Source organism: Agrilus planipennis, unplaced genomic scaffold, assembly GCF_000699045.2.
Source record: "Agrilus planipennis isolate EAB-ADULT unplaced genomic scaffold, Apla_2.0 scaffold315, whole genome shotgun sequence".
Lineage (NCBI taxonomy): Eukaryota > Metazoa > Arthropoda > Insecta > Coleoptera > Buprestidae > Agrilus > Agrilus planipennis.
Genome location: NW_020440074.1, coordinates 63,247 through 135,335, shown reverse-complemented (window position 1 = coordinate 135,335; position 72,089 = coordinate 63,247). Strand labels below are relative to the sequence as shown.

Below are 72,089 nucleotides of genomic sequence, written 5' to 3'. Positions count from 1 at the left end.
AGATCTCTCCACGATGGTCTTTCCATCTTATTTTTGGATCAATATCTTTGTCATTCCTCTGCTCTTCGATTAATTTATTACCTTCCCAGGATCTATCAATCTGAACGGTGGTTAGATTACAACATACCAGTCCTCCTTTCCGTTCTTAATAAGAACATTCGTTTATGCAGGTACTTGTGGAAACGTTTGAGGGTTTTAACCACAGCCTCGACGGGTCAGACAGTAATTTCGTAGTTGTTTCGAGAATATTTTACTAAAGTACCTCCTTTTCCGTTTTGTACTTAGGGTAACACACTACCAAGTCCCACATTACTAACTCCAACATCAATGATGAAAAGTTCGCTGAACTGTGGGTATGTCAAGATTACTTACATCCTCTGAAGCTCCAATTCAGAGAGTATAAGTTGTCAAATTCTTTTCTGACATTCGATTGTTCGTCGGAGTGAATCTTCTGTATGTCTATGTAGTGGTCGGACTATATCGACAAATCCTCGAATGAATTTTCGGTAGTAGGAGCAAAGTCCCAGAAAACTTGTGGATTCGTGACGAACCTCTTACGGCATCTGCTGTTATGACACGACCTAAGTATTTCATTTCTCTTCTAAACAGGATAACAGCTTCAATTTCGCGGCTGCCAATTTCTTGAAGACTTCAGTCGCGTTTCGGAAGTGGTCGCCGAAGATCTTTACGATGATCTCCTGTAAGTAAACAAAACAAATTTTCCCATTTAGTTCTTGAAGAACAGCATCTGAATGTACTGCATAATCCTGAAGGCATCACATTAATATTCAATTTCTTGCAAAATTCCACAATTGATACGCAAAATTGTACCACTCTCCTTTGTTAACTGTAATATTTGCATGGTGTACATAATAACAATGGTATCCCATTGTTTCTTGAATTATTACCACATAAAGCAAAAGAAACCTACGCCAAATTCCTTCAAAATGTAAAAGAACTTCGTCAGTTACAATTCTTACCTACTGACTTTAAATCTGCAACGATGCCATGGATTAGTAAAGAATTCCCGCAAACCCTGCAATGTGATGGTTGTTTTTCTTCTCCAGTCGATAAAGTATCAAGGAATATTGAATCCTTATTTTGATGAAATGTATTTAAGTGAATTGTCACATCGACAGATTTAAATATTTATCACACTTAATATTATAGGAACATAGAACCGTATACCAATTACGCTTAAACATTTGGAAAACTCTTTGTTGTAGGTCTTAATATCTACCTCAAATTAATACTGTTTTGCGTGTAGGTACTCACCCTTACGCACTGGAACTCATATTGCCATTCAGAAAATCTGAACGAGCAGGAGCTAATCATAGCAAAATAATTTACTTGGAGATTGATAGTTTTCTTATTTCATTACTTTATTACATTCTCATAAGTTTTAAAAAAACAATCATGATTATTAATTGTTCCGCATCCTCTATAACTATTAATTTATTCATTTTGAGTATTATTACAATCTTTTTATTAGTTGTACGTGACTTCTTCTACTTTCATGTTTATTTCCAAAATTCCCTTACGTCTTCACTTTCCTAAAATTTGTAACCGTCTGCACCTCTTATAATTTCTTTGAATCTGTTGTTGTATCTGTGTTGTTTTTACTACTTGTTTATAGCATACTCTTTTGTATATATATTTTGTTGTGCCTATTCCTTTCATACCTTATTTGTGTATTTATAGACCTATTATGTACCTATGACTGTATTAGTTCTCTATCATTCTCAATCACACCGAGCGGCATGTCCTAGAGGTTTAAACACCATTGCTTAGCATTCGAGAGGACACCGGTTCGATTCCGGGTCCGTCTGCCTTGGTCCAAGTTTTTCTGTGGTTTCCTTGGATCACTCAGGCAAATGCTGCGGCAGTAATATTCCACATATAATCTTTCTTTCTTCTCTGTCTTCATTTTGTCCGCCTCATCTTTCTCGCCCGAAACACCACACACCTATTCCCACGATTTCTGACAGGAGGCTCAAGAGGGCATTCCGTCCTACCTTCCGGCGTAGTCCGGAGGGACTGCCCGCCCACCAGCATTACTGGTTGGCGGGAATGAAAAACCCAACAGTTTTTTTGTTCTCAGTCAGATACAGTTTCTCGGCATCTCTTCCAAGCAAGCTGTAATTAATTTGTAGTGAATCATCGTGTTGTTTTTATTATCATCATAAGGTCGTCAGTCCTATGACTGGTTGGACACACAACTCCAAATTCAAAACGTAATATATTATAATAGTTACATCGGTATCGAAAAATTGCTAAATTAATTTTGTTTTTTTGACTGAACAGCTTTTTATCCACATATGTGACTGATATCTACAATAAATCAGTCCGTACATTAGACTTAAACTATTATATATTTCACGGAATATTTTAAGTACAATTATTTTATTAATACGTTTGTTTTAATTTTAGCTTGTGCAAATAAGGCTAATTGAGGAAAGTGTACCTAACTACTGCAGGTAACCAATATTATTTATAATCATACTTATTAATCAACAATTAAAAAGAAAGCATGTTTAATTTATATTGGATATTTGCTGATCAATAATTGGTATGATTGATCAATATCGATATTTTTACGGCAAGCTATGTTAACGCATATAAACCTAATGGTTCGGACATTAGTGGTTTTATTCCGGAAATCATTTAATGAATTCGAATTCTAAAGGTCTTGTTAAGCCAATGTTATTCGACGAATGGATGTAACGCGTTCGGCGCGGCCTGGAACAGACAGGCGCTTCGTAACCTTCACCTTCTTTTAATGGCAGCGGAAGGCGCGTGGAATGCCAATCAACGCTCCACGCGGTTCGTAACATAACTTTTGTACGTCGAGTGGAGCGACAATCCATGCGTGGCCTATCCTTAACCTATCACGTGCCAGTTCACGCTCCGTATAACGGGTCCGGCGCGGCCTCCAGTGCGAAGGATTGTTCTGACGGATCCTTTCCCGAGCATTGTCGGTAAATGTCAAAACAAAATCGACTCTATGGTTATCAAATCTGGTCAGAAAATATTCACACAAGGTCAAATAACTTATTATTCACTTTGCATAAACATATCTACAAATGGTACCTTAAAATTATGATATGCATGTAGCAAATATAAATACAATATAATATACTTCACAGTCTTTAATAACATATTTGTATACGTTTTTTTTTACATTATATATTTATATTTACAACATTTACCGACAGTGCTCGAAAATTCGGTTAAAAACATGTCCACTGAAGATGTCGTCAGCAAAGAACGGCGAAACGTTGGAAAAAGTAAAATTCCGTGGACCACGGCCAAAAAGACCGCAAGAAAACACCGCATCAATATTTACACTATATACAAATAATCATCAGATGTTTATTTATGACATACCTGAATCAACACAATTGTCGGTTTTACTAAGTAGATAATATTTTACATAGTCTTTAGTATACAACTTTAAAGTGAACTATAATACATGACTGAGCAACTGCTTCTGCCTGAACTCAGCATCTCTCCAGTGGAACTTTCCTGAATACCTCTCAGCCACTTGTCTGCTGGTCACATGACCAGCAGCCAAGGCGGTCAAGTTTGAAGGAGTGTCAAATTTACATATAAATAAAAAACTATCAGCATAATCACCTCTACAACATGGTAAAAATTGAACGTCATCGTGTTTGCTGAAACAAAGTTAACCTCGTGATACTATTCCATAATATCAGCCAGCCTTCGGCGGGCAGGAGCATTGGAGAAGCTCCAGTCTCTCATAAATCTACCTTAACAAAAACAACGACGACACCAATGTACATTTGGCGAGAACAGCCAGGGCCGTACCTACCGGAATTTCCTCCGATTAACAAAACTTTAGCAGCCTGTATTTCAAGCCACATTGATTTCCGCATGGAATAAATAATACTACACGATCCTACTTGTTGAGTACTACTTAACTTCATGTCTCCAGTCTCTCATAAATCTACCTTAACTTAACAAACAACGACGTCACCAATGTACATTTGGCGTGAACAGCCAGGGCCTTACCTACCGGAATTTCCTCCGATTAACAAAACTTTAGCAGCCTGTATCTCAAGCCACATTGGTTTCCACATGAAATAAATAATACTACACGATCCTACTTGTTGAGTACTACCTACCTGACTTAACTGCATGCCCCAAAAAATGACCGAAAATATTTATTTGTGTAAACCAATGTGATGAAACATGCAGTGACTCTACTTTTTTTATTTAGTTTTTTGTGCAGTATGGGAACTTTCCAGCGGTGAAAACACAAAATGACGCGAAGATACTGAAAGTCTAAAGTCCGAATATCGGTTATTTGCTTCCTTTTTTCTTGTTTTTTTTTTAAATATTTTATTTATTTGTCGAAACAATATTTACGTAGTAATTCCGATTTTTCTTTTTAGGTCGATCAATGATATTCAACATTATATGGACCAAGCGATAAATATGTTTACTGGGATTATTAGAAGTAGTATTAGAGTTTCTTTTTGTTGAATGGGGTTACAAAATAGATGTAGTTTGCATTGTTTTATGTTTTATTCATACCCAATAACCCATTCCCTGTCCCTCAATGGTAGCTTGTAAAATTTGATAACTCGGTAAGGTAATTTTTCCAGCAAGTTCTCTTAGAAGAACTGTATGAATTTCTGCAATTTTCAAACGAATCTAAAACACAAGTTATTAAAAATTAAGTCTACGCTATTGACAATGTTATCTGGAGTGTTTGTAACGCCAAAATGGTCATTGCAGTCGCCGCAACACCGCTGTCTGCTATAGAGAGCAATAAATATAATGTATTGAACAACATTCAAGATGGTCTGAAAATGAACACAATCACAAAATATGCTCATAATTGAAGAAAGTACTATTAAAGGATGACTCCTTTATTATAGTTTAGTCGAAATAAGAAGGCAAAGTCCCCAATAAATAATGCACACTAAAGGCATAACGTTTTTCCCGCTCTTACAAACGGAAGATATCCTGTCTTTACTCTCTAGGCACGCCTCCTACACAGCTGCGTCGAGGCCTGCACCTACGTTTTAATAAGAATCAATCGAATAGAATGAGACGGTTGAAAACGTTTTTGTCTTGTTGTCTGTACCTACGTTATATGAGCAAATTTACAGGATCGGCTTAAGGTAGTAGTCGTGCTACAGTATGGTGAAAAAGTTACTGTAAGATCTAAGATAATCCAATGCAATAATATTTATATAATTTCGATTATACATCAAAACAGATTGAATGAGTCTGTATTCATACATACCCCCACACCTAAAAATATTATTGTTTTTTTAATCGTGCAACACTGTATTTCATATTGATACAAATTCTGATATTTTTAAACTTTGTGTTATTATAACTCAACAACGGGGAGGTCAATATATGTTTTTTTCATTTTTAAGTTCACAACAAAAACATTTCTGAACTATTCGTTTTTTATTAGAATTAATAAAATATTACAATTATCTCGAATTGGAGATATCTTCTCTACTTGTTTCTTTCTTTCTTTGAAAATAATTAATAACATTTGAAACAAGTTTTCTACTCTGAGAATTTAAAAATTCTCGGACCATTTCGTCGAAAGTTAACAACAAAAATAACAATAAAAACAACAATAACACCAACAAAACCAACGACAACAATAGTTACAACGAAAAAATAACTTAAACGATATATGTAGAGAGATGACTATTCGCACAAATACACCAACTAAATAAGGCCGACCCTGTAAATTTGCCCATTTTGTGTAGGTACAAATGACAAGACAAGCATGTTGTTGATCCTCTCATTTTATTCGATTGATTCTTATGAAACGTAGGTGCATGTCTCGACGCAGCTGTGGAAGAGGCGTGTTTAGAGAGTAAAGACAGGATATGTTCCGTTTGTAAGAACGAGAAAAACGATATGCCTTTAGTGTTCATTATTTATTGGGGACTTTGCCTTCTTATTTCGACTATATTATATCAGCAGTAGTGTAAATGAATAGAATAATTCATAACCTAAGTTTAGTAATAATTTAATNTACCACTGCTAATTACCTCAAATAATTTTATTGAACGGACACGTGTTTCGCCCACTTCATACGTGGGCATTATCAACGCGAGGCTGTGGTACTTAGGGGTGAGTATTCCTATTAATTTTTAATTAATATTTACCACAGTCTCCTCTTTCTAATTTTTATACTATATTTAATTATATTATAAGCCTCATCGGTTTTACCTACTTCAAACTCTTCTTCTACTTCTTTACACACCCTATCAATCCACTGTTCCTCAGCTGCCCTACACTTCCTATTTATTTCCCACTTTCTAGCCTTATATCTTTTTTGTCCTTCTTCGTCTGTTCTGTTGTTGTATTTCCGCCTTTCTTCTAGTAATCCCAAAATCTCATTTGTTATCCAGTGTTTCCTACTTTCGTTTCGTTTAAGACCTATTATATGCTGACTTCAGGCACATTTTAATGCAGTTCCATTCTGTCTCTATGTCCCTGTCATTCGTTTCTCCCGCCGCATATAGTATTTCGTCTGTCCTTTTTCCTAGTCTATCACGCGTTTCGTTACATTTTAGCTCTTCGAAGTCAAGACGTCTCCTACCTTCCCTCTTTTCGAAAATATTCAATTTGAGATTTGTCTTCAAACTACTAACTTATGAACACCATCTATATCTGCTCTTGGGTAACTCCTACAGTCCTTCACTTGATTTTCAAATGTTTGCCTAACAAGTATGTAATCTAACTGATATCTCCCCAAATCACGTGGAATCTTCCACGAGTAGCGTCTCCTAACGTGATGGTTGAATAAAGTATTCGCGACGGTTAAGTTATGTTTATCGCAAAATTCTAATAGTCTATCTCCTCTATTATTTCTATTGCCTAATCCAAAAGAACCTACTATTGCACACATTTTACCTTCACCTATTATTGCGTTGAAGTCTCCTACAACTATTAGGTATTCCTACCTTTTCACTAAACTTAACACGTGTTCTATATCTGCATAAACTGCTTCTACGTCTTCATCACTGTAAGATGATGTAGTCATGTAGACCTGCACTAATACCGTTTTTACCGACTTCAAGTTTAATTTAACCGTAACTATCTTATCGCTTTTTTGAAAATAACTTTCTGTACTCTTCCCTACTTTCCTACGCATTACAATTCCTACCCCCAAATTACCTTCCACCGATCCTGTATGTATTATTTTAAAGTCTCCACCATATAACTATAAATCATCGTATAATCATAAATATCATAAGTATATGTAAACATCAAATTGTATTAAAATATGCCCAGATCCTTATTTAATTAACAACTTAAATTTCCAGTTACCATTTAAATTCTGTATGATATTTGTATTCAAAAAAACTCAGAATACATCAGTAATGTAATAACATACGATATTGCAACGCCACATTCAGTCAATTGCTAATTAGCAGCATCCGTGTTGCATTTCGTTTGTATTTTTGTATTCATGCATTTATTTTTAAGGATGTTTATGTTACAGCCAGTCTACAGCAGAGCCGGGCAAACTTTAACATCGCAGGAGCCGCTTCATGAGGTTAGTTTGAGTCACTGCATACCCTTCAATGAGTACGAGAGAGTAAGCAGTAATGAATAATTTTGTTTTGTCTTTTTCTTCTCCCTTCCACTCCCATATCAAGCCCCTTCATCCCGTAGACTAGCGAAGCAACTTAAATAATACCTACGAAAATTTTCGATACTACGTTCGCAAAACTATTGGGTTTGACTATGGAAGAGGGGACTCACCTACGAAATGGAAGGGATAAGAAAAGGAAAGAATCATCTCACTTGCACTCGCAGGATCAACGAGGATCTACTTGGTTAACCTTGAGGAGCTCTCGGGAGTCAAAAGAGCCGAATTTGCCCGACTCTGGTCTACAGTTTTTCCTTGTTGTTTTAACGTTGTAGCTTGTAGTAGTGCAGAATAGTATTGTTGTATTAGCACGATCGTGTATGACCGCTGCAAGTGAAGTATGCCAAATGTCGGTTTCTTTTGCGCGACTCTGAGATATTAGTATTCCTTGTAGTGTACATACGTATGTGGGTGTGTGTATGTGTGTTTTCTGGTGTTAAAATTAATTGTTTTCTAATTAGGTTTGGAAACACCTTACAATTAATAAAATTACATTTGGAAAGGATATTACTTTGCCTATTAATGTTTACGTATTTCTTTAATTCTTTTATGTTCTTAATACCATGTGCAGAGGTACTTTAAGTATAACTGCATACTATCAGTGATAAACGTAGTAGTTATTTAATCAACAATTATTGCAGTGGGTGTCAAAATATGTGTATTGGCGCAGTGGTAAGATGTTGATATTTACGTTAGACAACACAGCCGTAGATGTTTACATTTTTCATCGATGTAGCGGCATGGTTATTATCGCAATTTTTCTATACCTTGCTAATTCACGCCCTGGGAATATGATACGATAGAAATACTAACAAGAGTTTTCAAAAAATAGCTTTTATTTTAGAAGTTACAAAAGATAACGATTATCAGACCTGAGCTGAAGCTAGTGTTAACTAGATGATTTTTACAGGGCGTTGTTAAATACATAATATATAAGAAAACAAGGTATAATTCGTCTCTCCTAATAACATGGATTCTTTTCCCCAACAGATCTTGACTGCACTTAGGATGGTCAAAGGGATACTCCGGTAGACCCAAAATAAACTAACAGTTACTGACAACCAATACATAAGCATTAATGTACTCACCGGAGGGTTGCCTTCCCCCCTACCTCAGTTGGACCATAAAGATTGTACAAGTATCCAATATATTACCAGTTTTGGTTATACGTATTTCTATTCTTCGACAACTAGCTAGAGTCACCCTAAACTAAGTATGGCTTCCCTAGACGCCCAGTCCCTTTAGGGACTAGCATCTCAATAACCGGCTGTGGGGCACTTACATGAAGTTACCCTCGCCACCAGAATCATGTCATTCGAGTAGCCGCAACATCCCCAATTGCGAGTAACCCCACTCGAAGGAACCACGGCTATTTTGTCCAGGCAACAGTGCACCAGGGGTGAAAGCATGCTATTTTTAATTATTATTTCTGTATCATTCTCGATACACACACACTTCGTTCGCTCACGGGGCGAAACCAACACAGACTGACTATATAGGGTGTCCCAGTTATAATAATTAATATTCATACTACAACTTCCTACGGGCATTTGGAACATAAAATGTTATAACACTTTTGACATTTGAAACAAAATAAAAAATTATAAAATTATAACCGTTTTGATGCCGGCCCTGCACAATCGCAAATTAATTACGATTGCCAGCTGATCGTAGAAAAATTCACCTTCAGTAGGTCGGAATCAGCTGGTTTTTGGGGTGATGTTATTGTTTATGTTTGGTATTAAGTTACGGATCAGCCGAAGAAAATGCACTCGCGTTAAGGTCCATTAGATGACTGAAACACGTTAGAAAAACTATGTACCTATCACAATCGAAAATCCCATGATCGTAAACTGAAGTGGACCTAATGTAGTCCATGACGTCGAGTATTATGTTATTTTAAATAGAAAAGAAATTTTAACAACTACGGAATAGTTAGAAGCGGTGCACAAACAACCCTCACCACCCAGCGTTTGGTAAAGGTTTGTAATATAACGTACTAGTGTACGAAAACAAATGTATGTGTTATAGTTGTAAAAGTTGAGACAAGATGCAGACCTACTTTGACCATTCACATGTGTTCAACGTTAGTTTTGCCTGGCAGGGCTCATTAACCCCACGTGGAGTAATACAAAGGTGTGTCCAGAAGGACCAATTTTGGTTATTTTGTTTTCATTAAATGTAAAAAGCTAAATATTGATATAACCTCGTATAATTACACTGCTGGAAGTGACTGGAATAAATCACATAATGTTGTAGTTTCTAACAGGTTGTTCAGTTCGTTTTGGATTGTTGTGGAATTTATTTGTTTGTTAGTGTTAGTTTATTTATTTAGTGGTCATTTCATAAAAGACTATTTCAATAAGGACAATTAGTAGTGTGATAGTGCATTCTAGTAGGGTTCTTATTCAACCGTCAGTTGGTGGTGAGTTACATTACCAATGCCTTTCGTATAATTCGAAATATCCCCGGTATCTGGGCCAAAATTCACAGCAACTGGGTATGTCGCTGTCAGTGTTGCATTTAAGCGAATGGCGGACAATTTAAACATTTTTTATAAAAGTTACGCTTTTCTTTTTCACTTTTACTTTTTTTTACAAGGTGGAAGTGCATTTGGCTTCTTCGCGATATGTACTTGTTACATCCACACTAGATCAGCTGAGCGACGTTAGTCGCCTAGATCCAGGCCCGTAATGAAACAAATTATACGTTCAAATTTGCGAAGACGATTTGCGAGTTGAATTGTTACTAGATTTAAAAATTATATAACACTTTTTGACGTAACAACGTCTTATAATTCGATGGAGCCGGCTGCACGCACGAAAAAACATGACTCATGCGGCGTTACCTCGCTCTGAGGCGTTCCATTTAAGGCTTGAAGTGCAAGCGAGAGCGCGGAACGAGCGACAAAGAGGCACAATCGGCCTCCGCGTTCGGCAGCGTTCGACATCTGTCTCTCTCCTACTTGAGTGAGCGATGCGTCCGCGTGGACAGCTGCTATACAATAATACATTTCCATTTACCTCCTTCTCTATATCCATACAAAATATCTATCAAACAAATAAAATTAAAATTTTCTTTTGAAAAATGAAACCATTCCATCAGTATTTTCTTATGACGTTGTCACGTTCAACTATCGTCAGTAAACCGATTTTACAGACAACCGATTTTTTGTTGTATTTTGTATCAGGAAGCCATGGTTTTTTTTAATTATTATAAATGGGACACCCTGTATAAAACAATATTATACACAAAAATTTATTTTACACTAGAATGATGTGGCCTTACATAAAATAGTATATCATTTTTCATTGTTGTTAAAATATCTATAGGCACATTTATTACTGAGAAGTGAATTTAAGTGAACCGTCTCACTCTAATCGGGTTTACTTGACTCCTTTCGACATCAGCCGTGCTCCAATTGCTGACACACTAAATCGTATATGCGCAGCTCAAGTCGTCATCAGTCATATTTTGTATGGAATCAGTGTAGTATTTTAATACAATACGCGTGTCTTATAATAGCATAGAAGAAGTCCAATCAGAGCAAAATTCCTCATTTTTTTGATAACATTGAAGGACAGTTCGATGACTCCAAGTATTGATTACAGTTCGATTAACTGTTGTTAATTCACAGCTGTGCTTGATGAAACGATAACAACTGCGTAAGATAAGATTAATTATCAAAGATAAAATAATGAACATGGCGGTCTAAATATGGTTCCTTGTGGGATTACAAGAAGTTCAATACTTTTACAGTGTAAGAGTTTACTATGTCAGATCAAAAAAAAGAATACTTTTTCCACGGGATGCTAACATACCTTTAATAATTCCCTATTTCTGTAGCTTATTTAACAGTCTTGAGTTATTGATTGTGTCAAACGCTTCTGACAGTAGCAGTTGATATACACATTGATATATACATATTTAGTAAAGTGAGTCAAAGTGTCAATAGTACTCCTGCTCTTTCCTAAATTCATTCTTTCTAAGTACAATCTGCTATTGAATTATGCTTAAGGAAACTACCCCAATTTTTATTATTATTATGGATGATGATATTTTTTACCTATTATGTATATATATATACCAATAGCCTCAGCTATTTCCTCCTACCAGCTTTACATAGCAACCAGTGGGTTCCCCTCGAGAGTTACATCTTGCGAAGTGGCATGCGGCAATGAATATAAAACAACATATAAGGAAATAAACAAAACCCTCAATTAGAACAATACAATGCGATAGACAGTTTAAACACTTACGCGGGCCGACGCCCCAGTCGGGGCCGCCCTTGCGACGTTCCAACGTAGTCGAACTCGGTGATGTGGTTGTGTCCAACGAAGAATCCCTGATGTCGATTGTAGACTGCCTGAAACAATAGGTGTTTGCCACACCTAGGCCCCAGCTAAATAACCAGGCATTCTATGCATTGGCCTAATGCATAGATCGCTCCCAATGCTTATCTATACATTGGCAAGCTATGTGTAGACACTTATCCCTCTACCGGACGCCCTTGTGCCGATATCACCGCAGCTTTACCGACACTCAGGCCACTGCTATATACGGCAGGTCAAGGAGTGGACTTCTACTCTCATTAACATGTCGCCCACAGGTGCACTGCCACTCCTGGTCTGAACTTTGAGACAGTAACAACAACTTCAGCAGCGATCTTCAGCAACTACTCGAAACGAGAGTTTTCGCGACAAAAAATAGTCTTTCTTAAGACTAACCTACATCATGGAGCTAGACGAAGGTTTTGAAATCCCGAAGAAGACGAGGAAGGTTACCTACGACCAAAGAACAGCAACAAAGATAGCTACGTCCAACAGTTTCGGAGCTCTACAAAGTGAATCTACGGACGGACCTAGGATCCCACCAATAGTAGTTCACTACATCGAAGACTGGAATAAATTACGAAAAAGACTACAACCAAACAACATAAACATCGACAACGCCACGAGTACGAAAAATGGTATCTAGATCCAACCACGATCCGAAGAAGACAATAGCAAACTGACAGCCTTGTTGGACAGATTGGACTACTACTACTTTACGTATACAAGCGACCGAAACCGCCCGATCAAATACGTAATGAAGGGTATTCCTACTTCACGTCCTAAACGACCTCGAAGGAAATGGACTACGCGACGCAACGGCCCACAGGATGAAAAGCCGGCCGAAGGAGATTCCCCTGGTGTTGATTACTGCGCCCAAGGAAATGGAAGCGATAGTCAAGGACATCAAGGCTTGCTGCCACTTACGGGTTTCTATAGAGAAATACTGCCGACAACGCCGACCCACACAATGCCATCGCTGCCAGCGCATTGGACATGTCCAAAAGAACTGCAAGATGGCCCCACGATGTGTTAAATGTGCAGAATTACACCATTCATCCCAATGCACAAAACCAAAAGAAGAACAAACAAAGTGCCGCAACTGTGAAGGACCACACCCCGCGAGCTACCGGGGTTGCAAAGCTTTCTCGACCAAGAAACTAACCAAACCACGAGAGGACATCAAACCAACCAAAGCCACTACTTCCAACGTCCGACAAGGAATCTCCTACGCGAAAGCGACAGCGGGAAAACCAAAAACGGAAAACTCCGAAGCAGAGACAACGACAATCTTCGACAAACTCGACCTGACGACGTTCAAGACTGCGATTATCGACTTAGCCGACCAACTGAAAGGTGCAACTACTACTGGCGAAATCCTACTACACCTATTGGGCAACGCCCACATCCTTTTAAAACTCCTCAGCAAATAAAATGTAAAACAACATGTGGCTGAAGAGGGCTTCGCGGCCCTAGAACGGCCTGAGGGGGAGAGGTTTTAGTCGGTAGGCGTCCTTCGGGATGAATCCGACACTACCCGGTCGCCCCACGGGCGGCCGGGTGTCTTTCGAAGATTTCCTCTCCTCCACGAAAACAAAAAAAAAANACTGGACCTGATGACATTCAAGACCGCCATTATCAACCTAGCAAACCAACTTAAAGGTGCCACAACACCAGGCGAAATCTTGCTACATCTATTGGGCAACGCCCATATTCTTCTGAACATCATCAACAACTAATATGTAGTACAACATATGGCTGAAGAGGGCCTCGCGGCCCTAGAACGGCCTGAGGGGGAGAGGTTTTAGTCGGTAGGCGTCCTTCGGGATGAATCCGACACTACCCAGTCGTGCGGACGGCCGGGTGTCTTTTGAAGATTTCCTCTCCTCCACGAAAACAAAAAAAAAAAAAAGGTGCACTGCCACTCCAGGCATATCTAGCTAGAGCTGCAGTGGACTACCTGGCGCACAGGATTTATACTCCACCTAAAGGTACATCCTTACAGGCCTTACATTTCAACAATAACAACAACACTTATAATACATAGTATGTGCACAATACCCAACTTTCTCAATATTATCAAATATTAACTGCCCTTACGGCACCTTACTCTCTCACCACAGTAATCATTGCCCTTACGATATCTTACTCTCTCACCAGAGTAACCACCGCCCTTAAGGCGCATTACACATCCTTACACGCCGACTGCCACTAAAACTAAAGTACTGGTATGCAAGGAACGAAAAAGTAGGGAAAGACCGAATATAAAGATATAAGACGAAAAATTAGAAGAAGTGGCTGAGTTTAGATATCTAGGAAGTCAGATAAGTCAGGACGGAAGATGTAGTAGAGATATAAAGCAGAGAATAGCGCAGGGTCGAGTCGCCTTCGATAAAATGGAGTCACTTCTATGCTCGCGAACGATGAATTTAGAAATTCGAAAAAGATTGTTAAAGCTGTGTGTTTGGAGCACGGCGCTGTATGGGTGCGAAACATGGACAGTCGGCACGGCGGAAAAGAAAAGATTAGAAGCGTTCGAAATGTGGTGTTACAAGCGAATGATGAGGATAACGTGAATAGTGAAGGTTAGAAATGAACAGGTCTTAAAAAGAGTAAGAGAACAGAGGACTATGTGGAAGTCAATAAGAAATAGGCGTGATAGGTTAGTAGGACATCTTCTCAGGCATGAAGGTCTAGTCAGAGACATATTAGAGGCAGAAGCGGAAGTTAAGAGGAGTATAGGTAGACCTGGATTGGGTTACTGTTCACAAATGGTTAATAATGTGGGTTGTTGAAAGGAAAGAGTGGAGGTGCGTATCCAACCAGTCTTAGGACTGACGACCTTATGGTCATGAAAGCTTAACTTTTTAAATCGATCAATTACATTTCTAAAGATCCAGTATCAATTCCAAATGGCTCAGTGTGGTTTTCGTTAGTATTTGTGTTGAGAGGATTTACTATGAATGCTAGAGTGGTTGTGTCCATTTTGAATTACTTAAATCTATCAGCAAATTCATCTTTTATTTCTATTATAACTGTGCTGAAATAATTCGTATCAACAGTTGCACTGGTTTTATCGCGATATTGCTTTAAAAATTGAAAATGAAGTAATTTACCGCTCTGAATATCTTTTGCAAAAAGAATTAATTTTTCTTCAAAATAAACCAATTCTTCTACCAAAACACAGGTCGCTGGATTCCCATTTCCTTGCAGTTTTAGATTCAGCTGATTTAATTTCGATGTGATATCCACCATAAAGTAAATTTTTTGCAACGATTTGTCGTTGTCTAATTCAGGGTGATCAATGCCGTTTTCATTTAGAAATGTATTTATTTCATTCAAATACAAAGCAATACGTTTCAACATCTTACCTTTGAAAAGCCATCGCACTTTATTGTGAAGAAGGAGGTCGGAATACTGAGTCTCCATTTCGTTTAAGAATTCTTTAAACTGATGATGGTAGAGTGTTTTTGGCAAATAAATGTTTTTTTAATAAAATAAATAATATTTGCCTGTGGAACTAAAGAGCCGCAGCATCACATCCAAAGGACGCATGAGACTCGCGAGCCGCAGGTTGCCGACCTGTGTCCTAATGTAATGTACCTATCTGTATAATATGGTATAATAGAACATAATCATAATGTATTTTAGTATTCAATAACAGACTCTATAATATAATATACATCTGTAGCACGATGCTACATTTTAGAATTACGTATGCTCCAACAAGGTACACTTGTGTGGATATCTACTTGCTGAAAACGAATCCCGGCGTAACCAACCTCAACGTGATAGGCACGTTACCATAATCGAATGAAATAATCGAAAGTGGTCTGTATTCTGTCGAAACTGCCAGACGCGGATCGCGATTTCGATCTTTTCGGATCTCATCAGCGCGTCGCAGGCAGCTCCGATAGAACACAGACAAACTTTTACCTGCTGTCTTAACAGTGCGTTTTAGAAAATACTACAAATAGCGCAGTAAACGCCATCTGTAGCACGATGCTGTCGGAGCTGTCTACGACGCGCTGATGAGATTCAAAAAGATCGATGGCAGTTTCGACAGAATATAGACCACTTCGAATTATTTTAATGTTCAAATAGTAGCTTCTGCTGGAATTGTAAACAATTACAGTTTATCTCAGCAGTTACATTAATTAATAATCTATTTCAAACTTTGGGAAATAGTAACTTACCCATCGAATACTATTGCGAACATTATTATCAGTTTATTCTTTTACTTTTGTATATGTATATGAATCAGCTTATAAAATCAACTTCTTCCTTAACCAAGACATATACGGTCTTAACAGTCTCAAAGTGAAAATCTCTAAATCTTGTTTTTGATCAGTATTCGTCAATCTATATATATAAAAGAAAGTCATCTTAGTTACACCATTTATAACTCAAGAACGGCTGAACCGATTTGGCTGAAAATTGGTGGGGAAGTAGCTTACAACCGGGAGAAGGACGTAGGATACTTTTTATTACGTTCCACGAGAAAAACGTGCAACTGACATGGAATGATAAAACGCAAATGTCAGCAAAACGAAAAATTTATAAATCGAATCATCATTCTAGGCGTTCATTTGTTAAAAATGGTATAACAAAACGCAACTGACAGCTAAACGTAATGTTGTCTATGGTTAAGTATGGTGTTCTATTTACAGTCAGATTTACCTGAAACTTGGCTTTAATGCCTTTTCATATAAAATTAGTGACATACATACTTATTTCAACATTTTACAGAGTTCTACCTCTTTAGGAAGCTGAAAAGGGTTTGCAAGATCGCATGTTTGGTTTTGGTCCGATTTGCTTAAAACTGCTTAAAAGATTAAAAGAAATTCAATCTCTGTTGGGGGGGTTAAGTGGTGGAGAGGAGTTACAATGCTTAAATGGAACATATATTATTTGTGGTCAGATTTACTTGAAACATAGTCTTAATGGTATCTCATTTAATTTCTGAAAGACTTATCTGGACATTTTAAAAAATTCAACCTCCAAAGGGGGGTAGAGGTAAAAAGGTGTTGCAATTTTTGTTTGGAACATACTTTATTTGTGGTTGAATTTACTTGAAACTTTGTATATATACGTATGCCGTATGATATTATTAATCAAATGAAAAGTGGTTGCAACGTTTGCATGAGGTAAATTTAATTTGTACTAGGATTTACTCGGAAGTTGCTCATTGTTGAAATTAAGCAAATACCTATGTGTTTTGGCAATTCTTAAAAATCAACCCTTAAGGATGAAAAATGTTGTTGCTACGTTTGTATCAGAAATCTAAGATGGCGACATTACATAAAATTAAAACGTTGTAAGGGTGAATTGGAAGTTAAAAGGTTTTGTGGAGAAACAATACTAATTTCTGCGAGCGAAGCCGCGGGGAAAGGCTAGTCTTTTGTTAGTTATAAGTTATAAGTGTTGTTTAATAAATAAAAAAAAATTTGCCGATAAAAGTGAAAACATAGAACTTTTAGTATTCAAATTTGAAATTTCATAATGTTTGAATAAAACTTATCAACATCAATCTGGTTTTCACATCTATTGACACTACGAACAACAATTATATGCATGTTTATATGTTTTTTTATTATTCAAATGTTTACATAAATTTCAATGTACTTGATTTTTAACATTGTTTGCATCATTGTTATCATTAATTTCAACAATTCTTAGACTTTTTGTACTTTCAATTATTTCATTGTGTTTTAAAAAAATACAATAGGCTTATTGTAACTAAAGTAAAAAATGAGAACGTTTGATTGAAATTTATCTAAGTATCGCGTAAAACCGCATCGATCGTCGTAACTGTATTGGGATCCGTCAAATGGGCATACACCATCTGGTGGCAAAATTTATAACTCGAATGAGGGAAAAATTTGCATAGGAACTGTGCACGCAAATTGTAAAATGTTTATTAAAATAATAAAACACGTTAAAAAAGTAAAAACTTTTTTGATGATGGAGTCGACGAAGTTTTCTTCTAAAGTTAAATCAAATAAAAAGTTAATATGTTCAGTGAAAAGCTGCAATAGCACTTCAGACATAGATCTTCACTCTTCACCTACATTAACTACTTTCCAATAAAAACTAACCGTTTTATATATGTAAAAAATATATTCGGAAAATTAGAGAAAAAAGTAAACTAATAGAAGCTTGGATGAAAGCAGTAGGTATCAAAGAAGTGAATTCCGGAATAAAAATTTGTTCACGTCATTTTAATGCACATGATTATATTTCAGCAAGTATTTACCATCAGCCATAACCTTAATATTTAAAACTAGAATCATACTAAAATTATAAAGTGAGAAATTATTTATTCCTGTGTAATTGATTTAACACAATTCTAATGATACGATATAAGTATTTTGAGGTTAAGAACCTACCTGCTGCAATACAACAAAGTTGCAATAATGTGTTTGCAACGTTCTCTTAAATCGGCTTTGCACGTGCAAGTCATTGATATGATATTGCTTAAATCACCCAGAATCACCTCACCAATTATATAACGTGAATCACTTTTTAAATCCGAAGTTTGTAAAAAGTAGGCAGTAAACTTGACGGAATTTGAAGGCTAGCTTCCGGATTTGTTATTTCCGAATTTTATAATGTGATTGGCATTAAAAACACGCTCACCTTCAACGAAATTTCCTTTCCGAGGCTTTGTGTCAGCCCAATCACATATTGTGTCAATACTTCATTTTATCGTAATTTAAAAACTTGGAAATTGCACGGTACACTTTAGGAACTACGATAAATTTTCCCTAATCGGCGCCCTGTTTTTAGGCTCCTCCCATTTGACGGATCCCAATAGCTACAGATATACTCAGATAATATACTGCTACAGGCATGTCGGTGACGCGAACGCACTAGATTTCACCCATCCAAATAGCGTCTAACGCCTACAGCACACGGCAGCTGCGCGTGCGCCAGTCGTGAGCATGTCGGTTACGCGAACGCACTAGATTTCACCCATCCAAATAGCGTCTAACGCCTACAGCACACGGCAGCTGCGCGTGCGCCAGTCGTGAGCATGTCGGTGACGCGAACCCATAACATTTTCCCCTGTCAAAAAGTGCCCAACGTCGCTAAAGAAGTTTTCACTTCAAAAAACTACCAACGACTTTTATTTCCCGTGAGGTTCATTACACTAAAACACTCGTTATGCACAGCTCTTCTAGTAATAAACATATCATCTTTTGTAAAGTTTAATTGAAGTCATCGTGTTGTGAGCCATAAAGACATCTTAATTAAGTAAGCGTTGTGTTTCAAATGAATATTGGAATACCTTTTCTTCTCATAGAAATATGACAATTGGATTATTGCCTGACTACAAAAAATAAAACTGCAAACTACATCTTTTCAAGTTTTTAATCCCATATAGCAAAGAAAAACATTATTGCATACTACTATTAACAGCTCTAGTAAGCAGTTTCTAATACATAATTCATATAATGTTGAATGGCATTTATTGGACTGAAACAGAATTAAACAGAATTAGTAAAGTATTCTTACGGTGGTAACTAATGAAATTTAATTAATTAATCACAACGTAAAATAAATTTGAAATATACTGTTGAAACAAAAACTTTAATGAAGGTACTATTTCAGCTTCGACTTTTATCAGGCAATAATGTAACAGGTCAATTGAAAAGTCCCCGGCCTAAAATAGTAAAACACATTTTTTTTGCAAAATTCGTTTTTTTTATTCAACATAATTCCCTTCAAGGGTGATACACTGATTATAGCGATCCTCCAACTTTTCGATACCATTTTTGTAGTACGATTTGTCCTTTGCTTCAAAATAGGCCTCAGTTTCGGCGATCACCTCTTCATTCGACGAAAATTTTTTCCCAACGAGCATTCTTTTGAGATCTGAGAACAGGAAGTAGTCGCTGGGGGCCAGATCTGGAGAATACGGTGGATGCGGAAGCAATTCGAAGCCCAATTCATGAATTTTTGCCATCGTTTTCACTGACTTGTGAGACGGTGCATTGTCTTGGTGAAGCAGGACTTTCTTTTTCTGCAAATGCGGTCGTTTCTCGGCGATTTCGTCCTTCAAACGGTCCAATAACGCTATGTAATAGTCGCTGTTGATGGTCCTTCCTTTTTCAAGGTAGTCAATGAAAATTATTCCACGCGCATCCCAAAATACAGACGCCATAACCTTGCCAGCCGACTGTTGCGTTTTTGCACGCTTTGGAGCGGGTTCATCGTGTGCAGTCCACTCCGATGACTGTCGATTGGACTTCGGAGTGAAATGATGGAGCCATGTTTCATCCATTGTCACATATCGACGCAAAAACTCGGGTTTATTACGCGTGATCATCTTCAAACACTGCTCTGAATCATCAACTCGTCGTTGTTTTTGGTCAAAAGTGAGCTCGCGCGGCACCCACTTTGCACAGAGCTTTCTCATACCCAAATATTCGTGAATGATGTGATGTATACGTTCCGTTGATATCTGTAGAGTGTCTGCTATTTCATTCAATTTCAATTTACGGTCATTCAAAATCATTTTGTGGATTTTTTTAATGTTTTCGTCCGTAACAGCCTCTTTTGGGCGTCCACTGCGTTCACCGTCTTCGGTGCTCATTTCACCACGTCTAAACTTAGCATACCAATCCTTGATGGTTGATTTTCCTGGGGCAGTGTCCGGAAATTCGTTATCAAGCCAAGTTTTTGCTTCAACTGTATTTTTTCCCTTCAAAAAGCAATATTTTATCAACACGCGAAATTCCTTTTTATCCATTTTTTTCACAACAACAAAAGTTGCTTCACTAAAAATGCTATAATTCACAAACTAATGTTCCGACAGCCGTCAAATTTATAGACGCGTCTTTTGAAGGTTAGGACTAACTGAAAATCATATGGATTTAGTTCTGGTGCCGCCATCTATGTGTCAGGCCGGGTACTTTTCAATTGACCCCTAGTACTATACAGAGCGTCGGGAATTATACATGTTCTCTAGGCAGAAAGGTTCGTGGAGGTTGTCAGTTGAAGCGAATGGTTCTCTAATTTTTTAAGCACGACAGCTGGTTTGTAATAATTATAATACGATGAATTTCAGGAATTATTAGATAATTATAGAAAATTTAAAATATAATTAATGATCAAGGATTTATTAAAGACAATACCTGTTCCAATTCAACAGTCATCGTCTTGGCACCCTAAAAGTAAATAAAGTCTTATTTATTTATACCATGAATTTCGATCATTAAGGTATATACAGTTATTGGCACGAGTTGCCACTATGGAAATTGTTAGATACACTTTTGATACAATAATAAAATTATTTAGAAATTGTTGAAGACACAGTCAAGCAGTGCTACTAATGAGCATGACGCTAACATCTAGAAAATTTAAAATATAATTAATGATCAAGGATTTATTAAAGACAATACCTGTTCCAATTCCACAGTCATCGTCTTGGCACCCTAAAAGTAAATAAAGTATTATTTATTTATACCATAAATTTCGTCAAAAAGGTAACTACAAGACCGGCTTGCAACAGAATCATATTAGGATTGTAGCAAATGTATTATTAATAGCCTAAAGCCGTTGCTTTATGAGCCTCTTCCGTTCAATTTACGTTAGAAATGTCTACCCCATATGCTATTTCTACCGTTAGATTGAATCCACAAATTACGTGTGTATTTGGTGGATCCAATTCTTACGAAAAAAAAAATGATGCCAATAAATAAGTTATGTATCTCAAAATTAAAAACTATACAGGGTGTAACATAAATAAGTGCTGAGTTTACATAAGGTGATGAACATGAAAATTAAGTAAATGTATATATATGTATACTTTTTTTTCAGAAGCAGTAAAATGGTTAATAAAATTAGAAAACAATATTAGAGTAAGATACATGCTAGGGCAAGGTGTTGGAATTATCAGGTTATAAAAAGGAAAGTATATAAGAAATTACGCTGAGAAGGAAACGGAAATAAGAAGTGATACGCAATTTGAGAAACAGTACGTTTTATAAAATACCACAAATGGCGCGGTGAACGCCATCTGTAGTACAATGTTATATTTAGTGGAATTTATTCTGCTCAACAAGGTCCATTTAACTAGATGGATATTTACTTGCTGAACTGAATCCACGGCGTAGCTCACCACTACGTGATAGGCACGTTACCAAAATCGAACAAACAAATTCGTAGTGATCAGTACTCTGTCGAAACTGCCAGATGCGGATGGCGATTTTGATCTTTTTGGATGAATTCCACTAAATGTAGGATTGTACTACAGATGGCGTTTACCACGCCATTTGTAGTATTTTATAAAACGCGCTGTTAAGACAGTAGGTAAAAATTGGCTTGTCTTCTGTCGAAACTGTCTGCGACGCGCTGATGAGATCCAAAAAGATCAAAGTGGTGATTCGCGTCTGGCAGTTTCGACAGAATACAGACCACTTCGAATTTGTTTGTTTAGCAGTACGTTGCTATGATTTCAGTGAAAAGATTAATATAAATTGCTTATTTGGTTGTTACGTACCTTCGCCCATGTTTCCAGAATCCGCTACTTCTCTGAACTTTACATCTAGAAGTGAAAAACATTCAGATAATTTTTATCTGTACAGTACAATTAATAGTCCAATTTTAAAGAAGTTGGGAAAAAAATGCCATTCAACAACTGTAGAACTTTTTCCGTATTAACCAAATTTTATGTTTTATTTTGTTTTGTTTCCCATTCTTGAAGACGCACCTCCTGTTTTTCTGGGCAATAAATAAATATGAATATGAAGGTTCGGGAACGTGCTTTCCCAGAAAAACTCGAGAACATTCCAAAATAATAAAAGCAATTGACTGGTATAATACAGAGTAATGTATATTCGACATAAGATAAAAGTTACTGGGTTTTGTAGAAGCTAAAAAAACAGTTTAATCCAGAAGTTGCATCAATGTAAATAGAAATAATTTCTGATTACACAGAGTGTTGGATAAGTTATGTCTATACTGAGTGACTCAAGATTTATGTATAGGCTCTCCTCAATTAAAATAACGGCATCCATTTATCACTTCAGGTTATACTGGAAGTTGACACCAACTTCGTTATTTTAAATGGAACACCCTGTATATTATGACGGTTTTGAATTCTACTTAGGATTTTAGGTAGACTTATATAATGCTTTTCTACTTCTAATATTTATATATATAGATATACTCATAGAACGAGTGAAGAATATGGTTACAATTTTCTAATAAATTAATATCAAATACTTTGTATATTATGGTCAATTTAAATAATTTCATAGTAGTAATCTTTCGGATTTGTAAAATTAGTTGTTTTATTTGTTGAGAATATTTGAGCATAAAGTGAGGAAATCATAACTTTATTTCTTAAAATTATCTTTTTTTTATTTTAAAACAGCGAATAAATAGGTATATCAGTAAGATTTAGATAATGCTTAAAAAAGCTGAAACAACATTAATAATGATATCAAAATTGACTGTAATATACAGGGTGTTCTACACTGAACTGTAATTTGAAGTTTTAGCTCTTTCAGCATATTGTTATTCAAAAGAATAGATGTATTCGATTAAATAAGAATTGAAGCCAACATATTATAAAAGATAGATCGTATCAAATGAACCCTTGCTTACTTATAAAGATGACCAACACACCAGGCGACGACTTCACAACTCAAGCTGTGCCTCCTACTCCAGCTCAGCAGCGGGCGAGAGTTGACAACCGGCGGCATGTTGATACGCAACCTGACTTGAATGTCACGGCCGACGACACCATCTTTCCCCCGAAGCGAGGACCAGAGCGATCAGCTAAAGTTAAGACTGGTAAACCACACAGACCAGCTAAAAAGTGTCACTACACCGAGAAAAATTCCTAGGCGAGACACAACGAGAAACATTCAGATGCCTAACAACAGGACGACGAAAAATCGACTGAATCCTGTGATCTCGAAAGTGACGAACCAAGCTGCCTCACTATTTGCTCTGAAGAAGATGCCGACTGGGCGGATGTCGAATTCGCCATGTCCTGCTCAGAAATCCATCTTTCTGATGCGATCTCTGGTCCTGAAAAGGAGGGATGGATGGAGGATATCCACATCGAGACTTGGAGCCTGCTGAAGAAAAACGCCTGGCATGGTTGACCGACCACCAAACCGCAAAGTCTTCGGCTCCAGAACCGTACTCAGCACGACGTGACAATGGCATATCTCTATGGAGATATCTACACGGACATCTTCATGGAGTTGCCCGAAGTACTCGAAAAATCCCTGAAGACCATCTCCAAGCTGGACAAAGACCCTCTCATGAGAGAGAAGATCCTTGAGGGCAATCAGGTGTGCCAGCTCGACCGCGCCATCGACGGACTCAAACGAGCCGGACGACAGAGAGTGGCACTCGAAACTCCCCTCCGAGATGAAGAATAACGGATATACACCTACTCACTCAGATCCTTGCCTCTTCGTGGATCGGGACAGGCAAACCTTTCTCCTCATCTATGTCGACGATTTGATCGTTGTCACCAAAGAACAACGTAGAGACAAGCAGCTCAATGGCACCCACTCCAAGAGCTTTAAATAAAGAACCTTGATCAAGCCAGCTATTGTCTGGGTATCCAGATCAATAGAACGAGGGAGAGCATCCACATCTCGTAATCAAACTACGTTCGAGATGTCCTGGCCAAATTCGAGATGACCAACTGCAACCCTGCATCTACTTCTCTTGCAGCCGGTGTGAACCTCTATGATCCTGCTTTCGACGTGGACGACACCAACGAGGAGCGCCCTTACCGAGAGCTCGTCGGAGCTCTGATGGACCTGGCTGTGGCAACTCGGCCCGACATTGCCAACGCAGTCAGTGTACTGGATACCTTCAAATGTCAAACAGGAATCATCCAACTAGAACTACTAAAGAAATGCTACAAAAGGAAAACAAAAGACAAAAAGAATACTTATAACTCGGAATTTAAGGTTGAGGGTAAAACCAACAAGAAAAGAAAGACAGAACTTGTAAAAACAATTCAATTTAAATGATTACCTTGGACTACGGCGAACATTTCATGCTCTGTTTTCTTTTCCATTACTACAGTCTTCTTCATACTTTCAGCTAAAATTTAAAACAAAAATCAGAATATATAATTCAATTAGCGATTGCACTAGGAATTTCAAAATGACATACTAATGGAAATATGCGAATATTTCAATTTTAGAGTAATTGAAATAAAATTGATATTTTATTGTATCATTTGCTTCCAGAAACAATCAAATATAATCAAATAGAAAAATGACGACAAAAATAAGATAACAGAAAAATTATTTTTATATTTCAACGTATCCTAAGTGTAATCAAAAGTGAGGTTTTAGATGATATGGCATGCTTTTTGTATTGTTGTTGTAACAATTTTGAATGGTGCAGATTCAGTCATTAAGAAGGCGTAAATAGCAGATGAGAAATATGAACAAAATGTATCGACACATGGGTAATATTTAAATGATTGTTAGAATTGACTATTATTTACCTGTTGCAGTAGCTCCTGTAAAATCTGCTAAAAAAGAAAACGTATTTAAAAAAAGGACACACGATCGAAGTACTCACTTTTTAAAAATAAAAACCTCTAACGAATGTTCCTCTAATTTTTAAAGCAAAACTCGTTTATGATACGTTCATAAAATTATTCAATTCAATTATTAGTAATTCATAGAAAATTTAAAATATAATTAATGATAAATAATCTATCAAAGACAATACCCGATCCACTTGGCACCCTAAAAGTAAATAAAGTCTTATTTATTTATCCCATAAACTTCGATCATGAAAGTATATACAATTATTGGCACGAGTCACCACTGTGAATATTGTTAGATACACTTTTGATACAGTACTAGAATTATTTAAAAATTGTTGAAGACACAGTCAAGCAGTGCTACTAATGAGCATGACGCTAACATCTAGCGAACGGTTCTCTAACATTTTTTGCACAACAACTGGCTTATGATAGTCATAATGCGATCAACTTCACGGATTATTAGCAGATTTTTGAAAATTTAAAATATAATTAATGATCAAAAATTTACAAAAGACAATACCTGTTCCAGTTCCGCAGTTATCGCCTTGGCACCCTAAAAGTAAATAAAGTCTTATTTATTTATCCCATAAACTTCGATCATGAAAGTATATACAATTATTGGCACGAGTCACCACTGTGAATATTGTTAGATACACTTTTGATACAGTACTAGAATTATTTAAAAATTGTTGAAGACACAGTCAAGCAGTGCTACTAATGAGCATGACGCTAACATCTAGCGAACGGTTCTCTAACATTTTTTGCACAACAACTGGCTTATGATAGTCATAATGCGATCAACTTCACGGATTATTAGCAGATTTTTGAAAATTTAAAATATAATTAATGATCAAAAATTTACAAAAGACAATACCTGTTCCAGTTCCGCAGTTATCGCCTTGGCACCCTAAAAGTAAATAAAGTCTTATTTATTTATCCCATAAACTTCGATCATGAAAGTATATACAATTATTGGCACGAGTCACCACTGTGAATATTGTTAGATACACTTTTGATACAGTACTAGAATTATTTAAAAATTGTTGAAGACACAGTCAAGCAGTGCTACTAATGAGCATGACGCTAACATCTAGCGAACGGTTCTCTAACATTTTTTGCACAACAACTGGCTTATGATAGTCATAATGCGATCAACTTCACGGATTATTAGCAGATTTTTGAAAATTTAAAATATAATTAATGATCAAAAATTTACAAAAGACAATACCTGTTCCAGTTCCGCAGTTATCGCCTTGGCACCCTAAAAGTAAATAAAGTCTTATTTATTTATCCCATAAACTTCGATCATGAAAGTATATACAATTATTGGCACGAGTCACCACTGTGAATATTGTTAGATACACTTTTGATACAGTACTAGAATTATTTAAAAATTGTTGAAGACACAGTCAAGCAGTGCTACTAATGAGCATGACGCTAACATCTAGCGAACGGTTCTCTAACATTTTTTGCACAACAACTGGCTTATGATAGTCATAATGCGATCAACTTCACGGATTATTAGCAGATTTTTGAAAATTTAAAATATAATTAATGATCAAAAATTTACAAAAGACAATACCTGTTCCAGTTCCGCAGTTATCGCCTTGGCACCCTAAAAGTAAATAAAGTCTTATTTATTTATCCCATAAACTTCGATCATGAAAGTATATACAATTATTGGCACGAGTCACCACTGTGAATATTGTTAGATACACTTTTGATACAGTACTAGAATTATTTAAAAATTGTTGAAGACACAGTCAAGCAGTGCTACTAATGAGCATGACGCTAACATCTAGCGAACGGTTCTCTAACATTTTTTGCACAACAACTGGCTTATGATAGTCATAATGCGATCAACTTCACGGATTATTAGCAGATTTTTGAAAATTTAAAATATAATTAATGATCAAAAATTTACAAAAGACAATACCTGTTCCAGTTCCGCAGTTATCGCCTTGGCACCCTAAAAGTAAATAAAGTCTTATTTATTTACCCCATAAACGTCGATCATGAAAGTATATACAATTATTGGGGCGAGTCGCCACTGTGAATATTGTTAGATACACTTTTGATACCAATGGTACCCATCTCGGATCGCCACTGTTAAGCTTGAAAATTTGATCACCGATAATAAAGCTTAAAAGTGGCGAGTTGTTACAACGAATAGTAGAATAGTGCCATGGGTGTCAATGAGTCCGAATCTTAATTCTACCATAAATTTTGGTTAAAAAGTTTATGTCCTTAACGGTGGAGCTTGGTACTAAAAATGTACAATGTGATTTGTCGCCTAGTAGTACTAATCTCGGATTGACCACTGTTAAGCTTTAATATGTAACTATCGATGGCAAGACTTCAAATTTGATTACGGATAATAAAGCTTAGAAAAGGCGAGGCGCCAGAAGGAATAGTAGAACAGAAGGTGCTATGGGTGTCAATGAGCCCGAATCTTAATTCTACTATAAATTTTGGTCAAAAAGTTTATGTCCTTAGCAGTGGAACTTGGTACTAAAAATGTACAATGTGATTTGTCGCTTAGTAGGACCAATCTCGGATCGCCACTGTTAAGCTTGAAGACTGAAGATTTGATCACCGATAGCAAAGGTTAGAAGTGGCGAAGCGAAGCAACCAATTATTATTTAACGTATCGCCAATTGTTCGATATGGTTGATTCAACAACTTTTTCTTTTAAAGTGATAATGGGAAAGTGTTTTTTATCCGTAGGTATATCTAAAGTGAGGTATTTCACATAGAGTTTGCTATGATTTTGAATTCAAACGGTACAGGGAGAATCGTTAAGAAGGGGTGGACAGCAATTGAAAAAACATAAGCAGAATGTAGTAGGCGCAATGGAACTCATTTATAGTTATGTTCAAATGTAGTATAAACTATCACTTACCATTTCCAGTGGTTGCTGTGGAAGCTCCACCTAAAACAGAAAACATATGGAAGTAAAAAAAAGAACAAACGATCGAAGTAGTAGTGGTGGCGGTTAAATAACCAAAGTAAATAAAGAACGTTTTCACTTAATTTGTAGATAGTTTCGAAATAAATATTCTGTAATCCTTAATAATAGCAACAAATGCAAAGCATTCGTGTAAAAATGTTATATTCAGTTATTGTGCAGGAATCGCCACTGAGTAGAATTTCTTAAAAACAAATAGTAGAGCAAAAAAAAATATAAAAAGTAAATAATAAACTAGTAAATTGTCGTCTCAAAATAATATATAATGCAATATTTGATACCTGTATTTTCACTGATAACGATTCTGTAGGTATACCTATGCGTAAATAAACGAACACATTGCGCAACCTTTATTTTAAGTAGGTACCGTCTAGTTGTATTCTTGGAGATGACTTCATAAACGAAATAATTATTTTTTATGTGAAAATTCAATTTCAATTTTATATCTACTATAAACTACCTCACATTAACGAGGGAAAAATTTGTTGCTGTTGTCAACACCCTCGCTGGGAATCGAACCCGGGACCTTTGGCTTTACGCACCAATGCTCTCACTACTAAGCTACGAGAGATAACAACAGCAACAACGACAAATCGTACTTTTTAGGTTACAGATCTCTCGAACTAATCTAATTATATTAATATATAATATATGAAACACTTTGACATTTAATAGTGGTTAATGTCAAATATTAATGTGATAATTCATTTTCAATTTGTTACCTACCATAAACTACCTCAGGTTAAAAGTTAGTGGACAGAGTATTGGTGCGTAAAGGTCCTGGGTTCGATTTCCGGCGAGGGCGTGACAACGGGAACAATTTTTCCCTCATTGACCTGAAGTAAGTAGTTTATAGTGGGTACAAAATTGAAAATGAATTTTCACATTAATATTTGATATTAACCACTATTAAATGTCAAAGTGATTCACATATATATAATATTGCAACAATTGCTGTTTAATTATTAATATATATAGTAAATATAATTAGTAAAACATGTTTCATTACACCACAACTATAGTAAGTTCTGATAATACATGCTAATTTTGCAGAAGTATCATTGGTATCTAATCATGTTAAATGATGAAATTGTTATTCGTTTAATCAACTATTCGACTACTTAATTCTACCATGAATTTCGGTTTTGAAAGTTATAGTCTTATACCGTATAGGAAACAGTAGACCTTAGTACAAAAAATCTCAAGAGATACACTATGCGAATTGTCATTTAGTAGCACGAATCATGGATCACCACTTCAAGTTTGACCCTAGATAGTGTACGTTAGAACTGGCGAGACGTTAGAAAGAATAGGAGAGCAGAGGGCGTTATGGGTGTCAATCAGATAGATTAGTAATAGGCTATATAGAAGTTTTTAAAATATCTATTGTTAGAAGGAATATGAATTTATTACAATTAATCACCCTACAAAAAAATAGAAATGCAAATATTAGAAGTGATAAGTTTTCATTTGACGTATTGTCAATTCTTAGAAATGGTTTTTCTTGATTAAACAATGCCCTCTGTTAAAGAGATAATAGGAAAGTGATTTTCATTGATAGATATATCCTAAAGGGAGATTTTGCATGGTATGGACGTATGGAATATATCGGGTTGTTCGGAAAGTCATTTCGTTTTTTCCCAACTTCACATTTAAGCCGTATAATTTTTCTATGCTTTGAGAGCTCATACAGCAAGGCTTGTGTGTGAAAAATTCTAATAAATTCTTTTCAGCAGCATTTTCGACATATCTTACTGTTTTACTGCAGAAAGGGTAAAAATGCTGTTCAAGCCAGAAAGAAATTGACTGATGTGTATGGAGAAGGTGTGTTGACAGTACGCCAGTGCCAGAACTGGTTCGCTAAATTTCGATCCGGCAATTTTGATGTCGAAGATGCACCACGTTCGGGAAGGCCGGTTGAAGCTGATAAAGACGCGATAAAGGCATTAGTTGATGTGAACCGGCGAATAACAACACGTGAGATCGGATTGAGGTTAAATTTATCAAATTCAACAGTTTATGACCACTTGAAAGGCCTGGGATTATCCTCGAAGCTCGATGTATGGGTTCCCCATGTTCTCACAGAGAGAAATCTGTGTCGCCGCATTGACGTCTGCGATTCGCTTCTCAAACGTCACGAAAATGATCCGTTTTTGAAGCGCATCATCACTGGGGACGAAAAATGGGTTGTATACAACAACGTCAAACGCAAGAGGTCATGGAGCAAAAAAGATGAACCGGCTCAAACCATTTCCAAAGCCGATATTCACCAAAAAAAGGTGATGCTGTCTGTTTGGTGGGATTTTAAAGGAATCGTTTTTTTTGAGCTTTTACCGGATAACACAACGATTAATTCGGAAGTCTACTGTCATCAGCTGGACAAACTGAATGATGCACTTCAACAGAAAAGGTCAGAACTAATCAACAGGAAAGGTGTAGTGTTTCACCAAGACAACGCGAGACCTCACACAAGTTTGGTCACTCGCCAAAAGCTTTTACAGCTTGAATGGGATACAATGCTACACCCACCATATTCTCCAGACCTGGCACCATCGGATTATTATTTGTTCCGGTCACTCCAAAATTTTTTAGACGGTAAAACCTTCACCTCAAATGAGGAGGTCAAAAACCTCCTCGATCAGTTTTTTGCCAGCAAAGACCAAAAATTTTATGAGCGTGGAATTATGCTACTACCAGAAAGATGGCAAAAGGTGTTGGACCAGAACGGTCAATATACAATTTAAAAAAGTATTTGTTTATTATACGAAAACTGTCTTTCATTTCCACAAAAAAAAACGAAATGACTTTCCGAACAACCCTATATAATATAGACATACATATAGAGATTATACTATACTCAAAGAAACATGTTATTTTATTCCAATTTTCGTGGACGATGGGAAATCATCAAAAGACACTCAGCCGCCCGTACGACTGGTAATGATGAAGAAGACTCCGAAGAGCGTCTACCAACTTAAACCCGTCTACTTCAGGTCGCTATAGGGCCTAACAGTTCACTTTCTTTTCAGTCGAAAGAAATGTTCAAATACCCGGAATTTAGTATTACCTGTTCCAGTGGCTGTTCTGAAAACTGCACCTAAAAGCAAACCGTACTTGTGTAAAAAAATACACACGATCTAAATAGTAGCAGTGGCGGCTACTCAGCCGAGGTAGATAAAGAACGTCTTCACTTATTTTGTGAATTGCATCGAAATCAATATTTCTGTTGTAATTAGATCTTATTTGTAAATAACAATTTTAAAATGACATATAATTGAATATTACCTGTTCCACTTCCAGAGTTACTACCACGACTTCCATCTTGGCATTCTAAAAGCAAATAAATGTCCCATTGACTTGTTTAAATGTGGTGCAAATCTTAATTGTACTGTACATTTCGGTCACGAAACTTATGTTCTTATACCGTGCGCGAAACAGTAGGCCTTTTGCTAATGGTAACTGAGCGCTTGGTCGCGACGTCTGGTGATTAAAATTTTAACTGGGATAAGGTTGTTTTACATGCTGTCAAAGCGCTAGATTTGTATGCATAAAATTAAATAAAAACAGATACATAATTCCCGGCGGGGGGTCACAACAGCAACAAAACTATTTTCTTCATTAATTTGAGGAAATTTGTTGTGGTTCAAAAATCGAAAAGTTGGTGTTGCATATTAACATTGGCCACTATTAGTAATTAATAAAACAATGTCTTAAATATGTAATTATTATCGAATTATAATGATCTGAATATCCCAATGATTAAAATAAAGTTTGTTTTTATCATGATTAATTATATCTATTAATAAGTTCTTCAAAAAATGTAAACATTTTTTAAAAATGAAAACTGAAACATATTGAAATAAGCAACATATATATACTAAATTGATTAAAACACTTGGCGAGTTTCAATGTTTATGTGTATTTTTAACGTAATTTGCCATTTCCGGAAAATTGACAATTGAAAACCATACTAGGACTTTCATCCAAGTTTGTAATTCAATTAAATAAATAAAGAATATAAATTTCGGGCAACCGAAACTGTTGTCAATTGATGGTATCAGTTATTACCTGTGTTGGTTGGTTGTGTAGCCTTTCCTAAAAAGGAAACACGTAGTTAAAAAAAGGTTTATATACACTTGATCAAATTAGAACTTATTATCAGCGGTTCCAATGGTTATCTGAAGGCGCCTTAATGTGTTGACGCCATATAATAAAACCAACAAAGAGACGAAACTTTGAAAATAAGGAGAAATTTATATTTAAGGAATCCTCACAAAATTTCAGTGATTATAATAACAATTTAACATATTAATGAAGTGACCATTACCTGTTTTGCCAAGTGGTGAAGAATCACCTCCTAAAAAAATAAAATAAGTAATTAAAATAAAGGCGTGTATGTCGTGAAACAAACGATCGCAGTGGAAATTCTTAGGAAGTGAGTAGTAAACAATAGAGTATCGTAAGCTAACCTTATAGGGTAGTCATATTAAACAAAATATGGCCTAAACTTATAATAATTCCGCGATCTGCATTTTTTATGAATTCTTTTACATTCACTTTTAAGTAGTTTTGATTGGGAAATTGTTATTTTTAGTCAAACGTATACTTTCACGGTTCGAGTCCATACTCGTTCTGAAGACTTTTAAGATTAGCCGTAGTCGCATGAATCGGTCACAGCGTTGCCAGCCTGTACGATAATTATGGAGACATACGATAATTTTGCTTCAAATACAATGTACGATATCGTAATTCAAATTTCTATTAAACGTACGATAATTCGTGCTTATGGGATAAAAAAATATTTTCAAATAGTAATATGTAGTGGGACTATGATATTTGTTTCTGCCAACCTGTTGTCGTGTTTTTCTTCCTTCTTAAAATCTATTGTTAATAGAACAAATGGTCATTTGAACAGTCTGGGTATTTTCACTTCATAAAAATACAAATTCTCTCTAATTTACAACAGAGCCGGGCAAATTTGGCTCTTTTGAATCTCGAAAGCTTCTCAGGTAGATCCTAAGAGCTTCTCCTTGCTAAACTGGCGACGGTTAACGGGCTTTTACTTACAAGTCAGTGTATTGAAATGAATAGGGGATGCAATAAATTTGAGATAATTCGAATAATCTTTACAAAAATAATAATAAGAATAATGGTAATGATAGTGATGACGATATAATAATAAAACAGAATTAATACGTTGATTATTATCATTATTGTATTAGATTTTATTATAAAAAAAATATTTTTATGTATGTTGAATAGTTGATTTTAAGAACTTAAGTACAATTTTATAATGTTAAAATATATACACTATATGCATAGATATATAAATATATGTTGAAAAGTTGTTTATTTGTATACATTCAATAAAATTTAATTGTTTATGGACTCTAAAAAAAGAACTTTCTTCCAAAATGTTTAAAATCCAGTCCGAAATTCATTTTTCTATTTGAAGTTATTAGCCTGTCAGGAAAGTTTTTATAGTGTCATCTATTGATGGTATAATAGAACTGAGAAAACCACTGGGGTACACAGACTCTCTTTACAAATTCATACTCCCACCACTAGATGCGCATGCGCAATAACGTACGATATTTTTGATGTTAATACGATAATTTTTCCTAAAGAGGGCGAAAATTCTATCTACTGAACCTGGCAACGCTGATCGGTCAAGACATTTACCACTGAAGATGCCGACCGCATCAGCTGGCGAAACTCACCGGACCACGACGAAACCCAAAAGTCGTCAGGACGAATTGCTTAGTTGTTTAATGATAACAAATTAATACAAATTTGTCCAAATTAAATATCTCTAATATACGAGGTCTGTTCAAAAAGCATCCCGAATTTTGAATTTCCGCGGGTTACAAATATACAAATTTCGATTCTTTTGTCAGATAATAAGTCAGATAATAAAGAAGTTAGATAAGTGAGGATGGAAGGAGTAGTAGGGATATAAAACAGAGGATAGCGCAGGGTCGAGTCGCCTTTAATAAAAAGAAGTCACTTCTATGTTCGCGCACGGTTAATTTAGAAATTCGAAAAAGGTTGTTAAAGGTGTATGTTTGGAGCATGGCGTTGTACGGGTGCGAAACATGGACAGTGGGAGCGGCGGAGCGTTCGAAATGTGGTGTTATAGGCGGATGATGAGGATATCGTGGGTAGAAAAGGTTAGAAATGAAGAGGTATTGGAAAGAATAGGAGAACAAAGGACTCTATGGAAGACAATAAAAAATAGGCGAGATAGGCTGGTAGGACACCTTCTCAGGCATGAAGGTCTAGTCAGAGACATATTAGAGGCAGAAACAGGAGTTAGGAGGGGTAGAGGTAGGCCTATATTAGATTACTCTTCGCAAATAGTTAAGGATATGGGCTGTTCTAGTTTTAGGGAAATGCGAAGTTTAGGAAAGAGTGTAGGTACGTGTCCAACCAGTCTTAAGACTGATGACCTTAAGATGATGATGATGATGATGATTCTTTTCTGGCTTTATGTTGGTACTCATGTCTCTCACTTGTACCGTTCATCGGTGGTACAAAATGTTCTCAGAGGGCCGAGAAGATGTTGACGACGAAGAGTGTGCCGGACGCCCCAAGCACGTCAACAACAGACAAAAACATTGATGAACTGAAAAAAATAGTACAAAGAAATTCGAAGTGGTCAGTATTCTGTCGAAACTGCCAGACGCGGATCGCGATTTCGATCTTGTTGGATCTCATCAGCGCGTCGTAGGTAGTTTCGACAGAACAGAAACCAGCTCTACCTTCTGCCTTAACACAGCGCGTTTTATAAAATCCTACAAATGACGCGATAAGCGCCATCATGGTACAATGCTACATTTAGTGGAATTCATTATGCTCAACAAGCTCCATTTAAATGGAAGGCGTAGCTCACCACTACGTGATAGGCACGTTACCAAAATCGAACAAACAAAATCGAAGTGGTCAGTATTCTGTCGAAGCTTCCAGACGCGGATCGCGATTTCGATCTTGTTGGATCTCATCAGCGCGTCGCAGATAGTTTCGACAGAACACAGACCAGCTCTACCTGCTGCCTTAACACAGCGCATTTTATGAAATCCTACAAACCTTTAGGTTGTAATTGTAATTGTCGTAAAATCCATCTATTTAAATGAACCTTGTTGAGCATAATGAATTCCACTAAATGTAGCATTGTACTACAGATGGCGCTTACCGCGTCATTTGTAGGATTTCATGAAGAAAATAGTATTGGCCAATCGTCGAATCACCATAAGAGAAGTTTCTGAGAACTTAAACATATCGATTCGCTCCTGCCATTCGATTTTGACCAATGATTTGGGCATGAGACGGGTCGCTGCGAAATTTATACCAAAATTGCTCAATTTCGACTACAAACAGCATCGCATTAATATCGCTAAGGAGCTGTTGGACTGCGTCGACCCAACTTTGCCCCAGAGGGTCATAACTAGTGACAAATCATGGGTTTATGGTTATGCCATATAAAAGCGAGCTAAGTTAGGTCGAATGTGAAGGTTTTACTTACAGTTTTCTTTGATTGAAAGAGTGTTGTGCATCATGAGCTTTTGTCACAGGGTAAAATGGTCAATAAGGAATATTATCTGCAAGTTATGTGCCATTGGCGGGTAACAATTCGCCAAAAACACCCGGATTTATGGATCAGATCAGAAATTGACTTTTTCACAATGATAACGGCCCTGTTCTCAAATCGTTGCTTGTGCGCGAATTTTTGTCCAAAAGCAACACACAAATGATCCGCAGCCACCGTATTCCCCACGTTTGGCTCCCTGTGACCTTTTTCCAGAAAGTGAAGAGTCCCATGAAAGGAATACGCTACATTACGATTAAGGAGATAAAGACCGCATCGAAGGAACACTTGAAGTAGATCACAAAAAATGATTTTTTGAAGTGCTTTGAGAATGGGGAAGAAACGTTGGCACAATTGTATAATATCTGGTGGGGATTAGTTTCAAGGGGACAAAATAGATATTCATGAATAAATAAATGAATTTTAAAAAAACACAAAATTCGCGATACTTTTTGAACAGACCTGGTAAATCCGTGAAAAATTACGAAAATTAGTTGATGATTAATATAAATGTGATGTGACGGGAAACCATACTATATATGCTACATTTACATATCTGGTCCGCTTGAAATCCAACTGGTTTTATGTTATTTGCGTTTGTCAATAAAATGTTATACTTACTTATGGATGTGCGGCATGCGCGCCTGAGCAGTCCCACTTTTTCAACATTCGTTAACAAATTACTGTTTGTTTAATTTCAGTTGATTATTAAATAAGGTTTTTCTGTAAAATTTCCCGTTGTTTCGAATAGCGCTGTCAGTTTCTTTGCAAAAATTTAAAAAAAATTAGCACCCATTTTTTAGATATAATAGTCCACATACTTTTTTTACAAGTATTCCAAAATGAATTACCTACCGAACAATTTTTTAGAAATGAAAATCTAATATGACTCCACTATTATTTAGTATGAAGTATTAAAAACATAGGTTTAATATACAAAGTAGTTTTGCAAGAAATCTGCTAAACACTTACCACCCGACAATCCAGAAAATAGACCTGTAATGATAAATTAACAAAATTAAACATATTGCTTGTATAAGATCATAACGTAACTTAGTCTCAATGTGCTTAGCACTCACACATGTCAATTACTAGAAACCTTTTGAATTATAAACCTAACATGAATCTTTAGTGCATAGCAATTCACGCAAGCTAATGGGGAAGTCCTCATTTAAATGTGTGAAATGTGCATAGCATTTTACACCTATAAATCAATGTTTCTGCGTCATAATCATCATAAAGTCGTCAGTCCTAAGACTGGTTCGACACGCACCTCTTCTCTTTTCTATCTTGAGCTAATCTTCGCATTTCCCTAAAACTAGAACATTCCACATCCTTAAGTATTTGTGATCAGTAATCTAATCTAGGTCCACCTCTATTCCTCTTAACTCCTGTTTCTGCCTCTAATATGTCTCTGACTAGACCTTCTTACTTGAGAAGGTGTCCTACTAACCTATCTCGCCTATTTTGTTATTAATTTCCGTACAGTCCTCTGTTCTATTCTTTCTAATACCTCTTAATTTCTCTATCCACGGTATCCACCATTCGCTGGTAACACCACATTTCGAACGCTTCTAACCTTTTCTTTTCCGACCGCGACCACCGTCCACGTTTCGCACCCATGCAGTGGCGCGCTCCACTACTGTCCCAGTGATTATAATTTACAATATTATATTTTACAGTATTCCTAAATAAATGGTATTCAATCTACGAAACGCAACACTCCTAGAAGCTGCACCACCTAGCGGAGGGGGGGGTGGCGCTTAAGTTGCTGATAGTTTTGCACTTTAAAATGTAATGACCCTGCTTGCACGTATGAATGGTTGAAGGGACCCTTTGGAGTAAGGTTCTCCCGGTGCATGTAGATTCTCTTGAAAAGGGATTTCCTTGAATGTTGGATGAAAATAGGGTGAAAGAGTCCTCTGGTTTACCCGACCTCGTGGTCATTACACGATTACGGAACGGTTTATGAACCGTGAAAAGAGCGGCGACTATCTTGAGCGACTAAAAATCGGTTCCCGATGCAGCTTTGTGGTTCAGCCGAAAGGGTAACCTCCACTTTCCAAACAGACGGTGTCACGCGTACCCTGCCTAATAGATTTGTTATCCTCTCGGGGTACTGAACGCTCGCAAGCGGTGCCGCATGTATTTAGCCTTAAATCCGCCACTTACGGGAACAAAATAAAAAAAAAACAAAAATACAAGTACAACAAAGATTACAACACTAAACCCCGGAACTTAGGGTATTGAAGTCAAAGAAGCGTCTTTTGATTCTTCCCTGTCCCAGGCCCGGACCTAAGGGATAACAACGTGGGGAGGCACGGAAGCTGTTGCTTCAGCCTCTTCCGCTGAAGGAGTATTATCGGTTCCGAACACTTCTGACAAAGAACAGTAAGCGACTCTACGGGGCCGCCAGGAAGCAGTTTTGCAGAGAAAAGACGATAAAGGAGAGTGACGGTATCTTCTGTAGCTCGCGGAGTGGTCAAAGATAGACGGGGAGCGTTTGCCGTCATTTCCTTTGCCCAGAGGTGAAAGATAACGTGGTTAATTTGATCACCTTCTTTACTACGCCCTGGAAAAAAGGAACTCTTAAAGTGGAAGAGATGAATCTCCTTCAGAGTTTTTCCAAGGAAGTAGCCAGGATTCCAGGTCCACTGGAAAAGCCCGCCGCTGTGCTGAGTATCGTAGATTGCTGAGTTATTGTCGTGATAACATTACCTCTTCGATTTAAGGTTAAGATGCTATTTCCTACCACATAGTGGGCGGCACCTTTGATACCAAACAAAAGGCATTTATTGGAATTTCTATTCACAGCCGACCTAGATATCCGAAACGTGGGGAATAATCTGACCTTTAGAAACGTCATAAGAGAAAAGGTAATCAATATTACCTTCTATACGAAAAGCATCACACACAAGATCAGAAACTAGAAAGCATCTGACGAGCCATCGTTTTCCCACAGCCCCTTTTCTGTGACTCATACAGACTTATGATGAACTATTTTAGGGTTATTGATTGCAGGACGACCAACGAAGGAGTAGACGTAGCTAGAATTGATAGGTTCTTCTCAATGAATCCCGAAACAATTCGGGGACTGTATAGCTTCAAGACGGAACATACGCTAGCTAAATATCGACCTGCCTAATTTGGAGCACTTCCCAGTTTCTCTTAGATATAGGGAGATGAATGGTTTCTCTTCCACTCATGGTGACTGCCCTAGGATGATTCTCGCTCCTTTGGGGGAACTCCGCCTGCTAGTCAATAGGATCGTTACACCTGAAAAAGTCAGACGGTCAATAAGATCCTTCAGCCATTTCAAATCACCGAGGTCCGATGGTATCTATCCAGCCCTGCTCCAACGTCCCTGTCTGTAAGATCAGAAACATCTGCAGAGAGGAAGATAAATTTGATGCCCCCTGTCCGCGTAAAGACCCTTTTCCTCGTTGTTAAAGAATATAGGATTAGTCTCTGTTCTAAAAGGGACTGGTATTCAGGAAAAATCTCCATGTCATATGACGCTGACCTATAGTTTATAGATGGGTCTAAAAACACGAGTAGGAGTACAATTGACATTTACAGGAGCCAAAATGGGGTAGACTTTCAGAACATTGGGTCAGTTTGCCACTCCTTTTCAGGACGAAGCAATGGCCATTGATTGTTATGTCCAGAAAATACCTGCTGATAGCAACAGTGGGCACATATACATATGCACTGACTGTAAAAGTGTTCTAGCGGCCCTCAGAGGATACTTTACAATGTTGAAAAGTTACAAGTCTGTCACCAGGCCATCAATAGATTATCGACTCTAAACAAGATAGTATTGCTCTTGGTTTCGGGCAATAGCGGCATAAAGGGAAACGAGCTCATTTACGACTATGCTAAGAAGATCACAGTCTTTAGAATCAGCATTTTGGAATCCTTCTAGTAGAAGCCCAGCCTCTATAAATAGCGAGGTCGGAAGAGTAAGTTGAACTTACGAGTCGATGAAAGGTCATATACGTATGACAAGGACTGATTAATTAATAATGGTGATGTTACTTAAAAAGTTATTACATAAATAAAATGGCAGTGTTAAAGGTATTCTGTTACGGAATAATTTTATAAACTGCTGTAACATGTTTAGATATAGTTAAAGCCTTTGATACAGTTAATCGTGAAAAACATTTTATCAAATTATTAATATCAAAATAATCAAATAACTGGGCCCATGCTAAACAAAAAAATGGATAAATATTTACACAATGTCACTGCATGATTAACTTGTAATGGACTTTCGTTGAATCCAACAAAAACTGTTTTTATGTATTTTGAATTTTATAGTAGCCGCAATATTTAGATCTGGTCCGAAGGAACTTGAACCTTGACAAAACTCTTGTACAAACTAGAGTGGATGGATCGGCTTGCTAGTTTCGATGATTTAGAGAGCTAGACCATAGGTTCAACCGTAATGGGGGGTTCTTAAAGAGAAACCAGACTAACACAAGTCCCACAGGGTGGCAGAGATGACTAGGATTGGTATGGCACTCTGATGCACAATACTGCGATGTGGAAGGCAACGGGAAACCACCACATTATGATCCCGAGTAAAACGTACGTTACAAATTAAATGATGGCGTCCTCTGGGGTAAAGCACTCCGGACGTAAACTAGTCCCCCATTCGGATGTCCGGGCGGGGACTACCTCGGGGGATGTCATCAATAAGTACAATAGAAGTAGGTGCAATATTTCAAGAGTCGGATGATTAGCTCAGGATAGAACAGAATTGAGGTACGTATCCAACCAGTCTTAGGACTGACGACCGTATGGTGGTGGAATATTTAGATCACTAGAGTGGTAATGAGTACTAATCGAGTCACTTACGAAGAGAAAAGCATATTACCTACATTGTCAATAAAGGAAAGGATACGTTATTTTGCAGTATTCAACATTATAGAATAATAGGATGGGATGGTATTATGAAGTATTAAAGTTATTAGAGACGGTATAGAACAGATTAATCAAAATAGTTGTACGAAATGATAATAATAATGCACGTCGTTTAAGAATTTAAAAAACATTAAATATAGAATTTCTACTATACTACTAGAATTAATAAAAAAAATTATTGAATTAAAAGTATTCCTAGGCGTAATTTTTTAATTTCGTTATAAGAAGTGAGCTGAGTGTTCGTTGGTGGAATCCCCATTGTAGAAGAAAATGTTAGTCATCTACAAATGATACAGGTCCGTATTCAAACGAATTGTAGTTTCACGTTTACAAAGACGATCTGGCGGCTCAATCGTCATTGAATTGCAAAATGTTATAACAATAAAATGTTTTAAGTTTAGCTGTGCTTACCTCCAAGTGAAGTCAAACCGCGCCCTAAAATTAAAACAAATAATAATTGATAAAGGTGTTACGGGAAATGGTTGAATGTAAAATAAAATTTAATAAGAAAATTTTTACCCTGACTTAAAGTATCAAACGTATAGAATGTGCCGCCGTTGGGTTGCCTATTCTTTGCCTGGACAAACTACGCGGTTGTCAGGTATAGGCGGGTATGTCGGTACCAGTTACCTTCACTAGCTTGATAATAGAAAAAAATTTATATCAATATAAGCGTTGTTTTATTGCGAACACGTTGATATAGGNAGTGTTCGTTGGTGGAATCCCCATTGTAGAAGAAAATGTTAGTCATCTACAAATGATACAGGTCCGTATTCAAACGAATTGTAGTTTCACGTTTACAAAGACGATCTGGCGGCTCAATCGTCATTGAATTGCAAAATGTTATAACAATAAAATGTTTTAAGTTTAGCTGTGCTTACCTCCAAGTGAAGTCAAACCGCGCCCTAAAATTAAAACAAATAATAATTGATAAAGGTGTTACGGGAAATGGTTGAATGTAAAATAAAATTTAATAAGAAAATTTTTCTTTATAGAGGTACCTACTATAATTAACGAGAAATAGTTCGAAAATCTATCAACTGACTTTCAATAATATATAACAAAACAAAATGCTTCATTATGTTTTAGAAAATACTTTTATTTATAAACTGTACAATCTAAAATTCTTTACACTGATTAATCTTTGTTAAGAGTATATACATATATACAAATTTTACTAGTTGTAACTTTTTCTAGAATGATCTTACCTTCAATAGTATTTACTTGAAAGAAACACACATACACTGAGACGAAAAGGGTGAAAAGATGCTTCATTTTGCTACGAAAGGGACACACACTTTAGTGAATACGTATTTTTTGTAATCGAAATTACATGTAAGAACTACCTGACGTCTCCTTTTATACATTCGTATCAGATAACAAACAACTGCAATAAACACGATTCAGTGTTTTTGACAAATTAGAACGTGTTAAATGAGCTTTCATAGTTATGTAGAAAACTTTTCAAGATAATTAGTCACATTATGCCCACTTGCATTATTTGTTCGTAATTTTTTTCATATCTGAATATGTTGTCACAGCTTTAAAAAAATTGTATTAAAGACTCTTAAACGAAAAAAAGATTGACTTAATTGAAATATTTAATGTGAAAATTCATATCCAATTTTTTTCACATTAACAATTGATATTAACCACTATTAAATAAAGTATTCATGTAATTACATTAGTTCGACAGATCTAATAAGTACTGTTTGTCGTTGTTGCTGTTGTCAGCTCTCGTAGCGAGAATGTAACACCATTGTGACAACAGCAATAAATTTCCCTTCATATTAACCTGAGACAGTTTATAGTGATAAAAAATTGAAAATGATTTTTCACGATAATATTTGATATTAACCACAATTAATTATCTAAATGTTTCATATAATTGAAATGTAACATACTTCATTAGGTACAAGACAGTAAGTAACGTAAAAATTAAATACTAAGTATCTAAAGACAGTCAACAATACAATCATTGCAAAAAGTAAACATTGCTGATTATGCAGGTCTAAGCACCTCATTTATTATGTTAGTCTAAGATCCGAACCTAAAACGACCTTCACCGAGCTGATAATAGAATGAAACATATTTTATAACAAATTTAGTGTATTAGAAAATATGTCAAGAATGGGTTGCCTAAAAAAATCCTGGACAGACTATTTTTAATTATTTTTTAAAAAATGATTTTTAATAAAACGTTGCAACATTAAGATAATAAGAAAATGTTTACCCTGACTTAAAGTATCAAACGTATAGAATGTGCCGCCGTTGGGTTGCCTATACTTTGCCTGGACAAACCACTCGGTTGTCAGGTGTAGGTATGTCGATGCCAGTTACCTTCACTTGTTTGATAATATCCAATTGATCCAATCAGTAGGTTTTTATTTCTGATACTTGAGACAATGCATTCCTATTTCGTCCTGCTGTCTTTTCAATTTTACATTACAACATTATATTTTCTTGAAATTAGTAAGGAGTATGCTTTCAAAGAGCAGCTGAACGAAAACTGCTGTATTTTTCGAAAATTTCATGATTTGAATTTTAAACGGCCACATATCCTACAGATTTCTTTATTCTCTCGTTATGTTTACATCGATGATAAATATTGGACTTCTACTGAATGTTCTCGTATAATATACTAAGATACTATCAGATATAATCCTTTTAATTTCAGTTCAATACCAATCGCAAATGCTATTATGTATTGCAGAAAAGAACTGAAACAGCATAATAAAAGATTTGTTTGGAATTAGTCACTTTAATACGCCTATTCAATATCTTTAATCCATATCGATTTAGAAATCTATTAGGAGATATGGAGGCGAACTCTAATATTAGTGAGGCTCAGTCCGGTTCAATTGAATTTTAGGCCGCTTGAGAGCAAGCAGGCTCCATCCAACGTTTCTACGTGATCGACCAGCTGAGAAAATTAACCTTCCGGCAAAGCGTTCCTTCATAGTTCTCTATGACGGTTAAATTGAATACTAATGACCTACAGGGATAAAATTGACACCTCCTGTTCAAACTATTTTACTGGAAGTTACGTTTAGGAAAATATTTTAGACACTGTACGTAAATCAACAACTCTTTCGTACACAATAATCATTTCGAAAATTTTTACCATCAGTAAGAATTATTTTTGCCTTTTTTTTTGACTTCATCGCATAATAACTGCCCCACAAAAGAAATTATTCTGTGTGGGGATCTGACCATGTATACTGTTTCTTTTTGGAATCGCTAAATCCAAACCCGCAGTCAATTTAATCCCAGTTTGTTAGAGTTTGAACATAACCTCAAATAATCTCCAAAAATTCATTAAAACCGTTAATCATGACAATCCCATACGATTTTGAAGAAGTAACCAATTAACTCTTCCACTAAATGTACAACTTCACAAACCTTTAAACCCCTAACCTCTGAATCTCTCATCGAAAACCTATTCCTGCCGTATATTTCAAAAAATTAAAATAGAACTTCCTCCTGATTTTCAAGGAGTTAAACTCTGTATAATTCTTTATAACTTTTATGAGACCCATAGCAGTAACTTGCCCGATGTAGATACACCACGAGGAGGCAACTTCAATTTTGTGTCACAAACGGTTTTATGGTGAGAGATTAGGCAAAACTGTTTCAGTATTTTGATTACGAGGATATAGCGATATGAGATCATCAATTTTTAGGTTAAGGGGTTTAGTGGAAGAGTTGATTGGTTACAAGTTTTAGTTTAAAATCGTTTGAGGTTATCAAAATTAACGATAAATTATGCAAGAGAAGAAAAAGTAGGAAAAAAGGGAATATAAAGGTAAGAGACGAAGAATTAGAAGAAGTAGGGTTATAAAGCAGAGGATAGCGCAGGGTCAAGTCGCCTTCAATAAAAAGAAGTCACTTCCATGCTCGTGAACGTTTAATTTAGAAACTCGGAAAAGATTGTTAAAGGTGTATGTACATGGACGGTGGACGCGGCGGAAAAGAAATGATTAGAAGCGTTCGAAATGTGGTGTTACAGGCGAATGATGAGGATACCGTGGTTAGAGAAGGTTAGAAATGAAGAGATATAATAGAGATAGGTTGGTAGGACGCCTACTCAGGCATGAAAGTCTAGTCAGAGACATATTCGATTAGATTATTGTTTGCAAATAGTCAAGGTTATGGGTTTTTCCAGTTTTAGGGAAATGCGAAGATTAGCTCAGAATAGAAAAGAGTGGAAGTGAGTGTCCAACCAGTCTTAAGACTAACGACCTTATGATGATGATCCCATTTCTGCGAAAACACTCATANAATGGTTATTTTGAGGAGCTTGACGAATCAGTCTATAGAGATGGCATTAATAGACTGGAACACCGCTATGAGAAATGTATCAGCCTTGGAGGAGATTATGTTGAGAAATAAAAAAAAAAAATTTTTAAAAACCTTGTTTTTCTTGGTCAGGCCGGAAACTTATCAATCCACCCTCGTATTTAAGAAAGCTCTAGCTGAGAACTACTGTAGAAACATTCCGAACGAGTATTTGGACATCATAGGAGATTCCAAATAGTTTGATCGATATATACTTTCATATCATCAATATCGTCTCCACCACTCATGTATAGTAGTTCTTGAAAATTCCTAAACCTTGATTCCTCTGCTTCACCCTAGAGCATTCTACGAGCCTTTCGAGAGCATTAAAGCTGACGACATTCGAGAACATTCTAATGCATTCCCAGAGCGCAATGTTGAACTCAATTTACAATCAAAATTTAAGGATATCAGAGCTGTTTTTTGGCCAAGAACTTCATTAGTCGTAGCACTTACAATACATGAATTTTCAACAATTGTGGACATGGACAACCTCGTTAAAATATTAAATACAATAATCCAAACCAACTCGAAGTCGATTCAGTAGTCCTGAAAAGCTTGCTCGTTTTTTCGGCTTCTGCTGAACCAAGCTTAATGATCTTTTTTAAACCGATAATTCGAAAATTTTTACGGTTTATTTAAATGGAAGCGGTATTGACAAAACAGTATTGCATGAAAATAGATAAATGTAAAACAAAAATATTGGTATAAAAGAATGTAGGGAAAGAGCGAATATAAAGATAGGAGACTAAAAATTAGAAGATGTGACTGATTTTAGGTATCTAGGAAGTCAGATAAGTCAGGACGGAAGGAGTAGTGAGGATGGATATAAAGCAAAGGATAGCGCAACGATTAATTTAGAAATTCGAAAAAGATTGTTAAAGGTGTATGTTTGGAACGTGACGCTGTACGGATGCGAAACATGAACAGTGGGCGCGGCGGAAAAGAGAAGGTTGGAAGCGTTCGAAATGTAGTTACATGCGAATGATGAGCATACCGTGGATAGAGAATATTAGAAATGAAGAGGTATTAGAAAAAATAGGAAAACAAAGGATTCTATGGAAGTCAGTAAGAAATAGGTGATATAGATGTATTTCTAGATGAAATTTAGTGTGAATATTTACTATAATACGTAGTTAACTTTGAGTATCAAGGTCCTAGGACTAATGTAATTATACGAGAAGAAATCGGCAAGTCAATATATATTGTTAAGCCTTTTTTGTAACTTTTTACGTTTTTGCAATGGAAAACTTAACAGTTTCTGAGATATATGCCACAATTTGATGAAAAAAACGGAATAATTCGATTTTTTTCACTTTCTTTGGTAATAAGTTAAGCCCACGGTTTCATGTGTCCGCATAGTCAAACTATCTTTCCTTATTTCTTTTAGAAATAATTATTACTATTATTCTACATTGGTGTTTGGTGAAGATGTCAACCTAGACACCCACCAAACTGGAAAAATTCGAATACCTGTACGAGATTCCAAACATTATTTTTTAACGCTTTGGCCAAAATAGAAAAATACTGTAGGTAGACACTTTTAACCACCATGTTCCCAAAAGGGCTACAATGGGCTTTTGCATGTGTCTGTTTTGACTGACTACAGGTACAGTCTTAATAAAGTCGTTGGATACCATCAAATAAATGATAGATAATTGGTTAACCTACATGTCAATCTATGTGTCACATATAAATTAAGTATTTTTATACTGTTGATAATTTAAATTGGAAACTATCTCAGTCATATGTAAGTTCTGATTTCTTCAAGGGATAATGGAATGTCCTCAAAAGGAAAAACAAGGAAAATTTAAGAATGCAAAAACTGTTGCTTATAATTTATGTAAGTTTTTTTGTAATGCTAACAATAAGGGCTTCCTGTGTATAAGGTTGTTACTGCCATGACTATTAAGAACCAAAATAATTTCCAAAATATAAACACCGTTCTAAGATTACATGTATATATTACGATTAATATGCTTACTTGACTACCTTGTAAACTAACTGGATAGTATATAAATTGTCCAAATGTTTGGTTTGACGGATTATAAGGTTATGTTATGAGAAACTGTCTATTTATTCGTGAATGTTGCTTCTTCCTAGCCTTCTGCTGTAACCTTACTTGGACAGTTTGTATACTATTCAGTTATCTCACAAACTGGCCAGGTACCTAAGCATATTAACCGTAACATATATATTAATATGACGGCTTCTTCCGATAATTCATGTAATAGCGATCCCAAATACTTTTTGACGTCTTATAATTCGATGGAGCCGGCTGTACGCACGAAAAAACATGACTCATGCGTCGTTACCTCGCTCTGAGGCGTTCCATTTAAGGCTTGAAGTGCAAGCGAGAGCGCGGAACGAGCGACAAAGAGGCACAATCGGCCTCCGCGTTCGGCAGCGTTCGACACTGTCTCTCTCCTACTTGAGTGAGCGATGCGTCCGCGTGGACAGCTGCTATACAATAATACATTTACATGTTTTCGTCAAGTATGAAGTGCAATGAAAAGTGAATGTGGTGTCAATTGTTTATAGCAACGATAATTGCGGCGATAAAGGTAATTATTCTTTCGATATTAAAAACAATTGCTCAAAGCACATTTATACTTGTAAAAACTATGTACATTAAAAAAAAAATAAATAAAAATTGACATAATTGTATTTATGCGTACAAATAAATGTAACTTGATCAATTCAATTGTGATTTCCATTTACCTCCTTCTCTATATCCATACAAAATATCTATCAAACAAATAAAATGAAAACTTTATTTTGAACAATGAAACCATTACATCAGTATTTTCTTATGACGTTGTCACGTTCATCTATCGTCAGTAAACCGACTTTACAGACAACCGATTTTTTATTGTTAGAGTCCAAATACGTAATACATATTACATAGTACCTACTAATCAATTGAAGTCGGTTTTTTCGACTTCTGTAGTTTCATCTCTTATATAGGTAATTCAGTAATACCTCCTCTAACAGTTGCTTTTGGCATAAAAACACTGTTTGTGACAGATTGTGAGGCTTCAGGCGAGAAACACTCCTAATAAATTTACTACTTTGTTGGATGTTAGATTATGTTAGGTCAGCTAAGAGTTGGTTTAGGTGACATTAGTTTATTTTTCAAATTATATATTTTTCACATCTACTGCCTCAGCTACCAGTCATTCTTAACCCCTCCACCACCCCTCCCCTAATCCTAGAATTGTGAAATGAAAAAAAGAATGCGACTCAGGATTTGAAACTTTGGAGGCAGAAGATCTTGGCTTTAGTCGATTTGCGAAAAAATAAATAAATCGTAGATACATATTGGAACTTATAACAACCTACTTGTTCACCATACAACTTTCAAAAAATATTTGGGATCACTGCTGTAGGAAGCGGCCTTAGATTAAAAAAATGCGGCAACAATATTTCCTTTCAGTGGCTGCATTCATTTATTATGACCAAAAACGGCTTATGGTCATACTAAGAATGAGCATCGCAGAACTTTTGAGTACATTCATGTTCGTCATGCTTGGTTGTGCAAGCACCATGGCAACGCTATGGTGGGACTTTTACCATACTCCTCATACTCAAGTTGCAATGGGGTTTGCATTTGCATATATAGCGGCTCTTGAGGTATGTACGTAGATTACAAAATACTGCAAAAAATTGGAACCTTCCTAGATAACAAGTTATTATTACTTTTAAAGTGAAACTTTTATTACATCGCCTCAAATTTCTTTGTCCATCTATCCCATGTCGCATTACAGCCGGCCGCAGAGTAGGGGTAAAAGGGAAAGGCGCTCGGCAGAGCAGCCAAGGCCAATGTGGCGGCGCCCATAGCTCGCATGAGCTAACCGTGTAGCATTTATATTCTCACTCATTCGTGTAAGTGCATGACAATTACATTTATAGACTGTGAAACTCAAAGCGAAGATGAAATTATTGATAGAATAACTGAAGTTCAAAACCATTCAACGATTTAAATAAATATTGTTCTCAGTTTTTAACATGCATTGATTGGATTTATTATGTATTCTGTACTCTCATACGCAGATTGAAATTAAAATTTATGGTTGGATATCTTGTCTACTATTGATTTCCCATTATCATTCCCATTTTCCAATCATTACGATAAGATTAAGAACACGATTTTAATTTTAATACCCTACATCGAACAATTTTCCGAAAATTTACAGTTAAATGCCTACAATTCGAAAAGTTTCGCTTGCATCGTGGATTCATAAAACCACACAATTGGCTTTTATTTCGTCAATCTGTTTATTCCAGACAATAAGAATTTTATGAAAATATTCCACCATGTGTGTATGGATGTTGTACAAACGTTGTACGTTACACGCCAGATTAATATTGTGCAACTAATTATTTGGATCGTGCTTATCGTTAAAGAATAAAAATTTACTGTTTCTTTTAAAAGATTTACTTGAACTTCTATTCTAATAATGAAACTAAATTTCAACGTCTAAATAATAAAACTTAAAACGACGTATTAAATTCGTCCGACAATGGAAACTATTTTGAATAGATTACTGGTCCAAGACTGTGACTTGTTTGAGATCTGAATTTAGAATGGTTAATGTTGTCATGGAGATATATATAATACTCCTATATTGCTAGAAGGGGTCTAGAAAAACACATCCAAGCTTGTCATCGTTATTATCATAAGGTCGTCTGTCCTAAGATTAGTTGGACACGCACCTCCATTCTTTCCTATCCTGAACTAATCTTCGCATTTCCCTAAAACTAAAACATCTCACGTCCTTAACTATTTGCGAACAGTAACTTAATATAGCTATCTCTAGGTCCTCCTTGCTAGATGCTAATACTGCTATATCATCTGCTAATCTAAGCATACTAGCTTTAAATAAAATGGAAGCGGTACTGACAGATCAGTACTGTAAGAAAATAAATAAAAGTAAAACTAAAATACTGGTATGCAAGGAAAGAAAAAGTAGGGAAAGAACGAATACAAAGATAGGAGACGAAAAATTAGAAGAAGTGGCTGATTTTAGATATCTAGTCTAAGTCAGATAAGTCAGGACGGAAGGAGTAGTAGCGATATGAAGAAGAGGATAGCGCAAGGTCGTGTCGCCTTTAATAAAAAGAAGTCAATTCTATGCTCGCGAACGGTTAATTTAGAAATTTGAATAAGGTTGTTAAAGGTGTATGTTTGAAGCACGGTGTTGTACGGGTGCGAAACATGGACAGTGGACAGAAAAGGTTAGAAGCCTTGGGAATGTGGTGTTTAAGCCAAATGATGAGGATAACGTGGGTAGAAAAGGTTAGAAATGAAGGGGTATTAGAAAGAATAGGAGAACAGAGGACTCTATGGAAGTCAATATAAAAATAGGCGAGATAGGTTTGTAGGACACCCTCTCAGGCATGAAGCTCTAGTCAGAGACATGTTAGAGGCAGAAGCAGGAGTTACAAGGGGTAGAGGTAGACCTTGGTTAGATTACTGTTTGCAAATAGTTAAAGATGTAGGTTGTTTTAGTTTTAGGGACATGCGAATTTTAGCTCAGGATAGGAAAGAGTGGAGGTACGTGTCCAACTAGACTTAGGACTGACGACCTTATGGTTATGATGAATCTAATATAGATCTACCTCTACCCATCCTAACTCCCGTTTCTGCCTTTAATAAGTCCCTAACTAGACGTTCAGGCCTAAGAAAGTGTCCGGACGACCTACCTCGCCTATTTTTTATTAATTTGATTTCCATAGAGTCTTCTGTTCTTCTATTCTCTCTAATACCTCTTCATTTGTAACTTTCTCTATCCACGGTATCCTCATCATTGGCCTGTAACACCATATTTCGAACGCTTCTAACGTTTTCTTTTCCGCCGCGCCTATCGTACATGTTTTGCACCTGTACACCTTTAACAACCATTTTAGAATTTCTAAATTAATCGTTCGCGATCATAGAATGGACTTCTTTTTATTGGAGGCGACTCGAGCCTGCGCTATCTTCTGCTTTATATCGCTACTACTCTTTCCAACCTGACTTATTTGACTTCCTAGATACCTAAAATCAGCCACTTCTTCTAATCTTTGGTCTCCTATCTTTTTATTCGCCCTTCTATTACCTTTGACTCCCATCTATTGTTATACTTTTATTTATTTCATACAATATAGTTTCTCAATAGGCTTCTATAGGGATGTAATATTCACCGCTGCCCCAATCGATAACTGTCAGAATCAAAGTTTTGTAAAAGTTTCGGTTAATTTTGTAAATAATAATAAATAAGTACGGTACTGTTCAACGCTTCGGCTTTGGACAATAATGTCCAAAGTGCGTAAATGTGTTTATAATCTGTCCATCTCAAACATGAACGGAGTATAGACTGTATTCATGTTATCTGTCAAATTTTTCTGGCCTGGATACGCAGTTTTGATTGCAATCAATATTAATCGAATGTATTCTTTAGTTTGGTGGGAGGATATCCGGTGCGCACCTTAATCCTTGCGTTACACTCGCAGCATGTATTCTGGGAAAAAAGGCATGGGCAGAGCTTCCCGTTTACGCTTTGTTACAATTTATCGGAGCAAGCGTCGGTTACGAAATAGTTATGGTGAGTACCTCGTCTGACTTCTAGGCTTCTAATGTGAATTAATCTGTATAACGTAAAAATTACAACTTAGTACGTTTTTTCAAACTAGAAAGTCAAAGGGAAGGTTGCATTGATAACACCAGCTTACAAGTTCGGTTAACAGTTTTTACAAATTTTAAGTATCAAGAAAATACTACAAATGGCGCGATAAACGCCATCTGTAGCACGACGCTACATTTTAGGATTACGTATGCTCCAACAAGGACCACTTGTGTGGATATCTACTTGCTGAAAACGAATCCCGGCGTAGCCAACCTCAACGTGATAGGCACGTTAGCTTACAGACCACTTCGAATTATTTTATTCGATTAAACTAACACACAAGTGGACCTTGTTGGAGCATACGTAATCCTAAAATGTAGCATCGTGCTACAGGTGGCGTTTACTGCGCCATTTGTAATATTTTCTAAAACGCACTGTTAAGACAGCAGATAAAAATTGGTCTGTGTTCTGTCGGAGCTGCCTGCGACGCGCTGATGAGATCCACAAAGATCGAAATCGCGATCCGCGTCTGGCAGTTTCCACAGAATACAGACCACTTCGAATTCTTTTATTTAAGTATCAAGTTCAAAAATGACTTTATTGACAAGAACTTTAAATTCTGTTTTCTGAAGGCATTTGCAAGACCAGTTGACAGATACTATATGCTGGAAAAAGGCCCCCCTTTCTGTGTTCCCGACATACTTCCCGATATTTCACAGAGTCAAGCGTTTTCTGCGGAGTTCTGGGCTACCTTTTTCTACATTTTAGTGTTAGCTGGCGTGTGGGACTCGCGAGTCAGGGACAAGATAGATGCAGTGTCCCTTAAACTAGGATTTACTTATTTAGCATTGCATCTGGCGTTTGTAAGTATGTCTATGTTACCGGAAATGTATAAAATCCATCATTGTATAGAATTCCTAGGAAATGTATATATTTCCTAAAATCGCTCGGAAATGTGTGAAATAAAAAATAAAAAACATTTCCTAGGAAATCTATACATTACCTAAATAGCAATCGGAAATGTATTACAGGTAATACTAAATAGGCAATAATATTGCAGGCTGTTTGGTGATGTACCTGTATCCACTGGTGACGTCATTGTTGGGTTAGTGAGATTTATGACAGACTGGAGTATCTTTAATGCCTCTGCCCTCCGGAGGTGGGCTAATATGTTAGATGTTCGAGGAATGTGTCGAGGTTATCTCTGTTTCAGCAAACACGATGACCTTGAATTTTTAGTATGTTGTGGAGGTGATAATGCTGATCATTTTTTATACTTTAGGCGTGGAGATCATGGTGAAGAACACTTTTCGAAGACATTATTCCAACATAACAGCCCGCAGGGGGAGGGGGATTGCAGAAACTCCAGTCTGTTCTAAATGTACTTAATAACCATACAATATCGTTACTAATGCATATAAATCTTCAAACCTAACCTAACCAAACAATAACGTCATCAATGCATATACATCAGGCGATCGCACTAGAACCGTGTAAACACATATAATAACTGATTCTCAGTTTACTAAGGTGTTTTATTAATTTTATCCACAGAAAGCATTAATTTTATACATTTCCTAGTATAATATCAGAATTTCATACAATTCCTAGGCAATTTATACATTTCCCAGGATATGTGTATATTAAAAAATCTTTAAAACAAATTATACACATTTCTTAGGAATTATATGCAATTCCTAGATTTCATACATTTCCGGTAACATCTATAACAAAGCCTTCTATCACCTAAAAATTTTAAACATTCCTTAATCTTCTTCCACAGCTTCTTTTTTAAATTTTAACTACGTACCATAATACAATATGAAAGGTGAAATCACATAATTATTCCCAACTAATTGGCCGTATGTCTCCATCTATTAACTGGAGTATTTCATAGTGTCTTTCGAAAGTATACGAACAGGTACCTGTCAAAGTAATCGTGAAATGCCACGGTTAGCAGCAGAGCTGCTAGATTCGAACTGTTCTGTTTAAATTTATCCGGGTGTCAGATAACGTCCAGACACCGGATACTAGATAGACACTATTAGTAAATATATGTACAGGTACATTAAATCAACTGCCCTTCAATTCTTTAGGAAGTGAAGCAGCATACATATAAATTTAGGAATTTGACGACGTTTTCGGAAAGCTGAAATTTCGTGAATGTACTGTGTTGAATCATGAATTGTATCCACAGAAAGATAGAAAGGTACAGGTCTGACGAAGGAAGCTGGCGAGCGGTCGCGCAGGTATCTACTTGCCGATTTATGACCTATTTACTATACACAAATAAGCTTTCAGTAGGCGTAAATTATAGTATTCATGCAGATGGGACAGTAGCGTACTAGAAAATAATGTAGAAACATAAATTACCAAAAAGGAAAAATAAACATATTGCTTTTGTTTTATAGTTAGTTTTCACATTCACTGTCATCATGGGAATCTATATCACTGTCACCAACATCAACAGTTAGTTCTTCTGTTTGTCTGTCTATTACTTGCTCACTGATCCCTATTTTTAAATACCTAATCTACGCCCCTTATAGAAATACTGAAGAAAGAGGGCTGCAATCGTTATACCTAAAACTGCCTACTTTTGCCACCGCGCATCCACGCCATTTTAAAATTTCCGCCAGCTTCCAGCGTCCGGCCTGTACTTGCCCATTTATGGCCTATTTGGGTAGATCACTCCGAACCGATACATAAATAAGTTTTCTGTAGGCGTAAACTATTGTATTACTACAGACAGGACAGTAGCGTACTAGGAAATACAATAGAAACATAACTTACATAAAAACAATAACCAAATACTTTTGTTGGTTTTGTAATTAGTTGTCACATTAACTGTCCTCATCGGAATCACTGTCACCGACATCAACAATTAATTCTTCTGTTTCTATGCCTATTACTTGCTCAATGTTCTCAATAAACTTTTTAAATTTTAAAATTTAAAATTCAAATTGAAAAATATTGATTTATATATAATTTTGTTTATTCAGGGTGACCTAACTGGTTGCTACATGAATCCGATGATATCAGTTGCAGTCATAATGATCGGAGGTGTCAAACCCGGTGGATTCTTTGCGGTAAATTACATTTTTTTATTATTTCAATGGTAAATATCAAGATAAAACTATAAACGGGGTCATATTTACCATTAATAGGTATACGAAGGGTTGACAAAACTAATCTTACGGTGCCCATAGTTTTCTTATAAATTAACAGTACCTAACTGTTAACTTACAATTAGCTTTTTATTTTCTCTTGCTGTATCCTAAATGTTTATGCTAATTGTTAGTTATAAATGAGGTAATAGTTACTAGTTTCTAATGATATTACGTAAGTACTTAAATAAATAAATACAAAAAGAATATTGAAATTAAATTAAAGCTAGTTTATGCTTTAACCATCTAAAATTTTTGAAAATTTTCTACCTACGCAAAATTTTCAACTGATCCGTAATTTTATGAAACATCCCAAATTTCCAACATCGAAGCATTATCATACCAAATTGCGTGTCGTCATTATTTCAATCCCAGATTATACCTACGATCAGTTGTGTCCCCTTCTCTAATTTGGATATTTATCAAAATCTCTAGCAGTGGCAAAATAATTTCATTAACTTCCGATGGAAATGGAAGCTAAACTCTGAACCATCTCAAGCGGCGGTTCATGTAATAAAACTGCCAACAATAGACAGCCTTTGTTCACGCGTAAGTGCAATTGGAACTTCATGGCATCGTTTGAACGAAGCACGTTCTCTGTTCTGTTACGAACCTATGTCTACAAAGTTCAAAATAGTTTGAAAACTTTCAGAAAGATGTATTGAAACAAATTCCACCACTTTATTTTATTGAAATATAAAATAGATACGCACAAGTCAGTACTGTATGAAAATAAATAAAAGTAAAACTAAAATACTGGTATGCAAGGAAAGGAAAAGTACAGAAAGAGCGAATATAAGAATAGATGAAAAATTAGAAGAAGTGGCCGATTTTAGGTACCTGGGAAGTCAGATAAGTCAGGACGGAAGGAGTAGTAGGGATATAGAGCAGAGAATAGCGCAGGGTCGTGTCGCCTTCAGTAAAAAGAAGTCACTTCTATGTTCGCGAACGGTTAATTTGAAAAGAGTTGTTAAAGGTATATGTTTGAAGCGCGGCGCTGTACAGGTGCGAAACATGGACAGTGGGTGCAGCAGAAAGGAAAAGGTTAGAAGCGTTCGAAATGTGGTGTTATAAGTGAATAATGAGGATACCGTGGATAGAGAAGGTGAAAAATGAAGAGGTATTAGAAAGAATTGGAGAACAAAGGGCTGTATGGAAGTCAATAAGAAATAGGCGAGATAGGTTAGTAGGACACCTCAGGCATGAAGGTCTAATCAGATACATATTAAAGGCAGCAACGAGAGTTAGGAGGGGTCGAGGTACACTTAGATTAGATTACTGTTCGCAAATAGCTAAGGAAGTGGGTCGTTCTAGGTTTAGGGAAATGCGAAGATTAGCTCAGGGTAGAGTAAGAAAGAGTGGAGGTACGTATAAAACCAGTCTTAGGACTGACGGCCTTATGATGATGAAGAGATGCGCAGGTAGACAATATGTTTGTTGAATTTCAGCTGCAAAGAAAACCTCAATAAGGGTTATTGTTCCTTGATATTGTCACTAGATAAAATTAGGATGGCCCGAATTATTATTTCTGCAGTTATTAGCCATTCAACAAAATAAGCTTATAAATTATCTGAAAATTTTATTACTTGAGCCGCCATTTTAGATAGCTCAGAGTTTATGGGCATTGCTGCCATACTTTGGGCAGGTACGATCCTTGTAGGTGTATAATGTTACTCATCGGTCTTTCGTATTAGGTTTTCTTCATCGCTCCGGTCATTGCTACAATAGTAGCGGCAACTATTTACAGACTTGCTTTCGCATTACCATACCATATGGAAATGGAGAACTGGGGTTTACCAGTTAGAAAGCCACCCACATCTAAGTAATTGGATAATTGGAAGCAACAGTAGTTATAAACCATAATTTTACTGTACTAACAATAAGTATTAATGAATTTCTTGTTGATAATATACTTATTACGAATTATTTAATTATTTAGTAAAAGTCGACCAATGATTGTAAGGAAAATATTACGTCTATTAGGAACTGGTCATTTTGGTTGGATTAAATTTTGTCGACGTGTTAGATTCATTTGCATAAAACTAAATAAAAACAATTAATATCGAATTCTACTTGAAATTGTCAGTTCGCCTGCTCGTATTCATTCTACAAGAATAGAATTATTTGTACTGTTAGGGGCTGTAGTACTAAATCAAACAAAAATTAAATCTTATCTTTTGAACTGATATGAAGACTGGTAACAGAGTTGTGCAAATCAACAATTTTTTGGAAATTTTGGAAAATTCGACGACTAAAGGCACTTAATTATGCCACACGTTGGTATCAGTTCCCAATGTGAAACTCAGTGTCAGTCAAAATTGGTCTTGGTATTGCGAAAATGCAAAACCAAGATTGTCTTTACAGTAACAAGACCAAGGTCAAAACTTAACGAACAAGACAAAGATTAAAACCAAGACAGTATAAATAAGACCAAGACCAAAATCAATCAAGACCATGTATGCTATTTCGTTCGCTAAAAATATTGCTTTTAAAGGTGTTGGGATCCATCAAATGGGCATACACCATCTGTTGGCAAAATTTATAACTCGAATGAGGGAAAAATTTGCATAGGAACTGTGCACGCAAATTGTAAAATGTTTATTAAAATAATAAAACACGTTAAAAAAGTAAAAACTTTTTGATGATGGAGTGGACGAAGTTTTCTTCTAAAGTTAAATCAAATAAAAAGTTAATATGTTCAGTGAAAAGCTGCAATAGCACTTCATACATAGATTTTCACTCTTCACCTACATTAACTACTTTCCAATAAAAACTAACCGTTTTAAATATGTAAAAAATATATTCGGAAAATTAGAGAAAAAAGTAAACTAATAGAAGCTTGGATGAAAGCAGTAGGTATCAAAGAAGTGAATTCCGGAATAAAAATTTGTTCACGTCATTTTAATGCACATGATTATATTTCAGCAAGTATTTACCATCAGCCATAACCTTAATATTTAAAACTAGAATCATACTAAAATTATAAAGTGAGAAATTATTTATTCCTGTGTAATTGATTTAACACAATTCTAATGATACGATATAAGTATTTTGAGGTTAAGAACCTACCTGCTGCAATACAACAAAGTTGCAATAATGTGTTTGCAACGTTCTCTTAAATCGGCTTTGCACGTGCAAGTCATTGATATGATATTGCTTAAATCACCCAGAATCACCTCACCAATTATATAACGTGAATCACTTTTTAAATCCGAAGTTTGTAAAAAGTAGGCAGTAAACTTGACGGAATTTGAAGGCTAGCTTCCGGATTTGTTATTTCCGAATTTTATAATGTGATTGGCATTAAAAACACGCTCACCTTCAACGAAATTTCCTTTCCGAGGCTTTGTGTCAGCCCAATCACATATTGTGTCAATACTTATCATTTTATCGTAATTTAAAAACTTGGAAATTGCACGGTACACTATAGGAACTACGATAAATTTTCCCTAATCGGCGCCATGTTTTTAGGCTCTTCCCATTTGACGCATCCCAATAATAATAAATAAATTAAAATTATATAAAAAAACGTAAGTACCTATCAGATTAAATGAGCAAGATCAAGACCAAGCCCGCAAGAGCAAGACGAAGACCGAGACTACATCAGCAAGACTAAAACCAAGTCCGATATTATAACAGCAAGACTAAGACCGAGATCATGACCAAAACTAGATTTCAGGAAGACCAAAACCAAAACCGAATAAACAACACCAAGACCAATACTAAGACTGGGACCGTCTTGCTCTTGTTCTTGGCTTTCCCTAACTAGTGAAACCCAAGGTAAGGAACGATGTAATAGCGATCCTTAGATCGCCTTATCATTCACAGCTGGTGGATTTTATCTGGAGTAAAGCCTTGTGAGCTGAATTGCCGTGATTTGTTCTCCCACCTTGCTTCAGTCCCAACGGAGAAAGCTACAATGGTAGCAGAAAAATGTATTGAGTGTACCAACCGTTGAGGACTGACAAAACGTAAACGTAAAACAACCGATAAATAGAAAAGATCACTTTAAGGAAATGAAAGGAAAGTTTCAAGGTTTCAATTTACTTTCGTTTCCTTTAATTGATTACGGAGTTTTAACAAGTAAATCCTTCTACCATTAATTAAGAAAAGATCACGGTGTTCTAGCCTCGGGATTTTCACTTCAATTAAGAAAATTACAAATGGGTGTGTGGTTTGAAATGCAAGCAATTGAAAATATAATATTTTTGATGTTAACTCCTGATTCTAAGTCAAGTATCGAAAACAAAAGTCCATGATTTAAATAAGCAAAGAATTTAGGCCCTTAAGGGTTGAAACGTTGCTATTTGTGTGAAGAAGCAACATTAAGGTAAGCGCTTTACATTGAGAATGTCTCCCAAATAGAGGCGAAATGTCGGTGTTGGTTCTTCACACAAATAAAAACCTTTCAACCCTTCAGTGCCTAAATTATTTCCTTAGTCATATCCAAACTAAGAGGAAAAAATTGAGATTAGTTCACGATTCAACTAAATATTAAAGCCATTATCAGTTATAAATTATATAAAATAAACTAAATTTTGTGCTATATACCTGCTCAACATTAGTTCGTACATTTAATAAAGGTTCATGTAAAGCCAGCAGTATTAATTATTTTGTATCAGTGTATAATATATTTATCTTTCCTAGTATAGTCGAATGATACATACTGCGCTATCTCTTAGACGATAGGAAAAATGTCACTGAATGATTTCAAGAACGTAAAGGAAAATAATTTCCGTGCAGGAATCTCACGGAATATTTATTTCATTAAAATAGAATACAGAAAACTAATCGACTGCTAAGGATTTGTAAATTATGGAATGCAATACTAACATAATTGTGCAGTGCAATATTCCTGCAACCTATGGATGACAACTCCCTGTTACTTTTTTTTAATATCTTCGTATGCTTAGATTTTCAGATGATAGAGATAGCTTTAAATAAAATGGAAGCGGTATTGACAAAACAGTATTGTATAAAAACAAATAAAAGTAAAACAAAAATACTTGTATGCAAGAAAAAGTACGGAAATATAAAGATAGGAAACGAAAAATTAGAAGTGGCTGATTTTAGGTATCTAGGAAGTCAGATAAGTCAGGACGGAAGGAGTAGTAGGGTAGTAGGGATATAAAAGAGAGGATAGCGCAGGGTGGAGGCGCCTTCAACAAAAAGAAGTCACTTCTATGCTCGCAAACTTTTAATTTATAAATTATAAAAAGATGTGTATGTTTGGAGTGCGGTGCTGTACTGGTGCGAAACATGGACAGTGGACGCTGCGAAAAAGAAAAGGTTAAAAGCGTTCGAAATGTAGTGTTACTGACGAATGATGAGGATACCGTGGATAGAGAAGATTAGAAATGAAGAGGTGTTAGAAAGAATAGGAGAAACAGAGGACTCTATGGAAGTCAATAAGAAATTGACGAGATAGTTTGGTAGAACACCTTCTCAAACATAAATAAATAGAATTATTACCGAAGTCTAGTAATAATTTAATAGTGTTTTTTTAAGTTTAATAGTAATTAGTGTAAATAAATAGTTTTCTTCTTAAAATTTAATTTGTTAAACCCACGAACATTACAATAGAAATACTTTCACAACACTGTCAAAACAGCTTTTAACAGAAAGCTGGTTTAGTATAGGAATGGTAAGAAATTTAAAAAAAAAAGTAGGTTATTATTTAAATTTTAATAGATAAAGTTTCTCATTTTAGTATGTTGTTTCTTTCTAGCAAACTAAATCCTTTTTATTGTTAAACAGATTCTTCCTAAAACATCAGGATAATTATCGCTCATTTATTCTATACGTTTATTTTAATAACATTACGTACAAATTATTCTTTTTATAACTGACAATAATTGTCTTAAGGTAGTTGTTCCATGAAAAGCGTTTTCTTAGGATTCTTTTGAAATTTTGACAGAATATTATTTAAGTTATTCTTCACCTATATGTGCAGACTGAAATTATTGGACAATATAGTTTCAGAGATATTTAATTTCAAAGTTCGCGTTTTTGCGGCTCTTATACATTGTACTATACAGGATACCGGGGAGGCTAACTAGAAATACAATGTTAACTTGGAATCCCTTCTTACAAATGTCTAATAATTTCTTTGAAAAAATTGATTAATTATTACAACACAGTTTCTGAGATATTAATTAATAAATAACGAATAATTTATCGCACTCAAGTAGCAGAAAGGATACACGAATGAAGAGCGGTACGGGATTGGCTGGGAGCTGGGAATAGTGCAGTAACAGCAAAAAGTTTTATTCTTAGGTATCACGGCTACTAACTGACTGTACGATACACTCTAGCATAAACTTTTTACTAGTAATGTCGTCAAACAACTTCCTTAAAGACTGAAATTTTCTGTAATACATGCGAGCTTGTCATAACTTTTAATGAAAATGGTGTCAATAGGTGTGAAAGTTATAGTAATTCGAGAACTTACCCCTGCATTGTCCCTTCCTCCAACGCATAAATCGACTTTTTGGCGAACAAAATAGTATAGCCCACTTGAAATAATATCGAAAACAAATTAGTTTGGCAATGTATTTCAACCATGTGTTATCCAGACATAGGAACAAAGAACACTTGTAGATTCCTTTTCTCAAACAACGGTAAACTTTCTTTCTTTTTATATTTAAAGTTAAAATCTAGTAAAGCAAACTGAAAATTTCAAATACTACAAATGTTTTGTTCCAAGGATATATTAAAGTTGCTTCACAAATCCATTGGAAGTAATAATTTTTTGTTTATTTTTGCGTATTTGATCTTGGTCTTGTATATTCCATCTTGGTTTTAGCCTTGGTCTTGTTCGTTCGATCTTGATTTCAGTTTTGATCTTGTTTGTTCGGTCTTGGTTTTGGTCGTACATTTTCGCAAGATTGCAAAGTCAATACCAATTTCGATCATCACTACGCCTATTTAACAGAACAGAATAAAATTCTTGTAGAAAAGAAATTTTATTCATCTAGAATAGAATGTTCGTCCGTCATGTATCAAGTTTTTCCTCTCAAGAATATATTTAATTTCAATATTACAAATTTCCTCAATGTATAACCAGAAACTATAATACACATGCCTACATAATTTTCTATTCCCTGCCGATATCCACTACTACTTTTATTCCTGCTGTAGACTCTTTTTTTGGCACCCGGAAAGGTGGGAGAAGAGGGGGTGTTATAGAAGTCCATTAGTAGAAGGAAAGACAGGATGTATAACACCGTCTAAGACGTAAAGGGCTAGTTACACATATATTTGAAAACAGAAACAGAAGTAGAGAGGAGCAGAGGAAGGCCCCTATTAGATAACTGTTCGCAGACAGTTATGGCAGCTTCCGAATTCTTATAAATATAATTTAATAAAATATTACGAATTCGTCCAAAAGCCAAGCAAAAAAAAAACAATTCATCAATTCCATCACAACAGTTATGTAACCAAATAAATAAAAGTGTTGTTATGGTTATACCGTAAATAAAGTATTACGTGTGCACTGCAGGAGTAACTAATTGGATTTATGCACAAGTTCCTATCTATCTGCAATACAGCTCCATTCGTCTAGTTTATATTATATTACCTTCCTAGATTAGCCCATGAAGACGAAGGATTACTACTTGTCAACCTGAACTCACAACTGCGGCTAGGATATACAAACTGCAAATGTCAAATACAACATCCATCAGATACTGTTCATATTTTCAAACCTGTTTGATCTGCACAGCTGATTAATTAATAAACAACCACAGAGGGACATCAAACGTCATTACTTTGAAGAAATTATCCCCGGTATATGCGCGAAATATTTTTGATTTACAACTTGTAGGTATAGGTATGAGTCTTAAATATTCTTGTGCTTGGGTTTATAGAGTCAGCCTCAGGTCCACATTAAGTCTCGAGTTGTCCTGCTGGAACAATCAGGTATGTAATTGTAGAAATGATACAGAGTTCAGACTGTGTGCACTGTAGTCCTATTAGAAGTGTCATGATAAAATACGTCTCATCTTATTTTAAACATTTTTTGAATAAATAATTCGATGTCGGCACCCGGACAAAGGAAAACAAGAGAATAAACGATCATGTGCCAATCTTTTAACTACGTTCGTGTCATTTGAAATTTTGAAAGAGGATAAAACCATCCCCGAGGATATATTTAGGCTCCTTTTTTCCATTTGAATGCTCGCGAAAAACTGAAAGGGATAGAATCCTCACGGGACGACGTTTACGTCCTTTACTTTGAGATCTCATGGGAAAAGACGAAAAACTGCGACGCTATCGCTTTACATACACACATTGGAAAAAAAATGTATTAAGTGAAAAATTCCATTTTATCTTGCTGAAGAAGTATTTCTGTAAATGCCACCCAAACAAAAGAAATGTTCAAACGAGCGTCATTTTGAACAATAATAATATTGAGGTTCACCGTTTTGGTCACGACGTCTAGTGGTTAAAACTGTAACTATGATAAGGTTGCATTGCGTATTGCGTCACAGATAACCACCTTTGCTTCATCCAGTTTTTCAGGCACAAGACACCTTCTCAGAAGGGAAGGTGGACCAACATCCATTTAACCACAAAATATCATTAAAATTAAGAATGTTATAATGTTGATCTTAAGTCCTTAAGTTCATTTTGTTTACGTGTCTCAATGTTGAATGTTGGGGTCTATTTATTGCTGGGATAAAAATGAGCATTTTTTCATGTTTAGCTTTAAATATCGTTTGGGCTTGACTGAAACTTAAAGTCAAGATAACCTTCGTACTAAAATAATTCGAAGTGGTCTGTATTCTGTCGAAACTGCCAGACGCGGATCGCGATTTCGATCTTTTTGGATCTCATCAGCGCCTCGCAGGCAGCTCCGACAGAATACAGACCATTTCGAATTATTTTATTCGATTAAACTAACGTGCCTATCACGTTGCGATTGGCTACGCCAGGATTCGTTTTCAGCAAGTAGATAGCCACTCAAGTAGACCTTGTTGGAGCATACGTAATCTTAAAATATAGCATCGTGCTACAGATGGCGTTTACTGCGCCATTTGTAGTATTTTCTAAAACCTTCGTACTTCTGGATATACCTCATGTAACCTTAAGCCTTACACGTTTTAGCAGAATCGGATATATTCCGTGGTTTTTAGGGATTTCTCTACATTTTCCTAACTCGGTATAAGCACCAAAACTAGAATGTGTAATAAAAGCGTCTTCAGGACAAGTGCAAATTATTTAGCAAGCTGCATATGAATAGTAGATATGTAGCGCTCGTTGGATTCCATATATACGTAGTTCTCATGGCACATATTGTACTTTATTCAACAAATACGTGATTAGCATGGTAGGTCATGCTTTCGAATGAGAAACTACGGTGATCGTTACATGTACGTATGCCGCAAACATGTGAATCTTTAAATTGACAAATTCGACAGTCACCATGTACTTGCCATTATAAAAACATTAGCCCAAAAATCTATATACTTAATAGCGATTCCGATATACTATTTGCACAGGTTACAAGTAAATACATGTGGCCATAATATGTCAAAGTAAAAATCTTGACATTCTGTTTATTAACAGTCAATGCGGGACGATCAGCTTCACGAGTCACATGTGCGTGATTAAAAGAATTGTCAAAAAAATACTTGCATGGAATTTTGTGAATCTTTTGCGCGAAAAAGTTGCAATTCATGGTGTTCTTTTCTCCTAAAGTGGTCTTAAGGATCTAAGAATGTCTGCCAAAGAGTAATCAATGAAAATAACAAATTAAGAAAGAAAACTACTATATCGGCTGTGAAAAGAACTCGGGCCACAATACGAGCTTCCATGCCATTGAGCCAACACTACTTCTTACAACTATACAGGGTGTTTTTGAAATAATTGGCAAGCTTTGGAGGGTGTTAACTAGATGCATCAGGAAGTTAATGGTTCAAGTTACGAAATTGTTAGAAAACCACAACAGCCGGGTTTGGGCAAGCTTTGGTAACGTGGATTTAGTGCAACTAAATCTGTGAGTATAAACTACGATCAGGATTGTTTAGCTACATATAGATGGAATGTAAACTATAGAATATCACTTCTCGCATATGAACACTACAAAAACTATCAGAAATTAAAACCACGAGATAACTGAGAGTTTTCAAAGGGTCTATAAAAATTATTATTCACTTACATATCAGGCATTTGACGAATTTCATTTGCAGTGATCTTCCTGCATTAGCATTACGCTCTGACGACTGATATACGTGCTGTTTCATACAATCCCATACATATTAGACGTCTGTGGAGTCTCCGAATTACTAATACAAATCTACCTTCTGTTGAAAATCAGTTTCCTCCAAGGCTTGCACTTTCTGCAATGTATGCAGCAATTGTTCCTTTAAAATTCATCACACTACTGTAATACACCAGAAGTCAAAGTTTCGCGCGGTTTCGCTTGTATAATACTAGCTTCGAAGCTGCTTTATATTAAATTAAAGATTTCATCTTTTGTAGAAGCGATATGGGTTGTTCCGAATTCTACTGATTACATCATCACCATAAGGTCGTCAGTCTTAACTATTTGCGAACAGTAATCTAATGTAGGTCTACCTCTACCTCTCCTAACTTCCCTTTCTGTATCTAATGTGTCTCTGATGTTTCTTATTGCCTTCCATAGAGTCCTTTGTTCTCCTATTCTTTCTGATACCTCTTCATTTCTAACCTTCTCTATCCACGGTATCCTCATCATTCGCCTACAACACCACATTTCGAATGCTTGTAACCTTTTTTTTTTCGCCGCGCCCACTGTCCATGTTTCGCACCCGTACAGCACCGTGCTTTAAACGTACACCTTTAACAACCTTTTTCAAATTTTCAGATTCGACTGACTACATACGTTAAAATAATAGACTACTACAGAATCGCTGCAACATGAACATCGTCAACCACACGTAATCTCAACTAACAAATAACAAACAATGCATGAACACAAAAATACAAAAGAAACACAACGCGGTTGCTGCTAATTGCTGGCCGATTGAATGAGGCATTACAATGTCGTATTTTCCTGCGTGATCCTACCAGGGCCGGACTGGCCCTTGACTGTACTTTCAAACACGTTTTTTTCGAAAATGGTAAACTTTCGGATCACCAAACTTAGTTAATATTCTTGTTTTATAGCACCCTATCACCTACTGCAGGCTTACTACTTATTTCAGAAGCATCCTGTATAGGTACATGACCACTTATCACAGTTATTACATGACGACATAGACGTTTTTTCCGAAGTGTAGGAAAGTTATTTATTCGGCATTTATTTACTATTTGGGCTAACCAAATACTAATGACACATATGTAGAATGAAACCAAAGAGGGCCGTTATAAGAGGGCTTTTAAGTTAAAGTCAGTGGTGAAGTGGCAGTCGGCGTGTAAGGATGTGTAAAGCGCCTTAAGGGCGGTTTGTTACTCTGGTGAGAGAGTAAGATGCCGTAAGGGCAGTGGTGTTACTCTGATGAGAGAGTGAGGTAAATCCTGTGCGTCAGGTAGTCCACTGCAGATCTAGCTAGATATGCCTGGGGTGGCAGTGCACCTGTGGGTGACGTGTTAATGAGTAGAAGTCCACTCCTTGACCTGCCGTATACAGCAGTGGCCTGAGTGTCGGTAAAGCTGCGGTGATATCGGCACAAGGGCGTCCAGTAGAGGGATAAGTCTCTACATATAGCTTGCCAATGTAAAGATAACCATTTGGAGCGATCTTTGCATTGGGCCAATGCATAGAATGCCTGGTTATTTAGCTGGGGCCTAGGTGTGGCAAACACCTATTGTTTCAGGCAGTCTACAATCGTCATCAGGGATTCTTCGTTGGACATAACTAAATCACCGAGTTCGACTACGTTGGAACGTCGCAAGGGCGGCCCCGACTGGGGCGTCGGCCCGCGTAAGTGTTTAAACTGTCTATCGCATTGTATTGTTCTAATTGAGGGTTTTGTTTATTTCCTTACATGTTGTTTTACATTCATTGCCGCATGCCACTTCGCAAGATGTAACTCTCGAGGGGAACCCACTGGTTGCTATGTAAAGCTGGTAGGAGGAAATAGCTGTGTGGTTATTGGTATATATATACATAATAGGTGAAAAATATCATTAATAATAATAATAATAAAAATCGCTCCTACAGAAGTATTTCGTTAAGAGGCGTTAACAGCTCCCTAGCCCTTAAGTTTCTTTAATTTAACACTATTTATATTTTATGAAACGCAAAACATTACTGATGATTTTGTTGTAAATCGTTCCATTATTATCAAGTCCAGCAAGTTCAGTTTCGGATCCGACTAGCGGGCAACATAACAATAAAGTGTATTGTCTGTCCTATACCCGGAATTACACAAATAATTCCGATAATTTTCAGCTTTACAAAATAAACCCGTTCCTGTCGTCTTTTTCCCTTTTAACTAAAAATCAAAAATGTCATTCAATTGGCATTCGTGAGAGGTGCAATTGGATTTACGTATCTAATCCGAAGTTAGTCGTTTACACGAATGCAGCAGGTCCAGTCAAATTTATAGGTTAGCGGAGGTGGAAAATAAAAATGGCATTTAATGTCTGCGAAAAAAGCAAACAGAATCGAGGGTAAATGAGGGAACGAACATCTGCAATTAAAATGCGGGCGGCTCGCCTGCCAAATTAACTAATTTGCACGGCGGCTAAATTCCCGGATTGCTTTCTAAAATGGAAAACGAATAGCAATTTCCGAAATGTCGCCACTGTTTAAACAAAATTACTTTCTCTTCACAACAGCGACCCTCTTCCCTTCGTTAAACTTTCCAGATGATGGCCTACGAACAAATTATAATATCACTTTTCCAGAAGGAAAAGTTTCTCTCATCCCCTTTGTTAAAAAGGATATCCACCAAGATCTCCGTTTCCCTTTTTCGAATAATAATAATAACTTTATGCGAAGACTCATCACAAAGTAAAGGAACTATTTCTTTCAATTGACACCTTTATTCAAATAAAAAGTTGGCTGTTTTTGTACCGCTGACTCATTCAATTCCTTCATTTGATGAAGGAGAGATGATCAAAATCTAATAATAGTTATTGAAAGAAATAAACAATTACCTACAGAAATGCCAAATTTAATTATATACGAGGGTGGATTGATAAGTTTCCGGCCTAACCAAGAGATGACGCCACTAGGCCTATCTTGAGGTGACATTCTATAGTACCATCCTTGGATAGCTTGTAGCTATAGTTTCAGCCCGATCTCCTTGCTAGTGTAGGTTTGACAGCACGCTGAACAAGACGCCTCTGTGGTTTTCGTAAAAATGGAAAAGCAGGAAAATCGTGCTGTCATCAAATACTTTTATTTGAAGGGGTTAACGCCGAAGGAAATTAAAAAAGAGATGGACTCAACACTGGGGACATCCTCCCCGTCATATTCAACCGTTAAGCAGTGGGTTTCCGAGTTTAAAAAGGGTCGTGTGAGCACCTCTGATGGGCCTCGCTCAGGACGCCCCGTTGAGGTCACAACTCCAGATATGATCGAAAAAATTCATCAAATAGTGCTGGGAGACCGCAGATTGAAAGTGCGTGAGATAGCTGAGACCTGTAAGATGTCATATGAACGTGTGCAACATATTTTGCACCAACATTTGCATATGGAAAAGCTCTGTGCAAGATGGGTGCCGCGTTTGCTAACAGTCGACCAAAAATTGATTCGAAAAAACATTTCTACCGCAAATTTGTCATTGTATAAGCGTAATCCAAGCGAATTTTTGCGTCGATTCGTAACCGTTGACGAAACGTGGGTCCACCACTACACTCCTGAAACCAAAGAACAGTCTAAACAGTGGATTGGACCAGGGGAACCAACTCCAAAGAAGGCAAAAACAATTTTTTCGGCGAACAAGGTTATGGCTACTGTTTTTTGGGATGCAAGAGGTATTATATACATTGATTACCTTGCAAAGGGTAATACTATCACTGGTCAATACTACGCAGACTTATTGCAACGTTTGAGCCACGAGGTGAAAATTAAACGACCTCATCTGGCGAAGAAAAAAATCTTGTTTCATCACGATAACGCACCAGCGCACACGTCAATCGTTGCGACGGCTAAAATCAACGATCTAAAGTTTGAATTGATGCCGCACCCTCCTTACTCTCCAGACCTAGCCCCGAGTGACTATTTTCTGTTCCCTAATCTCAAAAAATGGCTTGGCGGTAAGAGATTTGCGGACAATGAAGAAGTAATCGAAGCTGTAAATGGTTATTTTGAGGAGCTTGACGAATCAGTCTATAGAGATGGCATTAATAGACTGGAACACCGCTATGAGAAATGTATCAGCCTTGGAGGAGATTATGTTGAGAAATAAAAAAAAAAAATTTTTAAAAACCTTGTTTTTCTTGGTCAGGCCGGAAACTTATCAATCCACCCTCGTATAACAAATGAATATTTATAACTGATGATAAACGGAATCCGAAAGACTGGATATAAAATTTTTGCTATACGTCTTTTACTTTCTGTAGCGATGTGACCTTCAGTTTGACCGGCGCAAGGTAGAAAAGAACAGCACTAGGCCAGAAAAGGAAGGAGACAACTCTCGGTCAAACTCTTAACCGGCGAAGAGCGTATAATCCGTACAGTACTGCACGGAAAAATTTCCCATTTTATCCACCACAATTACATTGCTCAAATGTGCTGTTGTTGGTACCATTTACTACTGAAAATATCAACGAGATGTTTATTTATATTTGAAGACATATTAAAGGCTTTAACATTTGTTTTCGACTCGCACTACTATTCATGATTGAATAAACCTTTTGGCAGGCACTGTATGAAAAAGTATGTGTAATGAGCAATAGTCGAGAGTATAATGAGCTTTTTTCTCTATACCTCCGATTTTGCCAGTGCGCATCCAAGACAGTGGAAGGGGCACATCGCTACAGAAAGTAAATGGAGTATAGGTACCCCTAGGGTTGGATGAAGCGATTGCAATGTTAATCATCATCATGTGGTCTTCAGTACAAAGACTGGTTGGACAGGCAGCTCTTTCCTATCCTGAACGTATCTTCGCATTTCCCTAAAACTATTGTAGAACAACTCACATCCTTAACATTCCACGATCCTACTCGTGACATATTGCACCTACCCCTATTGCCTTTATTGATGACATCCCCCCAGGTAGTCCCCGCCCGGACATCCGAATGGGGCACTAGTTTACATCCGGAGTGCTTTACCCCAGAGGAGGACGCCATCATTTTAGTTTGTTGTGTTTTACTTTGGATATCATAATGTGGTGGTTTCCCGTTGCCTTTCACATCGCAATATTGTGCATCAGGGTGTCATACCGATCCTCGTGATCTCTGCCATCCGTCGGATTACAAAAATTTGGAACGCTTCACGATTTTGTGTGTCATCATGCTAATAAATGTCTATAAAAAGGAATACTTCCCTGAGATATGTACCAGGGAATTGTGTAATAATTCAGGCACTTTCTTTTTTGTATAAATTAGAACTACTAAAAACTCTTGGCGGTTTGCATTTATGATCAGCAATCTTCTAATATAAACAACTTCATACAAAAATGAAGATAACCAATCAGGGAATATCAGAGGAAATCAAAAAATCATGAAAATTCAAATAAGAAACAGTTCTGCGCATGCCCTAAATCATGCGCAATGAGCACCAAACTGAGATAAACAGAAGGCCAATACAAAATGTGGATAAATGTATTGATACTTTTTTAAATAGCAACATCCTATGTATATCATTTACAATCTTTGCAAAGTTATAATCAATGTTTGAAGTGAAACTTCTTTGGGCTCGATGAGAGTAATATCTCAAGGCCATGAAACGACACGTCTTGAAACGTTTTGTCTCGCGACGCGATAGGCTATAAGAATAGAAAGGCGCGCATGCGCATATCGGTATTACAGTCAGCTGTTAGTGACCAACATCTCATTTATTATTGTATAATGTATATTCACTATACTATAGTGCTAAATTAATTTTTTGGTTATATCTGTGCAGTTATATTACAGTAAGTGTATTACACTAAATGTTTATTTAACAACAATTAATATTTGTTTAAGAGTGAGTATTATTATGTATTAATTCTAATTCCTTGTAGTTATTGATAGTTTACGGTTTCCTAAACACTTGGAAAAATAAACGGAAGCGAAAAAAATTGACCATTTTTTTGTTATTGAATTACATAAAAACGTATTAAAGTAATCTTCCTTAGGCGGGCTAAAAATAAAATATGTTGGAAAACATAAATCCTGAAAATTGTCGTATTCTTTCTTTCTTTCACCAATCATTACTTATTCGTTATAAAGGTATAGAAACGGCCAAAGAAGTTTCACTTCTTTCAGGTGTACTGAGTTGCACCTATTTTTTTATAATATCTCTGTAATATAATGGGTGAGTTACCTCTTAAAGCATATGTGTATCGCTCTCATGACAATAAAATTTTGAAAAACATGTTAGAGCAAAATGTTATCGAAGCAACTAATTTCATTTGAGACTTCCCGTATCAACGTTTTCAGATGTGGAAGATTTTCCTTTTCGCATCACAGTTGGCTTATTTCTCTCATTTTTTTTTGTACATAATTGGCCCGACGAAACATCTCTCTATTTATATATAAAATTATTTTCAGCGTATGATGTGTTACAAGCGGAAGAAGTAAATATATATATATACGTGGACATACTTACATACCTATATATAAACTTCCCTTAAGCTTTCTTCACCCTTGGTCGCTCATTCGGAATGAAGCAATAAATAATGAAAGGAACAAGTCGACCTCAATCCGTCGTTAATGGAATAAGGAATTCGTAGAGATGTTTTTCAGTTTCTTTTTTTTTATTCGGTGACTACTTCAAGTAATTATAGTAAGAGGCTTGCGGACGTTGTAGTGGGGTTTCCCCGATGTTGCTAATCCCCTTTTACGCTTGGTCTCAAGTCGAAGTTCATTATATCCTGTACACCTT

The 72,089-nt window shown here is 36.3% G+C and overlaps 2 protein-coding genes across 14 annotated transcripts; one reads left to right on the top strand and one right to left on the bottom strand.

Moving 5' to 3' along the window:
- Nucleotides 1-19,375: 19,375 nt before the first annotated feature.
- Nucleotides 19,376-42,329, bottom strand: LOC108741957 (jacalin-related lectin 34-like). 13 transcript variants are annotated; one of them, XM_025979544.1, is made up of 18 exons: nucleotides 42,222-42,329; nucleotides 41,895-41,918; nucleotides 37,060-37,083; nucleotides 32,830-32,859; nucleotides 32,571-32,597; nucleotides 31,788-31,832; nucleotides 28,437-28,466; nucleotides 27,471-27,503; nucleotides 27,117-27,149; nucleotides 26,763-26,795; nucleotides 26,409-26,441; nucleotides 26,055-26,087; nucleotides 25,487-25,513; nucleotides 25,006-25,074; nucleotides 22,499-22,543; nucleotides 21,399-21,431; nucleotides 21,132-21,164; nucleotides 19,384-19,470 (listed from the first exon to the last, which is right to left on the bottom strand). In XM_025979544.1, exons 1-17 carry the CDS (start codon nucleotides 42,286-42,288, stop codon nucleotides 21,142-21,144), a joined length of 609 nt encoding a protein of 202 aa, XP_025835329.1. In that variant the 5' UTR covers nucleotides 42,289-42,329; the 3' UTR covers nucleotides 19,384-19,470; nucleotides 21,132-21,141. The 13 variants fall into 13 exon arrangements, with proteins under 13 accessions (XP_025835332.1, XP_025835329.1, XP_025835331.1 ...); XM_025979546.1 differs by having other exon boundaries at nucleotides 25,487-25,510; XM_025979545.1 differs by lacking the exon at nucleotides 41,895-41,918 and adding an exon at nucleotides 41,425-41,448.
- Nucleotides 42,330-47,048: 4,719 nt separating this feature from the next.
- On the top strand, nucleotides 47,049-56,949 carry LOC108741947 (aquaporin AQPAn.G-like). Its single transcript, XM_018476924.1, has 6 exons — nucleotides 47,049-47,194; nucleotides 48,788-48,984; nucleotides 51,795-51,938; nucleotides 52,592-52,822; nucleotides 54,959-55,045; nucleotides 56,818-56,949. The coding sequence occupies exons 1-6, from the start codon at nucleotides 47,128-47,130 to the stop codon at nucleotides 56,947-56,949; spliced, it is 858 nt and encodes a 285-aa protein (XP_018332426.1). The 5' UTR covers nucleotides 47,049-47,127.
- Nucleotides 56,950-72,089: the final 15,140 nt, after the last annotated feature.

What these genes read in the sequence shown, in the direction of transcription:
- LOC108741957 (XM_025979544.1), bottom strand. Translation starts at nt 42,288, where the DNA reads ATGAAGCATCTTTTCACCCTTTTCGTCTCAGTGTATGTGTGTTTCTTT. An exon ending in TAACTGCGGAACTGGAACAG is followed by an intron (nt 27,150 to 27,470) that starts GTATTGTCTTTT and finishes ATTTACTTTTAG; the next exon opens with GGTGCCAAGGCGATAACTGC. An exon ending in TACAGGAGCTACTGCAACAG is followed by an intron (nt 25,075 to 25,486) that starts GTAAATAATAGT and finishes TTTAAATTTTAG; the next exon opens with CTGAAAGTATGAAGAAGACT.
- LOC108741947 (XM_018476924.1), top strand. Translation starts at nt 47,128, where the DNA reads ATGGAATGTCCTCAAAAGGAAAAACAAGGAAAATTTAAGAATGCAAAA. An exon ending in CATATATAGCGGCTCTTGAG is followed by an intron (nt 48,985 to 51,794) that starts GTATGTACGTAG and finishes TGTATTCTTTAG; the next exon opens with TTTGGTGGGAGGATATCCGG. An exon ending in TCGGTTACGAAATAGTTATG is followed by an intron (nt 51,939 to 52,591) that starts GTGAGTACCTCG and finishes TGTTTTCTGAAG; the next exon opens with GCATTTGCAAGACCAGTTGA.